The sequence below is a fragment of the Vicugna pacos genome, chromosome 1 (genome assembly GCF_048564905.1).
Source record: "Vicugna pacos chromosome 1, VicPac4, whole genome shotgun sequence".
Lineage (NCBI taxonomy): Eukaryota > Metazoa > Chordata > Mammalia > Artiodactyla > Camelidae > Vicugna > Vicugna pacos.
The window spans coordinates 87716696-87788784 of NC_132987.1; positions in this window are offsets into that span (position 1 = coordinate 87716696).

The window sequence follows — 72089 nt, forward strand, 5'->3', positions numbered from 1 at the left end:
CCACAAAAACAAAAACAGTAAATAATATTAGTCATAAGATGCAAAATTAGGCTCTGTGAGAGGTAAAATTATAAACAAGAAACTAAACTCTCAAGATAATTGTGATCTAGTATCTATGGAGTTGGGAGAGGGTTAAATAACCCTACGAATATCTATATTAACAATCAGGATGTAAGTGATGTAAGAGGGTAGAAAATGTTAATGTGGTTCAAAGGAGTGAAGTCATCAGGCTGGGAAATCAAAGACTGATTTCTGGAGTAGATGCTTTATGAATGGGACCCCAAGGCTGTGTAAGATTTTAAATTAATTTAAAAATTAAGAAGATTTAGCAAAAACTACAACAAAAATATAAAAGTTGGAAAGCATACAATGTGTCTGGCTGAACTGTCTGTGTGGCTTCCTGTTGGGTTCACATAAGGAAAAAGTGCTGAAGACTGATGGGGCCCGAGGCCCTCCACGGCTCCCACAGGACACCTGCTCATTTCTCTGGAGGAGCTTCGGGTAACCCTTGATGTGGCAGGTAGACAAGTTGTTTTCTTATTATATACAGGAGCCGCCTACTCTGTGCTGACTAATTTCCCTGGACCCTGGTCCTCCCAATCCTGTGTAGTAACGGGGATTGACAGAAAGCCCCAAACCAAGCGATTTACAGCTCCCCTTAGCAGCCTGCTACAAAATTTTACCTCTGCACATCAGTATTTGCTCATGCCTGAGTGCTGAGCTCATCCCCTTGTTGGGAAGGGATTTACTCACTAAATTCCAGACAAAAATTCTAAAACTCCTAGAAGCAGTCCAGCTTCCAAAAGAGGGTGCAGCCATACACTGCAGGGGTCACCAAAAGTGCGATTCTTCCCTTGTAAAGGGAAATGCCCTCACAGCCAAGGCTGCCAAAGCTGCAGCCAGAGAACAGCCGGTCTTACAAGCTGCAGTTCTCCAACCTGAGGACCAGCCTCTCCCAACGGCACCATCCTCTACACCTGAAGAGGTTGAATGGGCTAAACATCGGGGGCTAGAGAAGAATCTCTTGGAATGGCTGACAAAAGATAGTAAGCTTCTCATTCCTGGGGACAAACAATGGAAAATAATTAAGCATCTCCATGAGTCCACCCACCTAGGGCAGGACTCCATGCTCAGACTAATTTCTCAAGTGTTCCTAGGCAAGGGACTGTCCCAAACGATTAAGGAAGTCACTAGGGCCTGTGAACTTTGTGCCCGCAGTGACCCAGGAAGTCACCCTATACCCCTACCCCTACTCCGGCCCACACAACATCGGGGAACTTCTAAAGGGGAAGACTGGCAAATGGACTTTCCCCAGATGCCCTCTTGTAAGGGAGGGAAATACCTGCTGGGATTCATAGACACTTTTACAGGATGGGTAGAAGCTTTCCCCACCAGAACGGAAAAAGCAATAGAAGTGTCAAAATTTCTGCTCAAAGAAATAATCCCAAGATTTGGGCTACCAGAAAGCTTACAGAGTGATAATGGACCCTCCTTCACTGCCAAGGTGACTCAATAGGTTTCCTCCACTCTGGGTATTAACTATCACCTTCACTCTTCCTGGAGGCCTCAATCCTTAGGCAAGGTAGAAAAAGCAAATCACATTCTAAAGAGAACACTTGCTAAGCTATGTCAGGAGACTTCAGAAACCTGGGTCCCCCTCCTGCCTATAGCCCTTCTAAGAATAAGGACTGCCCCTAAGGGAATTTTAAAACAGCCCATTTGAAATGATTTATGGGAGGCCCTTTTTAACTGCAGATTTCCTGTTTGATAAGGAAATTCACAGATTAGTTTCCCACATTGTTAGCTTAAGTCAAGTTCAAAATGCTCTCCAAGAATATGGAAACAAAGTGTTGCCCTTTCCCACAGAGGAAAAGTCTGAAGTCCCTGTCCAATCAGGGGAATCTGTCTTACTAAAAACTTGGAAGGAGGGGGTCCCCTAAAGACCGGCTGCAGCCAAAATGGAAGGGACCATGTCAGGTACTACTGAGCACCCCAACTGCCGTTAAGCTACGAGGAATTGCTAGTTGGGTACGTCTGTCCAGAATAAAACCTGTAATTTACAAGCCCCAACAGGAGCCAGGAGACACCTACACTTGCGAGGCAATACAAGACCTCAGGTACTTGTTTAAGAAAAACAAATAATATCGTGTAGCGGTGATTACAAATGTTTAACCATGCCTTTTAAGTCCTTTTGTAGTTACAGACTGTCAAACTGTTGTTACAAAGGTGCTTCATCTTTAAGAAAATTCATCAGAAGTCAGTGGAAACAGTGGGTTACAGCAGCCCCACATCAGATGATGGCTGTGCGAGGATTCCAGCCCACACCCTCAGCCCTTGGATGTGAAAACAAAAGGCTGTCCTGCCCCTGGGGCCCCTAAATTAGGCATTTAGAGATTTTTTACTCCCTGATAGGCATGGTCAACGCCCCTACTCAGCCTGGAAGCAGTTTCAGAAGGCGGATCTTCGCCCCTCTGCAACCCCATGAGATTATGGGAGTAGAATCTCTGAGTGGGGAATGAGACAGGAAGGGGGCAGGGCACAGCCATTCAAAGAATGCCACAGCAGTTAACATCAAAATGATGAAAGATTCAACCTCCAGTAGGCCTTGAGGCTCAGGATGATGAGAGATTTAACTTCTAGTAGATCTTGAGCTTCATTATAAGCCCACTGTAACATATTAGCATGGTGAATAACACGCCCACAGGCACCATGGCAGTCCCAGGGCTAGCCACAAAAGGTCAAAGGGTGGGAAATGGCCAACTTCCTGGAAATCCTAACCCCTTCCCCTTAGACAGGTCCTTCTACTTATTAGCATATGAAGCCACCAAGCCCATAAAAACCAGCAACATAGCACCTTGCTGCCGCCCCTCTCTCTGCCTCTTTGGAGACGGCCCATATTCTGTCTAAGGAGTGTGTACCTACTTCTAATCTGAGCACCCAACCCCCACACCTCGTGGCCTTTCCCTTGCCTTTCAGTGTATCTCTGAATAAATCTACCTTCACTCAAAAAAAAAAAAAAGCAAGAAGTGGAGAGCAGCTAATGAAGCAGTAGGGAGCCGTGTTATAGAGGCATCTGGCTAGCAAGCTAAGGACCATTTTCCTGATTCAACAATGGAAAATCTTTAAATGTATTAGAGTAAATAAATGGCATAACTAGTCTTTGTATATGATGGATTTGCATAATGATTAGACTAGAAAGTTACTATGGAAGATCTGTCTTGGAGATACAGAGGAAGAGAAAGCCAAGGACAAATCAGATGGTGATAGAAACTACAGGACTTGGTAATAACTTGGATGAAAAGTTTAGGCACAGAGATAAGCAGGAGGTGTAGGAGAGGGAACTCAAAACTGGTTCTGGGGTTTCAAGTTTAGGTGACCTAAGAAAATAGAATATTTTTTCCAAAACAATATGCAAAATTGAAAAGTTATATGTATAAATGGATATTTTTTCCATTTTAACTCAGAGTTTAAAAGGTTTGCTTCAGATCATTATCTATCTAGATAATTGCTTCAATTATCTACTTTCTATCTACTAACATCTTATAGTCTTTTTAAGATAATATGAATGGATTACATTATGAAACACATATGTAAATTGAAAACAAAGCAATATCATAACAGAAGTTATTTCTATAGTTATAAGGTTTTATTAAAATAATTGATTTATACTTTTAAGATATAGTTATGCAAATAAAATAAAGAAATATGCATGTTATTGGTTTTGCTTCACTAACCTTGCATTAGCAAATAAGATAAAAACCATAGGAACTGAGCTGAGATATAAGCAAACTACATAAGAAATATTCCTCAAAAAACCTTTTGCCTAAATTTGCTTATATAATTTCAGTTTTTAGGCAATATTACACATATAAAATCTTTAATGTAGTTTTATATATAGGACATCTGTCATTGAAACAAAAATTCATTGAGATAAAAAATATTGTACAATTATTTATATATTTTAATAACATGATAAAAGGTAGCTATAGTTTGGATGATCAATAACTTTTTCCTAAAATATTTATGCTGTGTTACACACTGTGTTAGGATTAGAGATGTCAGCAGTGACAGGCAGCAGGTCCACTTCAAAGAAAGTTATTATCTAAAAAGGTAAAAGAGCCATTTAACTATAACACAGTTTGAGAGTTCAGGACAAAAAGATGGACACTTACTGTAGGTTTGATAGATCAAAGAAGGAGTCTTTTACCTGATAGTAAGGGATAACTAGACCAACTAAAACAAATGAGGCCGAAATGGAAGAGTTTCCCAGCAGGGGAGATGGCAGTGAGTAAACCCAGAGGCAAAAAGCTGGAGAGCAGAAAGAGCTGTGGATGGTAGTAAGGGAGAGGATTGTAAAGGAAGGAAGGGAGGGCAATGAGAGGCCTGTGTGCCCTGTGACAGAATTTGGGATTTTACCCAGAAGAAAATGAATCACTAAATCTTGTAGCAGAAACACAAACACATGTATGTGTTATAAACATCACTTTAGGAGGAATGCAGAGAAACAAATTGACTGGATTGAAATGAAAGATCGGCTTTGAAAATATCACAGAATATGAACAGAGATACTAGCTGCTTCAATTAAAATAGTTAAAGTTGTATATAAAGAAGATATACTAAGACACAGAAGAATCTGGTAGATGAATAAATGTGGACGATAAGGAGAAAAGAGATCTAAGATAGTATCAAGATCCTTAGATTGGGTAACAAGAAACATGGTGGTAGTATTCAGTAAAACAGAGTAGGCAGGAAAAGACCAAATATGGGATGGAAGATAATAATTGAACTTTATGTATATTGAACAAAAGATGTCTAAGCCATCCAAATGTAGACATCCTATAGGCCACTGAACACACAGATTTGAAGCAAAGAAAGACCTGGTCCAGAGATTGATCATTAGCACATACATGGCAACTGAAATAAAGAAAGCAGGTAAGATTGTTCAGGGATACTATTAGATTGACAAAAGGAAAAGGCAGAGGATGGAGCCTTAGGTAATTCCAACATTTAATGAAAAAAAAATAGGGATGAAACAGGAAAATGAGAAGAGTGAAATATGATGAAAGCCTAAAGAAGTGTTTTGAAAAGACAACATATTAATGCTCCTGAGTTGTCAAGGATGGTAAGAACCAAAAAGTATCTACGTGACTCACTAGCAGGGATGTTACGGTCAGACATAGGCAGAATGTATCTGTGTATCAATGGGGTCAAGCTAGTTTACAGTGAATGAGAGAAAGTAAATTCCAGAAAGTAATTACAGACAACACTTTTACATAGAGTTTGGGAGATATTTAGAGAGGGGCACAGAATAGATATGACTGCCTTAAGGAGGGAGAGACTTGCCATGGTTAAATGTTCATTAGAGGTATGAGTACAGAATGACTTTGAAGATTCAGGATGGAATCAAAATACCTCCAAGCGAAATAACTAAATGTAAAGGAGAAAGTATTTTTTTTCTTCATATGAAGAAAATGATGGATTCAAATTTTTTCTCACCTAAGTATATTAGTTTTTCTATTGCTATGTTTAAAAAATCAGTACAAAGTTAGCTGTGTACAACTACACTAATTTCTTATCTCACAGTTTTCATGGGCTGGTCACTGGTTACCTAGGTCATCTCGGAGCCTGACAGAGTGAAATCAAGGTATGGGCTGCACCTCTGTTCTCATCTGAGGCTCACGGTCCTCTTCTGGTTTTTGGCAGAATTCAGTTCCCCACAGCTGTGGGACTGCAATCCCTGGTTTATTACTGGCTGTTGGCCAGCTGTTGTGCCTACAAGCCATCTGCTGTCCCTTTCATGTGGCCCTCTCCACAAGATGACAAGTGCTTCCCCAAAGCCAATAAGAGAATATGTTTCAAATCTCTCCAACATCAGGATGGCTCTGGTCTCTTTTAAAGGCCTGCCTGATTAGATCAGACCCACCCAGGATCACTTCTCTTGAGATTAACTCAGTCAAACTGATTTGCAACCTTAATTTCATTTCAAAATCCCTTCACCTTTAACATATAAAACATAGGAGTGACAGCCATTTTATTCACAGGTTCTTTCCACACCCATGGGGAGGGGATAATACCAAGCATATACTCCAGGACACAGGAATTTGGAGGGCCATCTCAGAATCCTGCATAACACATCAAGAAAGCCATCACCCTAAATTGAAATATTTTTCTTTTGTCTCTAAAATGGAGTTTTGCTCACTATTTACTTAATAAGTATGTTCTCATCTCTAAATACAAACATACATACTTACATACATACATTGTTTTACATTTTTTATTGAAGTCCTCCATTTTAAAAGAACAATGTCTTTAAAAAACAGCTAGAAGTTTAAAATTTATTGAAAAAAGCGACATCATTGAAAACTGTTGGGACCCTCCTACGGCAGAGTTAAGGGAAAAATATAATTGCAGAGAGGTCTTATTAGTCTACACAGAGATCTAACTCGTGGTATTCAATAAAACTGAGAAAAAAAAAAGATAACAGGGAAATAAAAGCAATTCCTACAGCTCTCTATCACAACTCTCCCCACCTGGCTTGATGCAGTAGTCCTTGGGAACTTTTTGCTTTGGGCTGGCACTAAGTGTTGTTCCTCTTTGGGGCAGCACTAGGTTTCCCCATTCTGTAAAGATTTAGTTCCCATAAGCATACCTGGTTCTGGACTTTTTCAACATAAGAAAGGAAAAATTGAGTGTGGGGGATTTTTTGCCTCTTTGCCTTTTGATTTCTGGATCTCTTCCTGAAATGAGTAGAGATTAATCAGGTGGGAGTTAGATACCTGTTCATAATAAAACCTGACTCTATTCAGCATCAGTCCTAAAGAAAATTACTTTCAAAACACGGATGGCACAAAATAGTCCCCACTTACTTAATTCTTCCAGGATTGCACAAAACTAAACTGAAGGGCAGCAGCTGAATCCATGGAACCACCCCGGGAGCAGAAGCTGTCGTATCCCCTTCTCTGCCACTTCCTGTTGCAAACAATAAAGGCCATTAGTACCGCAAAACAAACAAATAAAACAAAGACCGCTAAACTATAATAAAATTCAAATAACAAAACGGAGAAATGATGTAGCAAATCTATCTTTTCTTGCATGCAATGTGTACTTGAAATTGTAACACCTACCCTCAAAAAAAGTACGTAACACAGTATCTCCCTAGCAAATTTGTAAGATAATTAGATTCTAAAACTGTCCAAACACAGTACAATACGGAGCCATTATCAATTTACAGTGTCTTCCAGGGGTGTGGGAAGAGGATGAGGGTGGAAATGCAAGTACAATTAAGATATATTTGCCACACATGCCCTAGGAAACAATGCAGGCTAGATAAGAGAAGGAAGAATAATAGCTGCTAGTTATTGAATCCTGGTGGTGTTACAGCCACTACAGCGGATACTGTATATACATTATCAGAGGTGTTCACAAAGACCCTGCAGGGTAGATATTTGTATCACTTTTTAAAATCTTGCAAAAGGGAGAGACAGAAAGGTTAAGAACCTTATCCAGAGCCACAGGAGTATGTGAGAGGCTGTAATGTGTCCCCAAGTTTAGCTGACTTCAAGGCCAGTACAATTTCTCATATATCACACTGCCCCTGGTGAGAAGGAGTGCCAGTGAGGAGTCCAATGCCATATGTCTCCAGAGCACTGGAGTAGCACATGCTAAAACAACTTTAGATTCTTCTGATTGCTCAACAACCTTGTTTTTTAGAAAAGTACCACAAAACACATATTGATTATGCCCTATTGTCCTGTATGTGATGAGAGTATGTCCTCAAACTGATCTATTTTCATAATATTTTAATAACACAGATTTTAAAAAAATAAACACCTTATCATTAAAAGTTTTTTGTATCAGAAATTTTAAATTCTGATTTAATCAATTTTAAATTTGATTAAATTCTTGGATTTGGTCATTTCTTTTCTTCTGGTTTAAATAAATAGATAGGTAGACAGACAGACAGACAGACAGACAGATAAAACCTCAGTTAAATAATGCTCTGAATAAACAATGCATAAAGCTTCTCAGGCTTCTTCCTAAATTTTAGCTTGTACAAATCTGCACCTGTCTTCTTGAAAAAAATAAATTACTGTCTGAGGGACAGAGAGACACTACTTCAGTAACATACTGATAAGTATTGGGAACACTCTATAGCATTTTTGTTATTATATATTGATATAATTGCTGTTTCCTCTAGTGTTTCTCTCCTTCCCTTTTGAGAGGCCAACATAAGAGACGTCTGCCTGCGTATCCAGAGCCAGAAACTATTATGATAGCAGCCCTGCAAGGCAGTGCTGGGAGCCAAACTGAAATTGTGATTCTTTGAGTGGAGTGTGGGAAGCGCTATGTACTGCTAATTTTCTAATGGACTGAACCACAGAAGCACAGCAAATAGTCAAAAAAACCCTGAAGGTTGGTTTAGTGTGGGTATTTACCTTAGCAGTATTCAAGAGAAAAATTAGACAGACAGGGATATTTGTTAAAATGAATGTTTCCTTGGCTGAGAGAGGTCTGCTGTAACATTTGCTTTTCATTGACATTTGACATGTATTTTGACTATTCCTTTACATTTTTATTTCTCTAAAGAATTCATTTTGATGGAGACTATGAGGGAAGAAAGGTTGGTGGAATTTGTCAGCTGAATTTTGCAAAATTTTATAATAAATCTGTTGCCGGTGATTAGGTTCTTGTCTTGTCACAGAAAGAATTCAGAGATGAGATGGAGAGTAAGAAAGTAAAGTGAGGATTTATTAAAGGATGGACAGTACACTCTCAAGGGGAGAGCAGGCAGGCTCAGGTGAGCGGCTGCCCTGAGTTTCTTTGGCAAGTTGATTGCATACGGTGTAAAAATGAATAGGCGGAATATTCACTAGGAAAGGAAGGGTTTGGGGTCATATTCCCTGATTTTCATCCCAACTCCACCTTCCTGAAGGGAAGTGGGATTATTATCCTTATTTAGCCTGGATCTAAAGGGTCAAGGCGTCGGTGCATGATGGGTACTTCTAATCCCAAAGGCTAATTTTATTGAAACGAGGGCATAATGAGCAAATGGTTAGACACTGGAGACACTGGAGATTCCTGCCTTTTCCCACCTTTGTTTGTCAGACTCCAGGGCACTTGTCACCCAAAATGTGTGACTGCTTATCAGCCCAGAGGTTCCTGCTTTTCTCTGGCTGCCCAGGGACCCCTGTTGTTTACATGATGTATGGTTTCCTGTCACTTGGCCTGCATCCCCCTTTCTCTGCTCATACCTAGCTATCTCCCTGCTGTAACAAATCAAGTCTTTATTTGTTCCTCCTTTGGACAGATTTAGGAATCAAGTGACCAAAATAGTCAACCTTTCCTCCTTATTTTTTTATAAAAATTATATAAGAAAATAAGATACATAGTTTAGCACCAATATAATGTCATTCCTTCTATTGAGCTTATATATGTACAAAGGAAACTGTGGAGCTCAAGAACTATTTGATGTAAGTGGCAAACCTGGACGATTTAGTGAATAAAACCTCAACTTGCAACTTCAAAGAAATTCATCTCAAGCTATGACTGCCTAAAGTATGTAAATGTATGTAAATCGGTCCCTTCCTGTGGTTTTATATTTGTTCTTATAACAAAGAGGAAAAACTTGCATGTAAAGGAGTTAAACTTGCATATAATTTTAAGTTAGACAATAGTGTTCTACTTTGGTGTAGGCCATGAGATGTTAGAATAACTCAAAGGAACAAATATCAAATGCTCACATACATTTAAGTGTGAAGAGAAACTAAAGAGAACTGCCCATAGCTGAATCACCCCAGTCATTTCCTCTTAATTATTTCTTCCCTCACCCCAACATGCATCTTTAGGTCAGTTTCTCTGCTAAAGATCCCTCCTCCCTTCTCTTATTCCTTGGTCTTCTCTCAGGCTCTAGAACAGGGATTGGAAAGATACTAGTGGTTGTTTGCCAGGCCGTATGCCAACATAAGGAAGGCAATGTTTCTTCGGGGAGTTGGAGACAAATGTTATCTCTACATGTCATTTCCCTAAAAAGATGATTGATGAGAAGTAATCAGGTGACCTAGAACTTAGCCTCAGAATAAAGGACAGACATTTGAGCTTGTGCCTCCCTTCAACGCCTGTGAGCCCAAATACTCTCCAAGTATTCTCCACAGGTACTACTGCTTGGGGTCAGGGTTGTGGGGGGGTGTCGAGGGGGCTGCTCCACTCCTCAGTATTCACTGTCAAAACTTAGCCCCAATGTCCAAAGCCAGTTTTATCAGTGGGATTTGTCCTCTTCAATGATACTTCATTAAAAAATATCTTTTAAAAAAGGCTAAATCTCTGAAAGATATTATTTAAAAGAAAGTTTATGACAGGTAAAATGAGCGCTAACATTATTTGTCACTGTCAAGCATATTTTAAAACATCATTAAACCAGTGGAAATTATTGTGAAAAACAAACGAAATGAAATAATAATTCCAATTACATCCATATCCATATATATTTGCATGCACATGTATATTATGTTTACTTATTATAAATGCCACATCATAGATGTAAAGGGAGGAACTATTTTAAAGTGGAGTGTAATAAGCGCTGAGGAATTTGGAGAAATAAATAGAAACCAAATATAAACTTATTATATAATATATAAATTCAATATTCATAAAATGGCTATTTTACATTATACAAAATTATTAATAATATAAAAAATATATAATAATGATTTTGTAAGATAGAAAACAGATCCAGAAAAATGTTTGCAGCAAATGTTACATATAAAAAGCAATATCTATACTACATAAAAAGCACAGGAAAATTGGTATGAAAAATAACACTAAAATGAAAGAAAAGAATATGAACAATTTGAATTAAAATTAGTAAAGTAAAATAAATCTACGTAAAATTGTTCAACTCTGCTAGTTATCAAAAGATTGCATTGAAATGAAAGTAATGAGCTTTTTAAACCAATAAAATGAGGGAATTTGGTAATCAAGCAGACATTCTCATATATAGCATAATAAATTGGCAAATTCCTTTTGGAAAAATTATTTTTCGGTATACATTAAGACATAAAATGATTGTATTCTTTAACCCAATTATCTCACTTTTGATAGGGGGATAGAAAAAGGAAATAAATAAAATGATAAGAGAAAGTGAGGAAAATTTAACATACATAAAAATTTTCATTATAACAAATATAAAGCCACTAAAATTATGAGGATTTCATAACAACATGGAAAAATACTTATTTATAACACTAAATGAAAAAGAAATAATTATATCTGTCTACTAAGTATAAAAATATAAAAACCATGCCTAGATTGAGAACTATACTGGGAAGAATTAATATACAAAGGAGTTTGATTTGTTAACTATTTGACTGTGTGTTATTTTAATGCATTGTATCTTGACCTAATCAATGCTGCAATTTTATTTATCTAGCAAAAATAATTTCTTCAAAGTAAAAATTCCTGGCAGTAAATAACAAAAGCCATGGTGCTCCCTCACTATCCATTCTCATTTTTCATAAAAATTTATCTGGGATAAGACACCAGAATAAAGGCAGCAGTCCCAGCCTCCTGCATAGCCAGGTGAGGGCATGTGACTAAGTCCTAGCCAATGTGCTATGAGCAGGACTGCTCTGTGGCAGCTTCCTGAATCCTATCTTAACAGACGACTGTCACATGGCCTTCCCCCTACTTCTGTGTTCCCTTCTCCTGTTACTAGGTTGTAGATGCCAACTCAGACAAGGGCCAGTGTACAGTGACAAAGCAGCATGCACTGGAAGGGGCCTGGGTCCTTCCAGACACCGCAGAGCAGAGTCGTACTCCCAGTCCTGGTTTCTCCATCTCTGGCCTTTCTCTACTTTAAAGAGAATGAGCAATAAACTACCCTGCATAAACCATGGTAGTTCTCAATTTTCTGTTACAGCAGAATCTCAACCTACTAAATGAGGAGAAGGTTACCCCAAAAGCCAGCTAGCTGCAATATTTAAGCTATAATCAACTGAAAATTGTTGACAGCAAGGCAGAGACAACAATCTGAGGGTAGTAGGACACCAAAAGTTTTCTCAAGGTTGACCCCAGGGTATTCAAATTAACTGACTAGGTCTAGGCAGTTGGTCCCTCCATGCCAGGCATTTTCAAAGGGGGTGATATTGCCCCAAAGGGGTGAAAATTGGCTCTTAGGGAGGACAAAAAGTATAAGGATTAAATAAATGATTTATGACTGTCCAATACGCCACAGTACATTAAGGGACATACAATATGTCTGTGGTATTATATTTCATGGGGGTGGGTCTAGGTCTAAAAAGGCTCCTTAGGAGGGTGATAATTAAAAAAAAAAAAAAAGATTGTGGAATGCCGCTCACTATGAAATGTCCACCCCTGCCTGTTCTATCAAAGGAATTCTGGTTTTTTTTTTTAGACTCTATAGCTTCCCCAATTTTTTAACCACTTGTCACACTATTGTGTTAGTGAGTTTATTTTTCCGTCTCTCCCACTAGGTTTTTGGCTGGATTATAAGAAGATTATAACTCTCAATTCTGCATCTGTCACACGTTGCTTGGCACAAATTAATAGCACAAGAAATATGAATGGCTGAATGAGCACCCCAGGTACATTTTTCCTTTAAGTCTAAAATTCTAGCAATTCTCACTTAACAATGGACACAATTCTCCCTCTGCCTGGGTGGTGACAAATTAGGACAACCACTGAGAATGCTCAGCAATTCTTTAACAGTATGTTGAACAGCTTGGTAAAAGAATCCAGTTCAGCCACAGGAATACCCTGTTCCTACTTAGTGCACCAATTTAAGTTTTCCTTAAAATAAAAAAAAGGTTTAACCTTCTTCATATTCATTACTACTTAGCATTTTCCTTTTTAATTTCAAACATCAAGTTGATTTGAAATCTGCTGTTGTTTTAACAATACAGCAGAGTTTGATATTTGGAATTTATACAAACATTTCTGAAAAGGCCACAGCTAAAGAGAATCTAAGCTTTTCCAGTTTACAGGAAATATCACAAACATTAATTATGAACTGAAGTCTGTTTGCTAGTTTATTCTACCAGTGTGGCTCACATGTGGAATAATCCCATTCAAACAATAGTTACTGAGCACCTAATGCATGTGAAATGTTGTGCAAAGTCTATAGGGGATTTAGAGTGAAATAAAGCAAAGCCCATCTTCATACTTCTAACCTTCTATTTGGGAAAATATCATTTGAGGTCATCTAGTTTAAGTGTTATGAAAAATATACATATAGATGTTTGAGAATTTGGGAGAGGACATAAAATTCATGCAAATAAGATCTCATGGATACAGTGGCTTTCAAGATGTGCTTTCAAGGAGGAATAGGATTATAATAGAGGAAGATGAGAGACAAGGTATTACAGTCCGTGAATAGCACAAAACCAAGAAATCACATAGTACTTCCAGAGAGAAGCACATGATCTGCATTTGATTAGTACACATGTTAAATCTGAGAAGCACTTGGATAGGGCACCTGCAGCAAAGTGAGAGAAAAGATGATAGCAAGGTAGTAGGGAGCCATTTCCTAGAGAAAGTATTATGCTTTAATCAAAAAAAAAAAAAAACAACATTGAAACACTGTTAGCCAGTAGGGACCATTGGTAGCCTTTGAACATGTGAACCAGAGCTATGCTTTAGGCAGATTAACATAACATGTATTTGCAGGGTAACTTACAAAGACTTTCAGATGTAGAGAGACCAACAGTTCACTCTTGCAATGGTATGAGAAGAGATGAATTATGATTGTAGAAGAAAAATGCAAAACTGAAGATGGATGAGAGAATACTTCAGAAGTAAAATATGCAAGTCTTGACAATTCTTTGAGTGTCATAATGTCAAAGGAATAATACACGATAAGGAAAATTTATTCCTAGGCTTTAAACCTAAGCAACTTGGAAAAAGAAGGGACATTAACAGAAAGAGGAATAGGAGGGCAAGTTGGTTTAGGGTGTTGAGGAAATAATGAATTCAGATTTGGACAAATTAAACCTGCTATATCAGCAAACATCAAAATGAGCCTATTTAACAGGCAGTTAGAAATGCAGTTTCAGTAGCTGGAAAAAGCTGAAAATACTAGAAATTATGTATGCAGAGATGATTGGTGGAAACGTGGAAATATTTGAAAACACAAAAAATATAGGGAATCCACAAACAGTAAATGCTGGAGAGGGTGTGGAGAAAAGGGAATGTTCAGAGTTGGTGGGAATATAAATTGGTGCAGCCGCTATGGAAAACAGTATGGAGATTCCTTTAAAAAGTGAAAATAGACTTACCCTATGATCCAGTAATCCCACTCCCGGGCATATTATCAGGAGAAAACTCTAATTTGAAAAGATACATGCACCCCAGTGTTCATGGCAGCAACTATTTACATTAACCAAGACATGGAGGCAGTCTAAATGTCCACTGACAGATGATCAGATAAAGAAGATGTGGTATATTTATACACACACACACACACACACACACACACAATGGAATACTACTCAGCTTAAAAAAGAATGAAATAATGTCATTTGCAGCAACATGGATGGCCCTGGAGATCATTGTACTAAGTCGGAGAAAGACAAATATCATATAATATCACTTATATGTGGAATCTAAAAAAATGACACAAATGTAATTAGTTACAAAGCAAAGACAGACTCACAGACACAGAAAACAAACTTATGGGTATCAAAGAGGAAAGGGGTTGGGGAGGGGTAAATTAGGAGTTTGGGATTAACAGATACAAACTACTACATACAAATAGATTAACAACAAGGTCCTACTGCATAGCACCCAGACGTATATGCAATAGATTGTAATAATCTATAATGAAAAAGAATATGAATAAATATATATATTTTATATATGATTAAATATATATAATATAATATAAATAAATATAATAAATATATATGAATAATAAAGTATATAATATAATATATAAATTATATAGTTAAATATATATAAACAATAAATTATTATAATAAATATAATATATATTTATATACAATAATCTATAATGATAATCTATAATCTATATATAATCTATGATAATCTACAATAATCTATATACATAATAACCTATAATGAAAAGAATATGAATAAATATATACTTTTTACATAAGAATATATATATATACATATATATATAATGTATAATGTATAACTGAATCAGTATGCTGTATACCAGAAACTAACACAACATTGTACATCAAATATACTTCAATTTTAAAAAACTGAATGGGGATGTAAAAGAATCAAGAAAAGAAGCTCAGAGATTACTAATTTTAAGAAAAAGGATTAAAAGAGAGCAAAAAGTCCACAAGATGTAGGGGAAAACCAGAGTAGCATACGCCATTAAGACAGAGAAAGTTCGCCTTTCCAAGAAATAATGAGCCAGCATGGCAAAGCTGCCAAGGGGTCAGGAAGAAAGTGCGCTGCTTTATCACAACTGAAGTCCATTTTGGTAATCAAATACTCATTACTATTTAATTTTAATATTTATTTAAAGCTCTCTTATAAACTGGTATCATCTGTTTTTCCCAGTATTTCTGAAGTACCATAGAATAAAAGTAATGCAAAGCAACATGAATTTATTATGCAACAAAAATCAATGCAACAATATTAACATGTTTCAGCTTATTTGGTACTGTATCTATGACTCTAAAAAATCAGCTATACAAACAGTAATATGTATTTCCTGCATATAACTTCAAAGGATCCATATTGGTAACTCAATCTTTTTGAAGCCATTAATAAACCAATAATTTTTTTCATTGCTGTTACATGGATTGCAATATAAATTAACTCATATTCTGAGTAGAGTTAAAAAAGTAATAGCTGTGAACTTGCTTTGTGAACACTGGAAAGTCATAACTTCTCTGGTCTCAGCTCTTTCCTGTACGGGCTGACGAAATCTCTAAGGCACTCTCCTGACTTGATATATATTCTAAAATATTCCTGAAATATTGTTTTTACTAATTCACTTCCTAATTATACAAAGGTGGCTCTGATTAAAGGAGTGAAAGCTGCAAGATGAAAAATAATATGACAAACTATAGGTCTCACATACATAGCAAGAAAGATGTACGTATGAAGTTCAAAATACTTTATTGTGGAGAGATTCCAGACACGTGATAAGAGACAGGAAATATAACCTTGGATGCTCAGCTCTACTGCCCCAGGGAAGAGCAACATTATTCTGAAAACAACATTGTTTTAAGAAAATTGTTAGGCAAAAACAGAGATCTACTGGGGAATATCCAGCAAATATTAAAAAGAGACCATCAGAGCTCTGCCATTATTAAAAATGACCACTTAATTCTTTTAAAAAATAGATAACACACACCTAGGTCCTTTAAGGAGATTTTCTCATACCGAAGAGGCTGGGCTAAATTCAATACTCAAGTGCTTAGGAGTCACTTAAAAGAATCTCTGCCAGGAAGATGGATGGTTGTCTAATCCCAGCGCCACCTCAGACCATTGGAGACCTTGACATCAGGACCTGCATTTTAGAAATCTCTCAATCTACAGCAGTTACAAAGCTCACTTTGATCATATGTGAAAGATGGTTTCAAGGGGGAGTCTACCATCTATTCTCAAATATGTTCAGTAATTTACAGAAAAATGTTAAACTAAATCTGGATTTTTCCTTAGCTTCTAATTGTTAATGGCAGAAGTAGATAAAGAGACTAATTGGACTAATTCATCAGAATAAATTGTAAATGATAAATAAATGCATTGCAGGTTAACCTCATAGCTTTGTTAAACACAGTACTGATTCATTTATAGAAAACTCTGAAATAGCTAATTGGCCTTTTTACTGACAAGTTTTTTTTTTAACCAAATAAAGAAGGCCAGATAAGACACTTTATTTTACTACGTTCATATTTATTTTTTTAATTTTTGTTTTACCAGCTTTCATAGTATTTAAAATAGTGAAAACAGTCATTTAAGGTTTAATTTAGAGGCATTAAAAAAAAAATACCTGAGACTTTAGACCTTACATAAAAGTTGCAGATTAATTGAATGTCTGTAAATTAAATCTTTTTTCCTAAAATTGTGTTCAAATAAAAAAAATGTTATCCCTGAATAATAATGTAATGTATCCTTGCTACTGCTGCAAACTTTTACAAACATACATAAAGGGATAAGGCAGGGATAGGGGTATCATGCTCTAATGGTGGATGTGTAAACTAGTAAATTTTTCTGGAGGAAAATTTGACAATTTGAATCAAAATCATTAAAAATATATTTGATTAATAATTCTACTTTCCTAAGAAAATAATTATAGCTACAGAAAACATTCTACTACAAGAGGTTTTCTTGAATGCATATTCATAATAGAAAATAAATAAAGACAGCAAACTCAATACCCAATAAAAATAGCATATTACTTAAATTATGAGCCTGATATCATATAGCCATATACTGGACGATTATGCAGTCATTACAAATGCTGTTTAATATGCTAAAAGAGGGAAAATATTTATGGTATACTTTTAAATTACTTTAAAAGCTAAGAAAACATTATTATTACAGTTTTACACATTATACATTTATATGTTATACATTTTATTTTGTATATTTATATATGTTATATTTTATATTACAGTATTATTCCATTCTTATAAATAGCATTTATGTATTTTATATATGCACAGAGAGTGGGTCTAGTTTGGCAAGCTTTCGTGAGAGACACTATCAGTCACTTCATATTGTGGATGGAAATAATTCACATTAGAGCATTTTACTGTGAAAAATACTGGTATTCTAATGCTATCGTATTTTCAATTAGCTGCAATAATTTTATAAAGAGATACTTCCCTTTCCTACCATTTGGTCAGCCAGTGGTACAGTTCAAGAGGGCAACACAAATGCCTTATTCTTTCCCTTTATAATCCATTTCCCAAGATACTGATATTTTGCACCTCTTGGGGAGTGATGGAAACGGTAGATATCTTGATTGTGGTGGTGGTTTCATTGGTGTATACATCTGTCAAAACTCACCAAATTGTACATCTGAAATATGTGTAGTTTATTGTGCAGGAATTATACCACAATAAAGATGTTTAAAAAAAAAAAAAAAAAAAAGAAGGTTCATGGGGGTTGGCCAAGCCCAGATCCTTAAACCTACTCACCCACTATGGGAACAGGAGAAACCCTTCCACATCTAGCTGTTTTTCTCTAATCCACACACCACACTTTTCAGTGAGTACTATGGCTATTTTATGAGTACCTATCTCAGGTCCTTCAGTCCCCCTGTTACTTTCTTTTGCTTCTTCTGATGAAGATGTTATTACTATGCAGGTTTTGTGGCTGTTGGTGATTTGACCCCACCTCTTATATTTTGAAATTCAAAGGAATAATTCATGACCTAGTTTTGTTATAAAGCCTGACTATGAGTTTTTTTCCTTTCCAGTTGTCAGTATATTCCCAGAATTTCCCAAGATATACTACTTTTAGATACAGACATAGGTATCGCTATCACTACAGATACAGATTTAAATGCAAACAAAGTTTGAACTACAGGAAAAGATTCAGCTATAGACAAACATATATAAATATGTACAAATAAAAATTACTAGCAGAATAAGCATTGAATATATATACTAGCAGGTTAACGAAATTACGGATAGCTTCTTCTTTGTTTTGATAATAATTTTTTTAAGTCAAAAAAAAAAAACAAGCAAAGCTAGTACTTAGAGGTTTATGAAAATTCCTATTATCTTCTCAGGGGTTTGTGGGAATGGCCTTTTTCAGGTCCCATCAGCATCTATACTCCAGTCACATCAAATTCAATTACCTTTTTTCTTGCTCAACATCATTAATCATCTGAGAAATGCAGATTAAAACCACAATGAGGTATCACTTCACACCAGTTAGAATGGCTGTCATCAAAACGACAACAAATAACAAACATTGGCAAGGATGTGGAGAAAAGAAAACCCTAATACACTATTCATGGGAATGGAAATTGGTGCAGGCACTGTGGAAAACAGTACAGAGATTTCTCAAAAAACTAAAAATAGAACTACAAAAATAGAACCTGGCAATTCCAGTCCTGGGTATGTATCTGAAAAAAAGAAAAATACTAATTTGAAAAGATACATGCAAACCAATGTTAACAGAAGTATTATTTATAATTGCTAGGATATGGAAGCAACCTAAGTGTCCATCAATAGATGAATGGATAAAGAAGATGTGGTGTATATATAACAATGGAATACTATTCAACCATAAAAAAAGAATGAAATTTTGCCACTTGTAACTACATGGATGGACTTGGAGTGTATTATCCTAAGTGAAATAAGTCAAGCAGAGAAAGACAAATACTGTGTATTACTTACATGTGGAATATAAAGACTAAAACAAACTAGTAATATAATAATAATAATAATAATAATAATAATAAAGAACCAGACTCACAGATATAGAAAACAAACTAGTGGCTACCAGTGGAGAGAGGGAAGAGGGAAGGGGCAAGATAGCAGCAGGGAATAACCTAAGAGGTTAGAACTACTATGTATGAAATAAATAAGCTACAAAGATACATTGTACAACACAGGGAATACAGCCAATATTTTCTAATAGCCACAAATGGAATATAACCTTTAAAAATTGTGAATCACTGTGCTGTACACTTGAAATTTATGTAATATTGTACATCAACTATACCTCAATAAAAATTTTTTCAAATTTAAAAATTAAAAAAAGGTGTAATTCAAGTATCTTTCTCAGTTCAGCTAGTTGACATATGCGTTTTTAAGGGAAAATGGCTGTTTATTCTTCCCAACCCTGCAGTTTTGAGTGTGGATTCCATGCTTTGAGTGCTCCAGTCTTCTTGGTATATATGCAAGTCCAACGTCTCCTATTCCATTACAAACTTCTTTTCCTTGAACAGTGCATAGCTTTTGCTTTTCAAACATTCTTCATCTTTTAGACTAACATCTCCAATAGAAAATTACAAAAGGAACTATAAAGTCAGGAATTTGACTCTCTTTCTGAGTTCTTTTTTTCCTTTTTTCCTTAGGGCAGCAGCCCTCACACTCATGTATAGGTTAATCATGAGAGCCATAGAGTTAAAAGACAAGGACCAAGAAGGAAAAACAAAGTGGGCAGTATTTCAAAATGTAATCCATTTTCACTTCTATATACAAGTGACTGTCTCTGGAGGGTGACAATACCCATGTTTACAGGTGTTACAATGTTGACACTAACTCTTTTGTGGGCATGAGTTCACCATTTGGTTACCATCACACATCTTCATGGTAATTTACAGTCCTTATTATAGTATATTGATGCCTATCATCAATTAAATTTGGCTGTTGCTGCTCTCGAAGAGCAGAAGAGAGAAGCAACAGTGATCACTAAAATAACACTTGCATTTAAGGTTGTTAAAAGATAAGCTGGGCATAATAAAAATCAAGAGTTTATTTGAGTAAAAATTTATTTGAATCAGGCAGTGCCAACCCGGAAGTGATTAGGAGTCCTCTACTGGCAGGAGCTAGGGGATAGACTTTTATAAAAAGAGAAGAGGGGGAAGCAAAGCAAGGAAATTATTTGATTGACTGTAGCTTAAGTGGTTGCCTCATTTGGGAAAGCCTAGCTGGCTGTTTGAGATTGACTGTCCTTGCGTTTCAATTTCTGAACCTTGAGGCATTAGAGGCTTAGGATCCAGTTTGCTTATGCAAGCTACTCAGGTAATAAAGCCACCTCAGCCTAACGGCCTCCTTGTTTAGCTAACTTAACAAGGTTTTCTCCCTTTCCTGATACTTTAAAGGGATTTCTAAAACAAAAAGTCCCCTGAAACATGTCCTTTCTTCTCTTTGGGTTCATTGCCCTCGCTGCTTTTCCCACAGGTTTCACCATGAGATAACTGGTATGCAAGCATCAGACAGGTACTTGAGGGTGGATGTTTGGGAATTCTCAGCTGGACAGGCAGCAGCTGCCATGGGGCTTTCCCCTCAGCAATACTCTCCACCAAGTCTCAAGGGCCACATTATCTCACATCTTCCAGGAATTGAAATAGTCAAGGGAAACCCTATCATGATTTTGTCCTGAAATTATGTTCCCAATAAGTGCATTCCCTTCTTCATGGCTACCCTTCAGCAACTTTGGCTTTTGATTAATTTAGCTGTTAATGACTGATAATAAAAGTCACAGTACACCAAAAGCTACTCCATTTGTTCCTTTACCCAGTGGAATGGTGCTTGAAAAAAATCTAAGATTATGAAATTGCCTTTAAAATGGCTTCAGTGGTTTATAAATAAAATGTATTCCTATAAATAATTCTGAAGATTTGTGGATAATGTCAATCTCAACAGACTGACAAATGGAATCCTGAAAGTACTGCAAATTAAATGTTTATATGTGGTTATAGTTTATCCCTTAATTTCTGCAGTAGGTTTTGAAACAATATATATTATGGAAGAAAATAAAAATAATAATACTTATATTTATATAAGCATTCATAACACTTGCACATATATACTTCATTTGATTTTTAGTTGTGTAGTGTATTTAATAAGTATTTACTGAGTGTTTATCATGTGTCAGGCACTAAACTAGGAACAGGGGGTACAATGAAGTGTAACAGCCCTCTACAAGCAGTGGTGAAGGAGGCATCTTTAAATATATGAGGAAATAGTTTCACAAAGATTAAGTGATTTGCCAAGGTAACTGATAGGTAAGTTGGTAACAGAACTAGAACCAGTATTCATGCTGTGAGACTCTGATTTCATGTCAACTACTGACATTCCAATTGGATCATTTGGTCTAGTAACGTGACTGTATATTTATAATTTCCTCATCCATAATAAAATCAAAAGTAACACTTCTGGCTGCAGAAAAATCTGCTTTTACTTGAAACCAAATTTTCACCCAGATTTGTGTCTGTAGCGTAGAAACATTTTTATACACAATCAAGTAAACACAAACTCCCAGTTCAACATTGGCAGGCTTTGGTCTGTGTTCTATTTGGGGACTTTGAGGTGAAAGCAGTCAAGGAAGGAGAGACTTTGTCCCTGAACTGGATTTGTTCATCTAAAATTATGCTGGTGCTCATTACCTATTCAGTGACTCACTAGCCTATCAGTCTACTGTAGAAATAAAAGCTGCAGTTACTTTTCTTTCTTTAATCTCCCTGTTCTTAATTGCCATATTGACAAAAAAGAAACAGTTGTTTACTTTCCAAATTCTCGGGAGCACCAGCCAAATTAGTCCTTTTAAGCAGTGTTTCTCCAGCTCCAGAAACAAGTAGCATGCAAACTAGCTAAAGACTCCCTTAAGAGGCAGCAAACACAAGATGCCTAGATATTAACCTTGACTGGGAGAGCCCTGCAGGCATTTGCTTCTCACTCTGGAAATAGCCCTGAGGTTTTGAGGAGAAGGAGGGAAATAACTAGGGTTAGATAAAGGAGTAGGCCTGCTGGGTACACACCCCAGCTCCCTGAGGTGTCAATCTGTAAGGTAGAGCCTGGTAAACACCTCCCCTCAGGCCGTTCCCTTTCTTTCTGGAAAACAGAGTCCAAATTTTGTTCCCAACAGCAGTATGTCCAGTCTGAGTAATGCATCATGATCCATCTGAACTAATCCTGATGTCTCCCTTTGAAAGATACTTTCATTCCTAGCCTCCCTTGCAGCTACAGGTGACTATCTGACCTGATTCTGGACAATATTATGAGACAAATAAAATGTTAGAGCTGTGCTGGCTGGTGCCACCCCCTTCTTCTTCCTTCTTGTTTGGAGCACTGCTGTGATGCTGTGCCCACAACCAAGAGGTAAGGAGAAGGGCATTCCAGAGGAAGTGAGACGCAAACGTTAGGTGGAAATTATCAGAGTAAAGAGGGTAAGGAACAGAGCTCCACAAAGAAAGAGAACTCAGTATACATGCCTAGAGACAAGAAGCATCACAGAAACTTGAAGAACATGTAGGAAATTTAATACAACCAAATTATAAAGCATGAGACTGTGAGTGGTAAGAAATAAATTGGACAGACAGAGAATGATCAGATCGTGAAGGGCACTGTAAGCCACACTAGGGCGTTTATATTTTACACTAAAAGCAAATGAGAGCTATTGAAAGCTTTTAATCAGAGAAGTGACAGGATTAGATTAAGACCTTAGAAGGGAAATACGTGGGAATTTATTAGGGATTGGAGAAACATAAAAACTACTGTTGTAATATTTTTGATGAGGGATAACACAGGCCAGAGTAAGTAGTAAAAATGGTACTGGAGACAATTGGATTAAATGTACAAATATTTAGAAGGCAGAATAAAAAGGGCCCTGTAAATGAATGAATCTAAAGGAAAAAGACAAAAATTAGGGTTGCCTCCTAGTTTCTGGCTCTGGCAGCTATGTAGATGTAGACGATATAAATCACTGAAAAGGGAGGGAGGAAGAAGACCAATTTTAAGGGAAGTTGAGGGTTTTCTGAGCTCTCCAAGGAGAGGACTCTGAGACTCAGGAATGAGACCAGTATCAAGGCCAGAAGAGGGTCCATGCACTTTCAGATAACAGGGTGAATGCTGGTGTGACTGAGGCAGAGACATGGAAGAACCCTGAAATGGCCTGTCATTTTAAGGTAGCAGATCTCAAACTTGACTGTGTGTAAGATGAACTCAGAGAAACTTGCTACAAGGCAGATTCTTGGGCTCTACCACTAGGAGATTTCTCTTTGGGAGGCCAAGTCTTGAATCAAAACTCTGCATTTTTAGTAGGAATCATTTTATAATGATTATCATGCATGAAGATAAACCAAGGATCTTACTTGGAGAAACACTGATTTAAGGATGAAGACAAAGACATGGAAGAACTCAGAGAGCTAGGAAGAGGATCAAGAACTGTGTGCTGTGAGGAAGACTGGGAGCATTTCAGAAACTAGAGACAGTCAGCAGTGCCAAAATTAAAATGAAAAGTTAAGCTGAGTTTTACTTTAGTGCTTTAAGCAACATTGAAATACCACCAAAGGCAATGAGAAGTCACCAAATACAAGAAAGAATTGAATATTTTCTTGTTTGTTTTCTGAGATTTACTTGCAATTCACTAGCTACTTTTAAAGATTTAAGTACACTTCTTCAAATGTCCTATACAGAGAGATTTTTCTTATAAACTTTTTAAGTTCTGTTTAAAATACTTCAAAATTATTTTCCCTTTAAACATAAAAATAAGTATTACAAATATCAAACCCAAAAAGGAATGAAGAATGGTAGAATATGCCACCAGAAAATATGTCTCTTTGACATAAGGATTATTTTGAGAAACAGACACAGGAGAGCCTCTGAAAATACAGTAGAAGTGAACTTCTTACAAGGAAAATTTACACTTACAAAGGAAGTCTCCATTTGTGAGGGTGTACCAAGAAGAGGACTTAGTAGAAACTCCTATCATTAGAGAGAGCACCAACTTAAATCTGTATCACAAGCCTCACTCTTATTTACCATAATTTTCCTGGTCACCTCTCTATAACCAGCCTCCCCAACACCCTTTTGTCTTTAGCTGAAGATGATATGTAAGCCTGAATTTTAAGCCATATATGAGAGATCCTCACTTTTTCCTTGGTATCTCCCTTGTATATGTGAATTATACACGTTAATAAACTCCTGTCTGTTTACTCTTGCTAATCTTTTGTTATAGGGGCCCCAGCAGAGAAGTTAAAAAAGTAGGGGGAAAATTATATTTTCCTCCCCTATAGAAGGTAGGATTAATACAATGGATAAATAGCAGAAAATTACATATTCTATTATTGAGAAATGAATGTATGATTAACATAAGGACATGCAAACTGGTTATTTGATGAGTTTTGATAGAAAGAAAGATGATTCTACTTTGAGTTTGGCTTCTGATTATAAAACAAAAATATTGTTGTTTTTAGGAGAAAAAAAATCCAAGACTGAATAAAAATCTAGTCTCAATAGACTCCATGTTCATGGCGTGAATCCACAAACTAGAGCATTAGGAACGGATCATGGATTAAATGTGAAAAAAATTAGTTACAAGGAAAATTATGAGAATTTCAACTCAGAAATAAATTAAGAAAATGTATAAGATGTCACTGAGCAAATTTCGAAGAAACAAAACCTTCTGGTCTCTCTCTAGTGGCTTATGAAAAAAAAAAAAAAACCTGGTCAATGATGCATGAAAAAGGTGACAGAAAGTAGCTGTAAAATGTGTTCCATTTCTTTTGGAGATTAATTAATTTAAATCAACTATATATAGGTGCTAAATTTATATGACTGAAACCTGAAAGGTAAAAATAAATTGTAAGAGCTCCTTGTGTGCAAGTGAGCCAAGTAATAGCCTCTAGGATCGTCTCACCTTAGTCAAGGAAGGAAGGAAGGAAGGAAGGAAAGAGGGAAGGAGGGAAGAAAGGAAGGTGGGAAAGAGGGAAGGAGGGAAGAAAGGAAGGCGGGAAAGAGGGAAGGAGGGAAGGAAGGAAGAAAGGAAGGAAGAACACTATTCTGCTAGACTGTCAGGTAGCCTAGAAGCTCTGCCGTTGCTTTTTTTCCATCACAAAAATTCAACTCTTAAGTTCACAAACCCAATTGTCTTTGAAAGACATCTTGTCAATTATCTTCCTATTTCACAGTGTAGCCAAGCCAATTTGGTGACCACAACAGTTCTTCCCCATTATTTGATCATGCTCTATAAGCTCCAGTAAGAAACAGATTTTAATGCCATTCCATTTCAAGATCAACTTGAGTGCACTATTCTTACATTCTACTTCTAGTCAGTGTTGTGATTGTTTCTGAGTTTGCCTTATAACAGATATTTACACTTTGGATAACTTTTCTTTAAATGCCTGCCCACTAGAAACTTCCACTATTTGGCTAAGAAAAAGTGACAGATTTCCATGACTTGACACTCCTTGTATCATGACTCCAACATAACAGGGTCACTCAGATCAGAATGACATTACAACGGCAATTGTTCTGGTCTCTCCCTTGTTACAGTCATTATCTTTGGTCATTTTATTTAAATGCATCATTTAGTTTGACAGCAAATTGCATGACAGAATAAAAAGGACCTTGTGGGGGTGAAAAAACATCCCTAAGTAAAATTGATTTAATATCAAATAACTTCAAGGTTAACTCTCTAAAATGAGTTGCTGGCTTGCCACATCTCCTTTACTTAGAAGAGCACTGACATAGCTAAACTGGGCCATTTAACCTTGAGGGTCAGAGAAACAAAGTAGGCTGTTGAAGCCTTTAAGAACATATATTTTTTTATATATTTTTTTAAAAACTAAGTCATTTACAAAAATATATTTCAAACATTAGTAAGTAGGGCCAAGGATTCTTAACTTATCCTCAATTTTAGTACAGTCTTCGAAGTTATAGGACTTGAGCTTAACTCCAGGAGTTAAGTTATGTATGTACCCCTACATAACCTACAGGAAGGAAAATGATTAAATTTATTAGTACTAGTATCCTCATCTGTAAAATGGATTTTGAAATACCTATTCACAGATCTGTTTCTAGGAATTAAGTAAAATCAAAAGACTTTACTTAACACTAAAAATATTTAAGAAATAGATAACTCTTACTAATGGAATGGTTGTTCTGTAACTAATCAGAGAAACGATAACCTCTAATCAATAGGAATGTTTAAGCTCAAGATTAAGTTTAAGGAATAGGTGGTTATTTCCATATTTCTTTCCACTTGGCTTATAAATCCAGATGTGTCTTTAACCAACATCTATTTTTATCTATTTCTATTTCATCTCCTTTAAATTTTCAGTAATTAATGTAAATTTTGAAAAGCAAAGAAAGGAAAATAGCACATATATATACACATATATATATATGTAATTCCTTATAAAATTGGCCTGTTGTGTTAGCATGAAATCACAACTTAAATTTTAAAAGTATATAACCAAATGTTATCACTAATGTTCTTCCATTAGGAATTTATTCCTTTGTGTTAATAAATCATTGTTTTCAAAATATCTGGGAGATAATTTCATAACAGTCAGACATTCATTTATCAATGTAAACAAATGAGGTGTTTCTGTTGTTTTGGGGAGAATAGGGGGAGGACATCTGGGAATGACACAAGACCTCAATAAAACAGCTTGAGTAAGGTTGGTACCTTAGCAAGTAGGAAAATAGGACTGCCAATAGACTTGAAAAGGGAAGAAGGAAAATTGGGGGGAAAAAAGCTATTTCACAATTTTACCTAGAGGTTTTACAAGCTTGGATTCTAATAGGATCTTTATGTGTGATACTTGCTCATAAGCTGTGAGTAAATCTGCACTGAATCTACTGAGGGTCTAGAGATGCCCTCTGTATGAGATACTTCATAACCGGGATGCCCACTGAGCCATTTAGGAACATGGAGAAGAACTGGCATCTCCAGGAATTTCTTGCTAATCTTAATTTTTTGTCTAATCTAATTAAATTTAGTGAATCCTATAATTCAGTGGTCTCTTAGTGGTTAATTCAGTCTCTCTAAGGTTATAGCTTAGTTCCTCAGATTTCTCTCTCTCCTAGTCTACTTCCTGAGATGGCATATTGCAAGGGTGGGCCAACTTTATCTGTAAATGGCCAGACAGTATATTTTAGGCTTACTGGCCATCTAGTCTCTATTGCAGCTACTCAACTCTGCCCCTGCAGCAGGAAAGCAACCATAGACAAGACTTAAATTAATGGGTATGGCTGTGTTCCAATCAAACTTTATTTACGGATACATTATATGAAATTTTACTTTCATATAATATTCAAGTGTTATAAAATATTGATTTTTTTAACCACTTAAAAATGTAAAAACTATTCTTAGTTTACAGGACATACAAAATTAGGCAACAGGAAATATTGGCCTATGGCTACAGTTTGCTGATCCCTAGTAACTGCATAGTGAGTTTGGGCAGCTTGTGACCTTAGGCACTGAGAGAGGGAGGCTCTCTACTCCTGAGCTAATCCTTGGGTGTGTTAGCCCATGATCACTTCCCAAAGTTAGCCTAATTGTTCTATGGCTGTACCCACATGATCCTAAATTTCTCAGCTTTGTCAGTTCTTACTCCTCCAAGCTGACGCAGCTTCCCTCTACTCCCTGACTCTGCAGACCTGTCTGAGTCATTGCTACATTCTTCATCTTATCCTCTGACCGACATTGCTCCCACCAAGCTAGGTTCTTTCGTAGGCCTCAAACCAGTGTCCACACGCTCTACAATTGGAGGAAGCAAGCACGTGTCACTGAGACCCTCTCTCCATCAAACCAAACCACTCATCCTTTTGACTGTGCCGAGCTACTCACTCTATGTTGGCCAAAAGAGCTCTGGAGTTTCCTACTGAAGAAACAAATGATGACCAAGGCTATAGCCCTTCTGCTCTTGGTTTTCCTGTTCACATGTGCAGTAAACTTTCTCCCCACTCTGGGGCTTTAAAGTAGATTAAAATCCATCATTTTTGCCCCAATATAACATTCTCCTCCTTTCAGAGAGAGTATTGTCCTTCTCTCCTTCCCTGATGCCAACTAGTGGACAGCTTGCAGGAACAAAATCCATTTATTAATAAGGAAAATAATTTAGCAAATATTAAAAATATTATACCTTTAATATTCAGGGTTTCCTTGGACAGAAATGAGAAGGTTGAAAATTCTAATAAAAGAGAACAGTACAAGCAAAGAAGAAAGCAAACCAAAGATTGTCAGCAAACACACAGCTTTCATTCCAAAGTATCATGCTGATTTTATGATTTGGTCCAGAAGTCATCCTAGGATAAAGAAACAACTTATAATGAGGCAAAAATCACCTTTATGTTAATTACTAACAGACCTTTTTCCAGATAGCACTGTGGTCACAAAGTACATTTACTAGAGAAAAGTAACATTTTATATCATATGCAAACTAGTGTTACAGAAGCACTTTTAATACTGGGTTTTGTAATGAAATAGAATAAAACCCATGCTGAAAATTTTTGTTAGTGAGATAGTTTCCTTTCACGTGGCCACAAACTAATAAAAGTAAAAAAGGAATCTGGAGGTAGTTTAGTAAAGCTTTATTTACTAAATCATCATTCGACAAATATTTATTGAGTATTCACCACATGCCAAGCACTACTGCAGGGCCAGACATCATGTAGTAAACAAAACAGTGTCAAGCAGGAAACAGAATAAACAAGATAAACAAAGCAAAATAAATATGTGAATAAATGGTGTGTTCTAAGAAGAAATTATAAAACAGGAAAAGATTCTATGAAATATGAAGTTAGCCTTTGAAATTTTAGATAGAGTGGCCAGGGAACTCATAGTAAAAATGACTTTTGAATAAAATATGAAGGAAGTGAGGGAGCTAACCATGCTGATATAATAGGGAAGCACACTATGCTGCAAGAGCAGCCAGCACAGAGGACCCGTCCTGAAAATACGTCTGAAACGTCTGAGAAAGGGCAGGGCAGCCAGGGTTGATGAGGTTCCAAGAGGGAGAAATGAAGGCTGAGGTCATGTGGGGTCAGATCACGTGGAGAGAGTCACAGTCAGGATTTGGGCTTTGGGCTTTTTGAGTTGGAAAACCATGGAAAAATTTGGTGCAGAGAAGTGACCTAATCTATGATTATTTAATAGGATCATTCACCACTGTGTTGATAATAGGCTATAGGAAGACAGGGTTAGAAAAAGAGAGGCCAGCTGGGAGCCTGTTACAACAACCAGGTAAGAGATGATGGCGGCCTGGACTTGTGTGACAGCGGTAGCTATGATGAGAATGGTCAGATTCTGGATGCTTTTAAAGGCACAGCCAAGTAGACTCTCTGGACTTAGATGTGCGGTTCAAGAGAAAAGGAGTCATCAGGGGTGGCACCAGGTTTTTGGACTAAGAACCTGGAAATAGAAGATTGTCATTTACAGAGATGGCAACAAATTGTTGGAGGAGTTGGCTTGGAGGATTGCATCAGGAGCTCAGCTTTAGACATGTTAAGTTTTAGAAGCCCAGTAACCACTTAGATGCAGAGGCCAAGGGGGCTGTCGGAGCTTGGGAGAGGAATATGGGCCAGATATATAAATGTGTGGATCATCAGTACACAGGTGGAATTTATAGCCTGGAGACCGAACAAGATTAACAAAGGAGAAACAAGCGAAAAAAAAAAAAAAAAAAAAAAAAAACAACCGTGTAGGAGTGAACAAAAAGGTAGAGGGAAGGCCAGAATGAGTTGAGTGTGTTAGAAAACAAGTGAAGACAGTACTTCAAGAAGTGGAGAGACAACAGATATTGAGACTGGGTATCTATGCTCAAGTTGTTAGGATTTTCTGATTTGCTTCTCTTTCATGAAGTCTTTGGATTAGCTGACATTCAACTATAGCTGGTTATGTTTGAAGACTCACTGAAAGAGTAAAAGTATCTGGGATAAAGAAGATATGGTGCATATATACAATGGAATACTAAAAGATCAGGTGAGCAAGAAGTGTAAATTGGTGTATTTTTCTGTACTTCAACTTAATTTTGTATTTTGAGTGCCCATTTGACCAAAGCATAAAAATAAAATCTTAATCAAGTCAAGACCATTTCCTTTATTCCAGGGGTTTTGTCATAAACCTAGGGTTCTTAGGTAATGAATGCCTCAGCCTCAAGGAAAGAGGGGATGGTTTTGGTTCTTACTCATGAGCTCTTCCTGTCTGCATCCACTGAGACAAGCATGTTCCCACCTAATCCTCAGTCACTGACCAAAGCAGGTTGCCTCTGGATTTTAATCCTGCCCCTTCCTGTAGGAGCTCTCCAGGCCTGGCGCTCTCTCTGTTACTTACACAGACTCTCAGAGGCACGGGGAACAACCAGCTGCCCTCCCTCGCTGCTGTAGGTTGTGAGAAATCCTGAGACTGCTCTGTCATCCTAGACATGCCACTCCCCCTGCCTTTTGCTTCCACACAACGGTGGCAACAAGGGGAAGGTCTGAATCTTGGGACTTGCTCTGGTACTCACTCTCCACTTACTATCTCAGGAGCTTCTCCACAAAAAAATGAATAATAAAATTATCTTTATTCCCTTGTACCCCAAGGACTTGGGCCAACAGTCTAGATATAACTTCACTACATTCCTGCCACCACAGTTAGCTGAGACTTGCCTCTAAGAAAACTCACTCTGGTACAAAAATGGTTCTCAACTATCTTTGCCATAAGTCAGCAATGATGTGCGCTGGCTCCCACCTCAATCTTTATCCATGCCTTCTCCTAACAGGATTGTGTCTAGCACCTGAGCTTCGGATCAGCTTTCTCCTCAAGTCCACCTTAACTTCTGTATAACCAATGATGAGCATGTTGTCTTTATATATACAGGCCATCTACAAATTATCTGTTTTTCTTATAAACAAGACAAAAAGAAGAGCATCAGTGAAGCTTTTCAATATTTTCCTTAAAATGGATCCCCTGCAGGACTGAGGTTTAATCCCTCACATTTACTGAGGATTAAAGAGCTTCTATAATTCACTAGCAGAAATTACTATTTTATTAGACAGTGAGACAGAAATGAGCACCGGGCAGGGGGAGAGGAAGGGGGAAGGAGCAACCTAAAAAATAACAGTACGCCTGCATTCAGGATAAGGGGATCCAAAAACATACTTTCTCTAAATAAGAGCCAGCAAAGAAGTGGGCTAGAACCGAACCCTGCAGCTATGCAGTAGAGAGAAGGACCAGGCTTAACTTGAACCAGTGCTCATTATAATGTAATTAACGTTGCAGTTTGAGCTCCCCCCATAGGTTTCTCTGTGTGCATCATGGGTAAGAACATGCACAAAAGGGATGGGCGTGCCTGAGCACAAGGAAACTGAGCTGTCAATCAGCCTGAGCACAAGGAGCCATCAATCAATCAATCACGAAAACGCCCCTAAGCCAGGTATGAGAGCAGGAAAAACAAAGGAGCAGCACCATTCTTCCTCTCTTAGATTGGCCCGTCCCCAGTCCTTGGGGGTGTACTGTATTTTACTACCTTAACTTTACTAATAAAATCTTCTGTTTATATTACACTTTCTGTCTCTCGTTAAAAATTCATTTTTTTCAGGTGACGAAGAACAGAGGTAACTGTTTTCTCCCATTCCTGGTAACAATTTTACAGGTGAGAAGAATCCAGTTAAAACTTTAGGTCTGTTGATCCTCTTAAGTTTTCCTTTCTTAGCTATTTTCCTTTTTACTAAAAATAAGAGTACAGTAGCTGAAAATTAAACTGGATTAAAGCAACTAAAATAATGTACTTTGAAACTCTATTTTGTTTATAAGAAAATGTCATCTGAGTAACCACACTGATTTATTTTCTATGCCTAAAAATTGTTCAATTGTAGGAATATGGAATTTAAAAATTCCTTGATTCTAATTAATCAGAACATTTTCTTTCACTCAGTCCTGGAAACCGATAAAAAGTTATTAGCTGTCAGAAGCTTTAATGCCAGTTAATTAGAGGCCCTGACTCTGTGTCTGCTGATAGTTATTGTGAAGGCTGAAAGGTTAACAAGAATGGGCTGCTACCAACCGCCTTGCCAGGTGTTTTTCCCTGCAGTTAATGGACTTGAGCCAATTGAAATTATCTAGAACTAGTCACTGACACTCTTAATCTTCACACAGAAACACTGGTAGGAAAAAAAAAAGTTGGTATTTGTATCATTGCTTTTCACCATCATCACATTTGGAAAAATTAAAAATAAGGTACAGTTAATCTTCCATTTGTAAATGAAGGCCTGATAAATCCAAAAAGAAAGAAAGAAACCTTTTAAAATAATTTGCACGTATAACATGTCCCATTAAATAATAATAATCCTTCAATGAAACAGTATCTTATAAAACCTCTCACACTCTTTTCAAGGCCGGTGGTTAAGGACTACGTAGGTATTAACATGTCTAAGTTATCTTACTTGCTGGGTTTGTAAGTCTCAACAGTTGTAACAATATAATCCGAATCAACCAGATAGAACTGGAGCCAGTCACAGTGTGTATTTGAGACAGGCACGCTGTTTGGGGGCACTGAATACGTACTTATCCAATCCAAACTGGAGCAGATGGCAGAGCAAACAGGTAAGCACTTGCTTTATCTTCCAGATATTGTGCTTCACTAATTATCCCTATTTATTTTGGGAACTTCAGAACATCTGTAAAAATCAGATGAAAGACAAACAGAGGTGACTGAGAAAGGTCTGAATGAAGTGTGAAATTTTAGCACTTCCATGCTGTCAGTTGAAAACAGAAGGATTTTCACTCTCTGCCAATTCTTAGGAATCCTATTGAATTTTAGGTAGCAGCATTTGAAATTAAATACTTAGGTGAAGAAAATACAAAGGAAGAAAATGTTCTTATGTATAAAATCCAAAATTAAACAAGTGAGAACAAAAGAATGAAAGTATGCTGTATATGAAAGTGAAAATTACCCATGCCCACCCTAATATCAATGTGTTCATCTAGTGCCAAGATCTTGGTTTGTAAATACCATTCTCCACATAAAGGAAAAGTGGCCAAGGCAAGAAAAATCTACTGGCAATGCTAAATGTTCTTGTAGTGTCAGAGAGCTAAAAAGTACTCAATGATTAGTGGGGACCTAACGGAAAAACATAGGGCTAGCTTCAAAGATCTAACTGGCCAAATCTGGGACAATTGGAGTATTTTTTTTTAAATAGTGAAATATAGTACATTGCATTTTAAAGGAGTCAATAAAATGTATGGGGGCAGGGGAGGGAGGAAAGTTCTATGTAATACAAGAATGCTAGCCATCATATGAAGATGGAATGATAAAATTAGAAAATCAACATTTTGCCAATGACAATGCTATTGACTTGGGCAAGAATCATCAAATGACGTTAAAAACATAAGGTAAAAGGATTCTCACATTTTCAAAATTTTACCCAACAGATTATTTATTGATTATGAAGAAAAAAAGATATTTTTACAATAATGACAGGATCTTAACCAAGGGATCAAAGAAAGCATCACCAGTAATGGTACAAATCAGCATTTTGCTTCTTCTGATACCATGCAGTGGGAAGCTTACAATAACACCTGTGGCTGTGATATATTCCTGCATAAAAGTATTTACATTTAAACTAGTTGTGAGAAGACAAACAAGTTCTAAATTGTAGAATACTTTACAAAACAATTGGCCCAGAGTTGACAAACCTGTCAAGTTGTGAAAGACAGGGGGAAAAAAAAAGGAAAGAAAGAAAAGAAGAAGCGAATGAATGGTTATAGATTAAAGGAGACTCTGGAGACATGACAATTAGATGCAAATCGTGATCCTTGATCAGATGCCAAAAAATAAATAATAAAAGCCACATACACTCAACTTATAAAGGACACATGTGGGACAACTAGAGAAATTTTAATAGAACTTTATATCACATACTGTTGTGATGATATTCAGCTTCTTAGATATGAAAATGATACTGTGTTCATGAAAAAAGGATGTCCTTGTCCTTGTGAGATACATGTTGAAGTATTCAGAGTAAAGTATCATTAGGTTTGCAACTTAATTTCACATATTTTAGCAAAAAAGGAGGTGTTTTTATTAAGGAGTTTTAATTCCCTGTGGAATTAGGGATGATGTACAGGAGTCAGAGAATTATTGGTGACCCAGGTGACCCAGGTGACCCAAGTTAAAAATAGGCAGGAAAGCAAGTCAATTCAAAAATACATAGGAGATAACTCTCATCTGAGTGTTCACTGTCCAAAGCTGTAGTGGGAAGAATAATATAAAATCTTACACAATAAACGGATCGCTTATAGGGTTATTTTCTATTCAAACATTCCTCCTTCTTAATGGCTCTTAAGTTCAACCTTTTTGCCTTGTGACAGTCTTTCATTGAGTATAGGTCTACAATACAAATATAATATGAAGTATTTTTATAAGATATTGAATTTCTAGCATAATAAGCAAAATTTCATGAAATAAATGAGAGTGACATTGGAGATTGCTTGAATCATAAGAATCATTATCAAATTAGGAAATGGCAGTCTATATATCCAGCAGTCAAAGAAGAGAGGTCAGCAAGGATGATAACACAATTTGAAATTTAAAAGGAAATAGTCTGAATATCAAAGAACCCAGAGAAGCTTTAGAAAAACTGTTGAATAATTCTGTAAAATGATACTCTAAATGATGATCTGCAAAAGCCACACATGAAGTAATTATATGTGACAGTTTAGTCAGGAACATCATACCAAGGGAAAAACACTCCTTAAATAATTCTTCATTCAGTCTAATACTTAGAATAGTTTTCTTATTCAGATATAAATTGAATATAAGAAATTTTTTTTCATTTTTTTAAGATAAAGTGCCATTAAATTTTTTAACAATTTATTGTAAGAGTTTGATCTGCTTTTAAATTGGGTTGACTTTCAATGGCCTTTCTTAAGCACCAATAATTCTCCAATAAACTTCCTATTTTCTGACTCTTGTACATCATCCCTAACTCCACAGTCCCCACAATGTATCAATTTACCATTCCCCAGCCTACCCTCCTTCCAGAAGGATAGGCTATTTCCCAGGCTCTCAGAGGACTTGCAAATATAAAAATATCTACAGTAAAAAATAAAATGTGGTATGTGTTGTAAGAGAAACAGAGAGTATTATGGAATTCAAAAGAAGATTAAATCATCTTTATTTGAAGGCATCAGTCAGTACTTCTTAAAGGAGTTTGCATCCTAGAAAAATGGCTAGGATTTCCACAGAGATGAATTTGAATATATAGTGAATGTCCAGGAAATAATTTATAGTCTACTTTGGCCTGTATAACATTTATATATGGAAGGAGATGTATTTAAGGCTGACAATAAATGTTGGGGCTGGGGCTTGGAAGCCTTGAGTACCAAGCTGAGTTGTTTGGATTTTACACAATGAGAAGCAAGTGAAGTGATATGATATAATCAGTGTTATACTCTTTTCTACTTTTTAAGAATTTGATACAGTTCACTAAAATTTTATAAATTCAATTTCTCCAAACCTCAAGGAGAAAGCGATTTAATTTTCTTTACAGCCATTATTTCCATTGATTACTCTAAAGGAAAATGTATATATTTTAGTCAATTCTCGATTATCTGCACAACATGGGAGCACTGGCAAGAATTAGTCCAAAATCCTAAGATCATATTGTTGGATTGGGACCATGACCTGATTTCCAGAAGCAAGAAAAACTGCTATGAGGATCAGGTTCATAGAACTTCTGGGCAGCAAACAGAGAAGCCTTCCTCTATGGGGAATTATCCTGCTGCCACGTGAATGTTAGTGTCTGGTCAATCCACTCAAACCTTTGATCCTATGCCCCTTCACAAGTGCCTCATCCAAAGGACTAGGGTGAATCCAGATAAAGGTGGTACAAAACATATCACATATTTTCAATAGAAAAATAACATGGAACACAGATGATCCATGTATAAACAGCCAACAATGCAAAACACTGAAATTCTACTAAATAGTACCAGCAAATATTCACTCTTCAATACTTTGAGTATGATTGAAGATAATAAAGAAATAAAATTATTCTAAACTACTCAGTCATTAGCATTTCCTCTGTATTTTATTGCTGATTCATTTATTCGTTCATCAAACATTCACTGGAGCACCAGCTATGCAAAAGGCATTGCTATGAAGTGTGAAAAGCAATGTCCCTAATTATTTCCACTTTCCCAAGAGTAGACTGTTATAATTCAATGTAGGTTTACAATTCTAAAATGGAAGTTTTACATTCAGATAGCTATACAGCTTAAATTTCTCTAGCATTGTCTCAGATGTTGAGGCTCCAGACTCATATCTAAGTTTTCCATTTATAAGCTGTGCTAGGTCAGGGAAGTTATATATCTCTCCCAGGGTCATTTTCTCATCTGTGAAATAAAAATAATACAAGCCCATAGTCCATAAAGTTGCTGAGAAAATTGAGTGAGATTAGGCTTATGAAATATTTACAGTCTAGCCTCAGCAATAACTCAATAAATGTTACTTATGATTATTATTTGTAATTATTATTATTGGAATAAAGTCATGCTATTATTGAAAGTATTATTATTAGATGATCAGAATGAAGTTTTAAGTATTTAAATTATTCTTAAAAACACAAAGATTCAATATGAGTGTATTTTTCTTGTAGCAAGAATGGAAAAAAAAAAGGAGTTTGTATTTATAGCTTCAAACTACAGAAAGGAATAGTTATTAAACTGAAAGAAACCAGAGGGACTCAAAAGGCCTAAATACCCCCTTCTTTGGGATTAGGGTTGCATGAAGTCACTCTTCCTAATCATTAGAGGGGACAGGTTCACCTATAAAGCATGGGCCAAACAAAAAATGAACAGATCCACTGACAGACACCTTGAGAAATAAAATTATTCAGATGTTCATACCAGATACCTAAGGCACAGATGCATTTTATAAACTCGTCACAGTTGTGCTGGCAATAAAGTCCACGCCTGCCTTCTATTTATTTTCCCCGCTTTGGTGGTTGCTGTCAGCTATTGTAGGTGCTCTTTTTCGTATGTATTTGGTATCTGTGGGGCAAATGTTTTCATTATGCTCAGTGAACTGTGCTGAAACACCTCTTTCTGAAACCCTTCATGACTGCCTTTGAAGGCATTTAGGCCTCTACAGCATCTTCAATTAAAGAGAACTTATATAGGGAAGCATTAGCCCTCATCCCAACACCCCAACCCAGGTGCTTTCTAAACCTCCTGCTGAGTATGAGCTATCATCTCGTTATTAATAAAACCAATACTTGCCTTTTCCTCACTTCCATAAAGCTGCTAGTTCTGGAAATGTCCTAACATGCAAAGAGAATGTTAAAACTACTCAATGGTGGAGAATATGTATCTTAGGCTGTTGTGGCTTTTGTTTTGTTTTGTTTTGTTAGAAGCAATAAAAATAGCTTTAAATAAAGAATATATGGCACTGTAGTCACAAAGGTTAGAACAAGTTGCTTCTAGGCAACTTTTTCTATTTAACTGTCTTTTCCAACCTCAAGTTATTCCAGACCATCAGGTAAGATAGAGTACCTATGCCAGACATCCCTGACCTTACATGTATTTCTTTTGCTTCTCCTGAAACCTCTCACCTGGGACTTTATCCTGCCATTTCTAACAGATAAATGGGGGAAAACTCAAGTGTACATTCTCAACACCTACCTGGTTGTTACATTCTGTATACTTCTGGAATCATCACATGGTAAGATGAGAAGTTAAACAACACTCTCCTAAATACAGATGATAAATGGGAATCTGTTTTAGTGGTTGGGGGTGAAACCTAGATACCAAACCCAGTCTCAAATCTTTAGCTGAGTAAACTTGAACAAGCTAGCCAACTCCCCTGACTCCATTTACCCATCTATGAAATAGGGATAAAAATATCTTACAGGATTGTTGTGAGGATAGATGTGATAATTTATTTTTAAATGTGTTAGTTTTGTCATGCCTGTCATTTAGTAAGCATTCACTAATTTGTGGCTATTATTCTCTTCATTTTCTCATGTTCCAGTTATAAACATAGATTTTCAAGTCAGCCAGACCTAGGTTCATATAATACTATGTAGTATAGATATTTGCAATAGGCTTCACCCTCCAGAATCTCAATTTATTCATCTGTTTTCTCAAAAATGTTTTGAGGACTAAATGAACTACTGACCATCGAATACCTAATGTACAACCTAGAACTTAATTGTTACTCTGTAAGTGGTGGTTTCTCCCCTCATTTCCATTAATACATATCTCAGCTAATATATAAATGTGGTCAATATATAATCATCATAAATCTAAATAGTAATGTTCACTGGTCACCATCCATTCCCAGCTCTACTCCTCATTGCCTACCTACACTGGAAAACCAGTTGGAAACATGATGGCCCTAGTTCTGGCAAATCAGATGTTAGAAAAGGAAACTGGGGTTTTCTTGGAAGGCTTTTCTTTTTCCTAATAAAAATGACAGAGGAGGCTCACTCCATTCCTTCCCTCCTTCTACATGTGTTAACTGAGTTCAGGATTTCTGGACCTGCAATAACCATCTTGAGACCAGAGGAGGAAGGACAGTACAATTTTAGAGACAGAAACCCTAACACCATTATAGATAAACCAATGCTACCAACTGCCTACTCAGCATGTCTTGTTAACCAAGGTAATAGCTATTTAGTTTGGAGAGGTAAATATTGGCTGGGTTTTCTGCTACTTTTAAAGTGGTACATCTTGATAAAGACAGTAAATTTCCCCCTCTCTACAAATTTTATATATATATATGTGTGTGTGTGTGTATATATATATATATACACACACACACACATAAGTATATATGTATATATATATATAAAACCTTCACCCTTGCTACTAATTTGAAATTTTTTTTTAAATTTTGCTATGTGTGCCTCTGACCAGATGCTTCTTTATTCTTTATCCTAATATTTCTGGGGATGATAATATAATATAACAGATAGATAACTGTGTATTTCCTTATGCTTCCTAACTCTCAACACTTCATGAATTCTCTTGTTCTTAAACTTCAGAAGAGGGAAAGCTAGATACATATAACATGTGTAATGTTGAATCTTGGAGCAATGCTTTGAAGTAGGTTCCATTATTATCACCCCCATTTTACAGATGAGAAAACTGAGGAATTAAGAGGTTTAAATTCCCTTAATTTGTAAGAGGTGAACCCAGGCAATATGGATTCTAGTTTATACTATAAAGGCCTCCTATTTTTTATCAGTAAAATAAGATGGCTTGACTAGATTAGCTTCTAAATTTTCTTTTGCATCTAATTTTACACTTCTTTGAGAATATTAACTGCCAGTTTCTCCTGGTTCTGCTGTCCCCAACACCATAATTAGAGAAAAATACCATCAATGGGAAGAGAGTTTAGCATAGACCATGGCTTTAGACATCACCTGGGTTTCAGTCCTGTCTTAGCCACTTTTATTACTTGTCTGACCATGAGAAATTTACTTAACCCTTCTGAGCCTAGTTCCCTTATTTGTGAAATTGTATACAATACCACATAGATAGTGATATGATCTGAGGATTCAATGAGATCATCCCTACAAAGCACTTAACACACAGGGTCTGGTACACAATGCTCAACAAATAGTCATCATTTTTGTTGTACTATTGTGTTAACCTCTGAAAACTCAATTTCAAGCAAGCTGGTGAGGATATTCTTGTGAATTAAAAATCTGTTGTCATGAGGAAACTATCACTGACATATTTGATAAATTTCATTAATCCTTATTCATAGTGTCATAAAGTATTTTTCTTGAGATGCATATTCTCTCTTCCCAAGAATCCTGAAAAATGAACTTGAAATTCACTTTTATTTTACTAGGCCTATAGCAAAAGGAAAAAAAAAAGCTACCAATGATACTAGCAAAGTAACTTTTCCCAAATTTTCAATACTAGTCAATAACTAGTTATGTGATAGGGTAATAAAAACAGGCGAATTTCTTATCAAAGATTACATGAAAATGGAAGCACTATTTATGGTAGCCAAGACATGGAAACAATCTAAATGTCCATCGACAGATGGCGGGATAAAGAAGTTGTGGTATATATATATACAATGGAATACTACTCAGCCATAAAAATAATAAAATAATGCCATTTGCAGCAACATGGATGGACTTAGAGATTGTCATTCTAAGTGAAATAAGCCAGAAAGAGAAAGAAAAATACCATATATCACTTATATGTGGAATCTTAAAAAAAAAAAGACAAATGAACTTATTTGCAAAATAGAAACAGATCTCAGACACAGAGAAAAAATTCGTGGTTACTAGGGGGAAAGGGGATGACAGGGGATAAATTGAGAGTTAGACATTTGAAGATACTAGCTGATATATATATACATATATACAGACGAGATAAACAACAAGTTCATGCTATAGCGCAGGGAACTATATTCAGTATCTTGTAGTAACTTATGGTGAAAAAGAATATGAAAACAAATCTATGTATGTTCATGTATGACTGAAGCTTTGTGCTATACACCAGAGATTGACACAACATTGTAAATTGACTATACTTCAATAAAAAATATATATATACCAAAAAAAGAAAAAGAAAAAGCTGGATTCTATCCAATTATCAGATCCTAATAACACATATCCCAAGGTGCTTAAGGAATTGATTAAAGCAATTATTGAGTGGCTAAATATTATTTATGAGTTCTTAGAGGACACAGTGCCTCTAATAGCAATAACTCATCACCTTCCTTTTAGAAAGGGAAAGGACAATTCTGAAAGCAAAAAGCCAATCACCTTGACTAGTTGACCAATGGATTTCTAACCACGATCTTCAGAGCCTATTAAAGTCTTCTTAACCTTTCCTACATGCTTATCTACATCCCTCTTTTAACTCCAATTGAAGTATACATATGTATGACATATTAATATGTAAATTATACATGTATACAATATAAATTTTACAAATTGGCTTGATTTTTGAGAAAGGGCATAAGGGCTAAAAAGCAAGCAGTTTTTGAACTACTATGACTAAAAAGACACAAGAAAAAAATCACCAAATTGTTTTAAATCAATAGAGAATAAATATTTTGATTTCCAAGGCTTTTGATTTACAACCTTATATCAAACAAGAGTGTGTCCCGGATTATGGAAGTGGGGTTTTATTCTCTGTTCTTTAATCGTGCCACTCAGAGCATTAATGCTTAGCTATTATTGAAATCCAGAAGTCCAAAGCTGGGATTTATCTAGTTAATAAGAATGAGGTAGTCAGCATCCCTACCATGACCTCCAGCCACAGAGTACAGCCACCACAGAGTTTCTCAAGGACATTAGCGACCCATCATCACCAAGGTGTTTTCTTTTTAATGCCTTGTTGAGAAAGTGTTCCTGGCCCTCCAGATAGGTATGGTTAGAGTAGTATCTGAGCAGTTTGTCCTATTAAATGAATTCAACATTGCTACCTCCCTGGGATTTTTAACTCCTCCTTCTGTAGTATGCCAGTTTCAGCATGAACACTTTTTGATGGTAGGCTACCAATGACTTTAGCCTACCATTTGCCAACTTAATTGATTAAAATCACTCCTAAGTGCTTAAATGAGCACATTAAATTCTGTAACTTTTTTGAGTATGTGTATATCAATCATTTTTGTCCAAACAAATAATACCCATAGAATCCACATTTACACATGCTCCTGATCCCTACTAATATAAACTGATGTGTTCCTACAACCCTTTGGATGTATAAGTTATACCCTTCCAGAGCAGGCTTTGTGCGTCTTCATCTGGTCCACGTTGGGATCTAACTCTTATGCTGGGCAGAGGAGCTGTGAACAAAAGTGGCAGTAAGTACCAAGGAGAACTGGCACTTCTTTGTGGGACACATTGCCTGGAAGCAGTCATTAGAAGTTTCATTCAAGAAGAGTCCTGTTACTTTAGATAGCGTAGGGAGGAAAGATTCTTTTACACCCAAGGTAATGAGCCTTGAATTGGCACTACCACCCTGCAGCCCTTACAGTCAGGCCTTGGGCTTGGTTCTCAGCCGTATCTGTCTTGTGACTACAGTAAATGAAAGATGCCCTTGAAGACTTCTGATTTCCATCTTATACTTTGGGTTGTGTTTCTATGACCTTGACCTTGTCCCTTTTACACTGTATGATCCCCAGGGCTTCAGAAACAGCCAGCTGATCCACAATCTTTATAGTCACTCTTGCTATCATAAAACCAGGAGCCACAGCATTTGATCTCCTAATCCCTTGCTTTCTACTTGCAGTTAAGCCTGTGCTACATGAGTGAAAATCTGAGTAATGATAAAGACACGGTAAGCCATAGATTACTGGTGTCCTATTCTTCCCTACCAACAGATTATCTATGAATTTCTCACATGTATGGAGTTATTCAATCCAAGAACCCATTTTTCAGGCCACCCCCACTACGAGACACTTTATCAGTCATATTCTGTCAGAAATCACTATCACTTTGAGCTTGTAGGGGCAGGGAGTGAGCAGTTATGAGAATGTGGAGCTGGTGCAACCAACTGCAGGGAGAGAGTTGAGTCTGTAAATGACCTGACCTCACTCGGCTCCCACCCAGGTGTCTCTGACTCTGAAGAAGTAAATAAAGATTATCCACAACACTTAACCTTAATGGGGAAGATATTTCAACAGGGATCTTGTAGCTGAAAATTAGGAGATTGGATTTCACTTTAAGCACAATGCAAAGCCACTTAAAAATTTTAAGCTGAGAAGTAGCATGAGATTTAATTGATATTCTTTGGTTGTTATATAGAAAGTGGGTTGAAGAGGGTCAAAAGGAAAGCAAGAGGATGAATTTGGATGTTATTGTAGAGGTTCAGGCAAGAGATTACGTTCACTTGTATTAGAAAGGTAGCAGCAGAGATGGATATAAGGATGTGGCCTGAAACGCATTTTAGAGGTAAAACCAAGAGGATTTAGTGGTAAATACAATGTGGAGAATGAGAAAGAAAATGTCAAGTATGAATCTCAGTCTTCTGAACTCACTAACAAGCTAGAGGGTGATGTAATTTACAGAGATCTGTTCGATATAAGCTACTTGAGAATTAAGTTTGGAAAAAAAAATCCTTAAAGAGAAAAGAAAAAAATGTAGATTACAAAAAGTCACATGAGCTGCACAGTTTTCCAGGAACAAAGCACATTTTATTATAGTCTGTTTCAGCATTTTGAAATCTAACCACAAATAGAAAAGTCGGCTTTACGGCTCTCTTCTGTCACTGGCAAATGGGAGCTTTCAGGGACGTCTGCTCACCTCTTTGAAATAAATGGTGTTAGTAACTAAAGGCAGTAGTTATTTGTGACAAGTGAATAGAATATTGATTTTATTCTATTTTCCTCTGGTAATTTTTAAAGATGCAGTCATAATAAGGTAGGTTCCAGACCTAATCATTTGAAAATAACAGCAGAATCAATTTATTGTTAACGAACCCATTCTCAATATTTACAGCTCCCGAGTTTATTTGGCTGAAGTTTACGTATCTTCCATTAGTTAAAATTTTATTAACTCTTTCCAGGATTATGCACCCCACAGAGAGCCTCAGGAATGAAACAGAATTTAAAGTTTTGATGTCTGCCTTATCCATTTCCCAAAATTTCTGAATATTTTAACTTACTAGCTTTCCTGATAGAAAGCTGGTCATGCCTTCTAATAATAAAATCTTAAAAGACCCATGTTTCTTCTATTTTCCACACTAATTAAAGCCACTTACACTAGGATATCAGAGAACAACAACCTCCCTAAACCTGACAGGCCAGCTGCTAGTTCCATCAGTGGTTCCTTCCGGTACCATCAAACAGGTAATTTTGTCAGTGCATTTTTCAGGACTTTTAGCAGGGAATCTTGGTAACTATAGTGCCAACTGGGACAAGTCCTGGTTTAAGTTCTTATTAATGGTGCCCAGAAAAAAATGAGTAAAGCCTGTCAAAAGCAGCTACTATAAACCACTTCAGTTAAGAAGACTAGTGCCTAGAACTTCATGGCAAAAATGTCCAAAAATTGCTATGTCCAGAAAACACATCATCTGATGACTCCTTTGCCTCTTTGGAGGTTAGACTGCTCTGGAACAGTTTAAGTTCCTGTATTTAAAGTTTTTGAATTACACAATTCATGATGCTTTGACTGCTAAGCCCGACCAAAAGCTGTCATGCGAGCAAAGTAACTAAGAGCTGGACCTTTGGAATTAATGTTGATGTTGATTTGGTCATGTGATCTGAAACTCTGGACTAGGATTTCTTTTTTTTTTTTTCCCCCGTTATACAATCTGCAGCTCTGAATTCACTGAACTAGGAGTGGGTGCTGACCTCTAGAGGCTGGCCAATAAAGGCGCAGGTTTTGACTAGCAGATTAAATCAGACCTCTCAGTCTATGTGGGAGGCACAGGCAGGAATTCAGACAGTAGAGTAACCCACACCTCAAGAATCAGCTGTTGTTTGTAAGAACACGGAAGCAAACTCACAACAGATATTAAGGACAGAAAGTGACTAGTCAAAAACAAGACAGTTTTCTAGAGCTGCTTTGTGGAATCAAAGACAATCTATTTATCTATGAATTTCCAGCCCTAAAACTACAGAGACTGGTTCCTGTTTTTTCTTATTTTCCAGTGTATCTTTCCTATGAACTATCACCCAAAGTTTTTCAATTATATCTTGATTCCTTAACACCTAAACCCCTTAACACAAGTCCTTTTTTGATAATTATTTTTAAAAACATACATATTCTCAGCAAATCATCACTTTCGATGTATCAAGTGGGCACACTGTCTTTGAAGTAGAATATCCTGAATTCAAAGTATGGCCTTTCTATTTACCTACTAGATTTTGCCTAAATTATTTAACCTCTCTGATCTTACAGGTTTCTCATGTGTGAATGAAAGATGAGACCAATGTCACAGTTGTAAAGTTTAAGTAAAATCTTGCATGTAAAGTATTTAACAAAAGATAATTTCTTATTATAGAATATTATATTTTCTAAAGATGGCTGACATATATATATGCTATTTGATCTATCCCACACTGTCTTCTCATAGTATGATATTGGCACTCCTTTATCTAGAGGGGTCTATTTTACTTCCCTTTGAAACTGGGTGGATCTTTGTAGCCATCTTAACACAAAGAAGGTAGTGGCATTGGCACTGCTTGACTTCTGAAGCTAGACCATAAAAGCTGATACAGCTTCTGCCTGGCTCTTACTCTCTCTGGAAACTCTTATCCTTTGAACCCAACCACCATGTTGTAAGGAAGCCCAGGATACGTGGAAAGTCCATGTGTAGACATTCCAGCTGAAAGTTCCAGCTAAGGTCCCAGTTGACCGTCATCATTAGCCAGCAGACACATGAGTGAAGGACGCTTTAGATCATATTATCTCTCAGCTTAGAGTCTTCCAGTTGAGACTTCAGACATCCCAGAGCAGAGACAAGTCATCTCCACTGTGCCCTTTCCAAATATTTTAAATCTATGAGCTAAAATAAATCACTGTTCTATACTACTAAGTATTAGGGTTACTTATTACACAGCATAATAACCAGAATACTTGATAATTGGTAATCAGTATATGATATTATTATGTCAGAGCTCCTCAAATATGATGGTATAACATTATTATAATTATCAGCATTTTCATCATCATCATCATCCTTCTCATTACTATTTCTTACGGGTCCATATTTTATTCATGGAAACACAAAGTCAAGGGGAATAGCATAACTCAATTTATTTAAAGATTCTTTAAGCTTAACTTTCCTGGAGCACATACTCCCTTAAGAGAAAGCACCTTTAGTGTTTATAATGTTTTCTTGACACTGAAGGCCTGAGTCAGGAGAAATTTCCAGAAGTGTATGACAAGCTGTTTCTGTTTGAGGGCTTAATTTTAATTATGCTGAACAATCAGGAGAATTGAAAGAAAATGCTGTAAAGACAAGCATTTTTTGTAACTTTCCAAACACAATGCATATTTAATGTGCCTAACTTTTTATACCAGCTATAGGGAGCAAAAAAAAAATGATCTAGACAAGCTCTTTCAACAGCAGAAAGATGCTTCTTGATGATAATCATCAGCAAGACAATTTGCTCTTATTTATTTACACAGAATTAATAGAATTGCTTTTAAAAAGCAAAACTTTTGCTCTTAGCAAGAAAGTGTATGTGACAATATTTTTTCATGGGTACCAAGGACTGACAGATGCTGGTAATGTGGTCAACTGCCTGGCTGATTCCTACCTCTTCCTTGGGTTAATGAGCTTTTTATGGTTATATTTCATTCTCCCACTTTTCACCCTCAATTGTCTTTCATTTCCACCTTCTTGCTGAAACTTATAAAGGCAAAATTCCTTTTTAAATATATGAAATAGGCCTATTTTATTGAAGGAATAGTGCCAGTGTCAAGAAGTAAAGATAAGAACCAAAGGTGGAACTAGAAACCTGAAATTGTGAAATAGGTGCAATTCTGAACAGTTCTGCACAACTTGGACTTTGATAAATTATACGTTAGATACACTGTTAAGAGTTTGATACCGAAAGAAATTCTTATTAAATCTGTTTATTTTATGAATATAATGTTCAAATATTTTTCTTATTTAAGATAAGCAATGCATAGAGTTGAAAATTGATAGCTTGTAAAAATTTAATTACAGATGAGTAAAAAGTCTTAATGTAAAAGATTAAAGTAAAAACCAAAAAGTATTATATTTTTATATGGAAAAATATTTATCTGTTTTTGGATAAATGAAGAGATTTTTTAAATGTTTATAACCATAAGGAGATCTTTAAAAATAGGCTGATGGATCTGGTTGTCATAAATACTTGAAACTTTTACTCATAAAATGGGAAATTCAAATTAATTTAAAAAGAAGATGGAAAAGGGAAAAAAGCAATTGCAACATATACAATAATTTCATGTATATGTACATATATAAATGTAGAAAGAGACCAAGAGATAAGATAGAAAGAAGGTGCCTACAAAGCAAACACAGTAAAAGAAAAATGTGTCAAGATGTAAAGACTGAAATTTTCTTGTATTATAAGTTCCAAGAGGAAGACATTAGCAAGACAATGGAATATCAGGCTCTTGTCTCTCCCTCCTCCCATGGAATACAGCAAATAAACAGCTAAATAAGGATTAATTCCCTCTGAAATAAATGCAGAAACTAGTTGACTGACTCCTACACATCAGGCAGCTGAGACAATAACCCACATTGAAGTGTGTAGGACAAGTGGAGACATGCTCACACCATAAATCCCACCACTAGCTCAGCACCTTACAATCAGTGGGGAATTTCCGAAGCCCAGCTTCTCCCTGAGAAGTAAAGGGTTTGGAACACACAACTAGTGCCTCAACTTTTATGACTGCCACCTGAGGACTGGCTTGGAAATCACCCAGGTCTGAGAGCCAACAGGGCTCAGCATTTGTAAGTTCCCCAGTAGTACAGAAAAAAACAGTGGGTTTTTAAATGGGCTCATGAGCACCTCTCACAGCTACTCCCACAGGCTCAGAACAGAGGGAGCAGGCAAAAACACCCAGCTCCCAATTCCTCCTAGGAAGGGATTTGACTACATATTTTCCAGCTGCTTCCTAAGGGTTGTGCTTCTAATCAGCCTGCATCTGGGAGCTCACCAGGCTTCTCTTGGAGCCTGAAAGTGTCTATGGGCATTTCCCACACCTTCTTCCCTAGGCTTGATCCAAAGATAAAACCACGTCTCCAGCTTTACCTAGAAGAATCTAGCTCATACATCTATTGCCCCAACTTCTACAACTGCTACCTGCTAGCTCCTAAATCACCTAATTCTGGGAACTAACAGGACTTGGCATTTACAGGTCCCCCAGGACCAAAGGGAACAAAGATGAAGTTTTATGTTGTTATGCAATCAGTCCCAGTCACTATTACTACAGGCTTAGCACAAAACAAGTAAACAAAAAAACCTGGTTCCTAGTTTCTCCCTGATAGAGGCTAGACTGCATATCTAACATTCTGACTTTCCCAGCTGCTGCCTAAAAGTTTAGCTTCCAATTAACATGCATTTGGGATCTGACAGGGCAGTCAATTAGTAGTCCTCTGGGAGTCTGAACAGGATTGTAGGCATTTTCTCCACCTTCTGTGCAGTGACAAGACTTGGCACACACAAATCTCCTAGGGCCACTAAGAACAAAGATAGCAATTTGAACAAACACAAAGGTGTAAGAAGCACCCAGTTTCTCAGTCCAGGCCGACTGACAAGCTTTATTTTTCACATGAAGCTGGTCTTTCAACACTGGAAGAGGTAGTTAATTCATGTAATGCAAAGAAACCAACAGAGAGTCAAGAAAATGAAGAAATAGGAGACTATGTTCCAAACAAAAGAACAAGATAAATCTCTAGCAACTGACTTTAATGAAAAGGAGACAAGGGATTTATCCAAGAGAGAGGATTCAAAATGAGTCATAAAGATGTTTACTGAAATCAGGAAAGCAATGGATGAACAAAGTGAGAATTTTAACAAAGAAATAGAAAATATAAATGAGAACGAAACCAAAGTCATAAAGCTGGTGACTAAAATAACGGAACTGAAATATTCAATAGAAGGATTCAAACAACAGACTAGAGCAAACAGAAGAAAGGATCAGCAAACTTGAAGACAGGTCAGTGAAAACCACCCAATCAGAGAAGCAAAAAGAAAAAAGAATGAAATAGAGTAAAGAAAGCACAAGGGACTTATGGCACACTATCAATGGAAGAATATATGCAATATAGAAGTCCCAGAAAGAGGATGGAGAGAGAAAGTGGCAAAAAGCTTATTCAGAGAAATAATGACTGAAAACTTTCAAATCTGGGGAAAGAAGTAAACATACAGATCCAGGAAACGACAACAACAAAAAAATGTCAATAAGATGAATCCACAGAGACCCACCCTAGGATACACTGTAATCAAGTTGTCTAAATTTAAAGAAAAAAACAGAATTTTGAAAGCAACAAGAAAAAGGCACTTTGTTGCATGCAAGGGAACCAATGAGCAGAAACCCAGCAGGCCAGAACAGAGTGGCAAGGTATATTTAAGGGGCTGAAATAAAAAACATCCAACCATGAATACTTTGCCCAGCAATGTTGTCTTCAGATTTGAAGGAGAGAGAAAGATTTTTCTAGATACCCCCCCACAAAAAAAAAGGGTGAAGGAGTTCATCACCAGTAGACTTGCCTTATAAGAAATGCTAAAGGGAGTTCTTCAAGCTGAAACAAAAGGGTGCTAATTAGTAATATAAAAGTATAAGACTCACTGGTAAAGGTAGCTATATAATCAAATTCAGAATAATATTGTAACGGTAGTATGTAAATCACTTTTACCTCTAGTATAAAGGTTAAAGGCAAAAGTATTAAAAATACCTATAGCTACAATAATTTGTTAGTGGATACATAATATAAAAAGATATAAATTACAACGTCAAAAACACAAAATAAGGGAGTGTAAAAATGTACAGCTTTTGTATGCATTTGAAGTTAAGTTGTTATCAGCTTAAAATAGACTTTTATAACTATAAAATGTTTACTTAAGCCTCATGATAACTACAAAGCCAAAATTTATAGTAAATACGCAAAAGATAAAGAGAAAGAAATCACAGCAGAAAATCATCAAAGCACAAAGGGAGACAGCAATAGAGTAAGCAAGGAACAAAGGACCTACAAAACATCCAGGAAACAATTAAATAAATGGCAATAGTTAGCCCTCACCTATCAATATCCACTTTAAATATAAACAGCCTAAATTCTCCAATCAAAACACAGAGTGGCTGAATGGATTTTAAAAAAAAAAAAGAAAATAACCAACTATATACTGCCTTCAAGAGATGCATTTTACACATAGACTAAAAACTAAAGTATGTAAAATAAATATTTTATGAAAATAAAAACCAAAACAGAGTAAGGCAGCTATATTTAAATCAGAAAAAACAGACTTTAAATCAAAATTGTAGCAAGAGACAAAGAAGATCATTATATAATGATAAAAGGGGCAATTCTTCAAGAAGATATGACAATTGTAAATATTTATGTACCTAACATTGAAGCACTTAAGTATAACAGCAAATATTAACAGATATGAAGGGAGAAATAAACAGTAATACGTTTGTAGCAGAGGACTTCAATATTCCCTTTCAACAACGGACAGATCATCCAGACAAAAATTCAATAAGGAAACATTGGATTTGAACTATACTGTAGATCAAATGGATATAACAGATATATACAGAATATTCCATGTAATAATGACAGAATATACATTTTTCTCAAGCATGCACAAAGATTCAAAAGGACAGATCAAGTGTTAGGCCACAAAACAAGTCAATAAATTTAAAGAGTGAAATCATGTCAAGCTGTTTGTAATCACAATGGTATGAAACTAGAAATTAATATAAAGGGAGGAAAATTTGAAAATTTTAAATATGTGGAGATTAAAAAACACACCTCTGAACAACCAATGAGTCAAAGAAATCAAATAAGAAATTAAAAAATATCTTGAGACAAACAAAAATGGAAGAACACCATACAAAAACTTATGGGATGAAGCAAAAGCAGTTCCAAGAGTGAAGTTTATAGCAATAAACATCTATAAGAAAAAATGAAGATCTCAAATAACAACCTAAGTTTACACCTCAAGGAACTAGAAAAGTAAGAACAAACTAAGCCCAAAGTTAGTAGAAGGAAGAATATAACAAAGATCAGAGCAGAAATAAATGAAATAGAAACTAGATTGCCATTAGAAAAGTCAATGGAACTACAGGTTGTTTTTTTCGAAACAAAATTGACAAAGGTATAGCTAAACCAATTCAGAAAAAAAGAGAAAAAACTCAAACATATGAAATCAAAAGTGAAACAGAAGACATTACAACCAGCGGTGGATGGTGGTGACAGCTGCACAGCAATATGAATGTATTTAATGATGCCAAACTGAACCCTTAAAAATGGATAAGATAATAAATTTTATATTATATGTATTTTACCACAATAAAAAAATTACTACTGCAAAAGCAAAGCCATAATGATGGTGGATAATAATAAAAATTAAATAAATAATGAGAGGAAAAAAGTAAAATGGAGGTACCTTTTTAAAGTATGTTAGAACAGTGTTAAATTAAACACAGGCTCATGGGGTTCAGATTCTTGGTACTTAGAACAAAACTTTCCCTCAACAACTCTTTAAAAAAAAGGACTGACTAATCAAACCCATAATATTAAAAAAGAGTATTTTAATTATTTTCAGGAGAAAGCTTTTTCAATAGATACAGGGTCCCTGAGTTAAGATGATTCAAACTTCGATTTTTCAACTTTACGATGGTGCGAAAGGGATATGCATTCAGAAAATACATCAAATTTTGAACTTCGACGTGTTCCCTTGTACAACACTTCGAGTGTTGTACGCGGTACAACACTCTCTCGTGATGCTGGGTGGCAGCAGCTAGCCACAGCACCCAGTCAGCCACGTGACCACAAGAGTAGGCAGTCCGTATATTCACAGCCATTCTGTACCCATACGACCACTATGTTTTTCACTTTCAGTACAGTATTCAATAAATGACATGAGATATTCAACACTTTATTATAAAATAGGCTTTGTGTTAGATGATTTTGCACAACTGTAGACTAATGTAAGTATTCTGAGCACACTGAAGGTGGGTGAGGCCAAGCTATGTTTGGTAGTTGAGGTGTATCAAATGTATTTTTGACTTAAAATATTTTCAACTTACAATAGGTTTAGTAGAAGGAATACATGTTTTTAAATAATCCATTTACAGATAAAATGACTGTTCATGAAATAAGAACTTTGAAATTGTGTAAATGTTGTACTCTGAGTGTATTTAATACTTTCTAACTGGCCAGTTCCTCTGGCCTTTTCATCCCAACCTGTTCAACACTGAGATTTTTTTTTAAAGAATACTGGTAACTCAAACACTGTTTCTAGGGGTGGGTCCAGGTTTTGTGTGGCTTCTACAATTTAGAGAACCACTTCTAAGAATAAGAATAAAAAGGCATCTGTCCATGAAAATGTATAGCTAATGTCCCTCCCACAAACATCATTTGCTGCACAGTAAGCCCACTTCTTCCTCATTTTATGATCAAAGAAGAATAGTTTTCTTGTACTTAGGTACAATTGTACTCTCCCTGAAGAACCAAGAGAATACTTTCTTTCCCTAACAGATCCTAATTTACCTTCCAGACTTTTTTGTTCCAGCAGGAATCCCTTAACCTCCTTTCAGCAAGGGGCCTGATGAACCCCTTTCTGCTTCATGCCTTTGGGAACAAAAGCCATGATTCACTTTTCTTCCTAGTAGTATGCTCTTATGACTGCAGCATCACTTCCTTTCAATTTTATAAAATGAAGACCACAAGGAAAGAGTGAATTAAATGTTTCTTTGAGTTCCCCACCATGGAGAAGCAAGTTCCACTGCTCCTGAGACAATTACAAGGCAAGCAAATGGCCTTCCACTGTGTGAACATGTCAGGATCTAGAATTTTACTACCTTGTTAAAACACTGTTAATAAACAGGATGCAAAAATGAAACAGGTTTATATTTCTTCTCAGATAGCTATAAATTGCAGTAGTTTATGCACAGAAATTTCTCAAAGAATCTGAAGCACAAAGGAGAATATAAAATCAAGAGAATATAAAGACAAGGGCCAGCCAGATTATTACTTGCAACTTGTCTTCAGATTCTAGTTGCAATATCATGAGATATGAGAAATACAAAAAATAGAGAATGGAAAGAAATGAGAAAGGATAAGAAAAATTAATGCTGGCAAATATTGTTGGTACGGTAGCCACAGAACCAGTCCAAAACTGGCCTTGTTCTGTTTCTAGCCAGATACTGAGTTGTTTTTCAGAGAACAGAACAAAACTGCAAGTCATACAGCCAACGCATGCACAGAGAAGAAAATTTGACCTCAAACAACACTCAGAACCAAAGTTTCTCTCCTATCATGGAACCAAAAGATTGGGACATGACAGGAACCTGAATACTGGAACCCTTTCAGAAACAAAAGGTCTGTTGTCCAAGAAGAGGAATACTGAAGTCCTTTTGCCACACCTTACCATAAATGGCCAAGTTTCAAAGCCCTCCAGTTGAAACCTGCCCCACCAGTACCTCCACATACCAACTGGTCCTCCCCTACTTGGTGAAAGTTTGACTAAACCCCTTTTGTCTCCTGTGGATCCACCTCACAATAAAGGTCTTTCTTTTCTCAAAAGTTGGTGCCATAGTTTTGGCTTCTATGCATGTCAGGCAGCCAGCCCTTTGCTCAGTAACAGTACTTTTGTTTAGTACAAACTATTATTACATTTAAGTAAGAGAACCACATACAAAACATTTTAGATGCTGAAGTTCATTTAAAATGGATTTTAATTCAGTGTTTTCATAATCCAGCATTTTTTCTACAGGACAAGCTTTCATGGGAATGCTGGCTACATACTTCCAGTTTCCTAGGTTTCTCACCTAGCAATCAAAAGTATATGCTCATTAATTTTAAACTGCTGATTTCAAGCTAACAATGAGTCAACATATTGTACGTGTTGGAAAGGTTGACATGGAAAGAGCTTTATTCAATATTTGTTTTTATTATTATCTCTACACTGTCTTACTAAATAGACTATTTATGAATATGGTAATGAATAATTTGGACTCACAGTTTGCTTTGTTAAACAAAGCATCAGAATCTACCTCAAGGGAAACTCTGATTTGAATCTCAGCTTAAAATATCCCTGTCAGTTAGTGAGTGTGCAACTACAAGTTTCCTCCAAGCCCCTGAACTGAAACCTCATTGACGTTTTGTCATTTCCTTGAAAGACAAAGAGGCCACCTCCCGAGAAAACAACTGCAAATGGTTGAGCAGGTAATTGCTGCCTTGTAATACTACACCATGCTTCATGATCTCAAGGCTTATGTCTAGGAGATAACCCTGAACTGAGGTATCAGCCAAAATCCATAAATTTTAGAATGAAGTATAGCATGCACCATCTATTTCCTTAAAACAAATAAATATAAAAATAGAAATAAATATAACCTCCATCACTCTAAAAATGCACATGAAAGCCCGAGTGCAGACCCCCCACCCACCACAGAACATGCATGGGAGCCATTTGAGATGACCTGCTGCAATGAGATGGAGTCACCTCTCCTTGGAGTAACCCCAGAGGAAGCATAAGCCAGCTATCTATTTCAAATCAGAGGCTACTGAACATCATTTCCTATGCCTTCTTTCCTCTCACTCCTACTCCAAAGAAAAAGAGTACAATTTTTTTAATGTCTGTAACTAAAGTGTTGATTATTGCATTCCATCAATTTCTGGACTCTATCAAAGGCAATATAAATTCTATTTTACTTAAATGTAGCATCAGTTTATATTCTGGCTCCTCCTAATCAAGTTTTGGGAAACCAAGTCAGCTTGGTTTAACCTATGTTAATTACAGAACTGATTTCCAGGGAAAGGGATGGGAGAATCTACCTCCTTTGACTCTCCCTGAAGTATCTGTGACTTCTGTTCTGTGACTGATAACACAAGTGTCACCCATCATGGTTCACACCAGGGTGTGCAAGGAGGTAGCACAGTGTGGTGTTTGAGAGTGTGACCTCTATGGTGGGATCTCAGCTCTGAAGCATGGTCACTGTGTAATAATTGACAAGCTACGTAGCTTCCCAGGCCTCAGTCTTCTCATTTACAAAATGATAATAATAATAGAACAAAACCCAGGCTGTGATGTCAGGAGGATCAGATATGTTAACCCAGAAAAAATATTCAGAACAGTGACTTCCACGGGGTAATGCTCAGTAAATGTGAGCTACTGCGGTTGTAGAAAGATTCTCTTATAGGAAAAGCATATGGCCTGAAAAGCTCCTATGCATATTCAAGGCCTCCACCACATGTCCATCCTTTTCAGAAGCTTGAGACATTCAAATTTTTGCCACATTTTTCAAAGTCTCAAATTCACAATATGTTTTTCTCTAAATTTCCCCAAACCCTTTGATACCTAAAGATATCCACAAGTTAGACAAAAGCTTTGACTCATGTGATTTTATGTGTTTGTTCTTAGAGAAAACAATTTTTAAACACATACTACATCCATGAATGTTAGCCATTAGGACACTGGAACAAAAGAAATGACAGACGTTTTCTCAAGTCTCCTAATTGAGCTGGGGAAGGCGAGGAGGAAAAGGAAGGTAAACTAGTGAACAAGTAACTACAAATTTTCTGCATCATCCTTGTCTTCAATGTGCAAATGATAATACCCCAAATTGATACTCTGTCTTGCATCCTGTACCCTAATTTGTTGGAGTTCTTTTTTGTTGTTGCTGTTGATTTGAAAATCTCAAGTTCTAGTCCACACCACAGTTCATTTCTGACTGCCACCAGTCACCTCTCCCTCCAGACCACTGCTCTGGCTTCTCCAAGCCACTTCATTTGCTGTGGTCAACTGATCTGCTTCATCTCCAGGCATGTTCAGAGGTAAAACCGAAGGGTCTAAGAAGACAGGGATCTGAGGGTTTGTACATTATTTATAACCCCAGAATGTAGCACAGTGCCTGGCACATTGTAGGTGCACTACAAATTCCAACTGAATGGATGAATGAACATATGAAAAAACTAGTGATGAATACATAAAACAATAAATAGCATCTTTCTTTTCTCTCTTTTCCCCCTAAGTCCTGGGCCCCTTACTCCATTTGTCAACCAAGAAGAAGCATTAAAAAACTTTGTTAGTATCACATTAATTTCTTCAATTATACCCTCTGTCCATAAAGAGAAAAAAAAACAAGCTTGTTTTATATTATCTTACAGTATTCTAATATCAAACATCTCAGCGTACCTGAGATCTCTTATCTGTAGCATACAAAAGCCCCTCCAAAGCAATTCTCAAAATAAGGGAAGCAGTGTCTTTCCCTCCTCCAAGGATGAATTTTGGCTTCCATTTCTCCCTCTCCTCCAATGTAGAAACAGTTGAAAATTTCAAAGTATCTCATATTGGTCCCTGTACAAGTTGGGAGTGGTGGTGATTATGTTGATCATATAGTTAACATTTATGTAAGTGCTTTAAATAAAATCGTTTCAATACTCCATAAAAGTTGTCCATGAACTAGGAACTATACCCCCATATACAGATAGAGAAATTGAGGCTTACTGATGATGGAATTACAGTAAGTGGTGCAGCAAGAACTCAAAATCAGGTGTGCTGTCTACCAAGCCCTGCAACTTGGTAAACAAGGGATCATTTAGTTTAGATCAAGACCAGATTTTAGTGGCAGGTAAATTGTACTACTGTACCTTATACATCATCCTCCACTTCCACTGCTGTTTGTCTTATCCACTTGCTATGGGTGGAATTATATTTCCCATCCCACTGACTTCAATCTGGTCATATAACTTGGTTTGACCAACGAGATGTGAGCTGAAATGCTGTTGGTCATATCCAAACAAAAATTTTACATGCAATTGTGTGGTTCAGCTTAGCCTCTTACACTTCCTTTCTGCCCTAAGAAGGGGCATGCCCCAAATATGACAGCAAAGCCAAATAGTATCTGTATTGTAAGACAATGAAATTTACTGTTGTTCATTTGGAACAAAAGTGACTAATATAACTGAAAGATTCAAAGTTTGGACTTGAAGAAATAGAAAAAGAAGATGCAATGAGCTCTATCAGACATATATGACTATGAAGGAAAGGAGAAAGACAAAGCAAATACCTAAAGAGATCAGGGCATGTGGAAAAAAATATTTTAATATTTTGTTTAAAAAAAGATAAGAGATTGGCTTTGCATTATCCAAAGGGATGATTTGTCATTTAAAGTCCCAAATAAGAAGGAAAGGAAAAAAAAATAAAAGTATAGAGCACATTTAAGCCAGTAAGGAAGATAAAAATTATTATATAGAAGATGCTCATCACATCTGAGTGAGTACATTTCCCTGAATATATGAGAGATGGAATCTAGGGCCCAAGCATTATGAAAAGATATGACTCATGATAACTGTGTGTCAGGTATGATGCTAAGCACATTGCATTAAATGGGGAAGTCCCATTAAATTCTCACAACCACTCTACCTAACTATGCCCCTATTACTAATGAGAGAGCTGAGACCTCAAGCGAAGCCATGTAGTTCATAAGAGGCCGACACAAGATTTAAATACAAGCAGTCTGGCTTCATAATCTGTGCCTCTAAATACTGAGCAATGTCGTTTGCTTGTTACAGGAAAGAGGAGACTTTTCCTACACTGAATGAGAAAGAGTGTAGAAGAATTTGTGCATATACAGATCATCTGATGAGTAGAGAGGAGGAGGTTCAGAACATTTTGCCTGGTATCATTGGTTCTCTTTAAAAGGTGAGGTAAAAGAATGAGGATACTGGTGAGAATGTGGGATTCTTGATGGGGGGAGGGCAGGAAAAGAGGGGATCAGACAGGAAAGGATTCTAAGACCCAGCAGTGTCATCAGTTTGCCCAGTGATGTGATAACTGAGGCAGTGATACTGTAACTGGGGATTTTCAGCTCCTCAGCATTATTTCTGCTTTATTTCTTAGTTATGATATGGCTGTGATCTTATGCTTACTATGCCTGACTAGACCCCAGTTCACCACTAACTTTAGCTTAGCTTGCTGCTGATGGGGAAAGCTGTTGATGCACATAGAGATTGAAGATTAGTTGTTCTATAGGCTTCACCCTTGTTCTTTATTCTCTAGGAATAGCTAACCAAAGACTTATGGCTCAGATAATATCCAACCACAAGTAAGACATGATGACTATTTGAAACTGTGTGATCAAAACAATCATCTCTAAAAGCAAGACTATCCCCTCCCCAGCACATAGCCCTTTCCTCTTCTCCCTATATAATCTCTGAGCAAAACCTGGGAAGTTGGGAGTTGATTCTTTGGGACATGAGTCCACCTTCTCCCCCAGGATTGCTGGCTTCATCAATAAAGCTATTTTTCCTTTTACCCAACAGTTGTCTCTCAGTATTATATTCTTAAGCAAGGAACAGCCGAACCTGAGTTTGATTAAAAAAAAAAATGCTACAATCTCCAAAAGTGCCTAGAAACTCAGATATAAAAAAAAAAATGCACACATTGATGACAGGCCTGATTTAGAATAGAGGGTCTACAGGATAGGTGTGGTGGAAGAACCAGGACATGAAGATCTCTGAACCTCCAGGTTCAAAAGGAAAGAAAGCAAAGTGTGATCCCAAGAAGGAAAAAAAAAAGACATATTCTCTCCACTCTGGACCAGACACAGAACGAACAGATAAGTCAGTGGTGGCAATGCCTAGGAGCAGTGACAGCATGAAGTTAACCATGATGTCTGACTGAGGAAGATGAATTCTATGCAGAAAAGGTGGGCACCATGCCACACAGCTGTAAGGAGGCAGGTTAGTGAGGATGTATAAGGTATCTCCTGAAAACACCAAGAAATAACCAAAGGCGCTGAGATAGGAAGGAAGGAGGCAGGGCACAGCCATTTAAGAAATAACACAGCAATCAACACCAAGGTGGCAGAAAATTCAACCCCCAGTAGGCGATGAGGCCCAAGATGGAGAGAGATTTGACTTCTAGTAGACCTTGAGCTTCATTATACGCTCACTGTTAATATATTAACATGGTAAATAGCACTCCCTCAGGGGCTGTGACAGTTCCTGAGGCTAACCATAAAAGGTCAAAAAATGGGTGCTGGCCCAAATCATGGGATTTTCTGTCCCTTCCCCAAAGTAGCTGGAATAATCCTCCCACTTGTTAACATATGAAGTTACCGAGCTCATAAAAACTAACAACCCCCCACACCTCATGGCCGCTCTCTTGCCTTCTAAAATAGTCTGTAGTCTGTCTATGGAGTATGTATCTCTCTAAATAAATCTACCTTTACTCAACTGTGGCTCTCTCTTGAACCCTTTCCTGTGCAAAGCCAAGGACCCACACTTGGCAGGACACGTCCCAGGGACTCAACCAAGACCTGGGACATGGCCCTCCTCTAACCCCACATTGTTTTTCCTGTATCAGCACCATCTGCAGAGGGTCAAGGACCTGGGGTTCCGAGGGAGTAAATCCTAAGGAGAACTATTAAAATGGCCACACATGAATGCACAGGCTAAAGGTAAGTTCTGGAGAAATCTGTAATACTTTAAATATTGTGGGACATTAAATTTGGGTAATGTCTTTCAAAATAAACAATTTAAACTATAATGAAGTCTAGAAAAATAGGCTGTGAATGAGGTTTCTGACCTTCAAGATCAACAACTTGCCAACAACAGTGAGAAAAAAGAGTGATTTCCTGCCTCTTGAGGAAACATGAACTGTGTCTCCATATCCTCTCAGCCACTGCAACCTCTCCTGGCTGCCCCTGTCAATCTAACTAATAACACCACAGTCGGTAAAGTAAGCTGGTGTCCCCCACAGTGAAGTGTTTTCTTCAGATTCTAATTGGGCCACTTGCTCATCAGCGCTGCGCTCACAGGGGGGCGATGGCTGAGACTGCCACCTCCATTCCCGTTGCATGACTTGACACCCCACAGCAAGAAGGCCACCCGCACAGATGCCAAACAAATGCTTTCAACCTGAAAGAGACACGGGTGTTTTCATGGCCTCTGCAATCAGCTTGTCAAGTTGGAGGAGAGGAAGTGGGGGGAGGGAAGGAGGAAGAGCCTTTCAGAGCACACTCCTGCACACCTTCTTGTCAAAAGAATTGTAACTGCTCCTTTTACTAACAAAGATGTCAAAGCCCTCTTTATGCCTTGGGTTTTACATATTGATAAAATCAGACAAAAAAAGGTAAAAAAACTAAAACAAAAAATAAAAATGGGATTTGTTTTCCTCCTTCTTCTTTGCCTAACAGAATGTCATTAAAGAACCATGACTTGTAAATTCTGGAAGATGAAGGCATTGTTGACATGAGCTGAAGAGATTTTACTGTTTGCAAATAATCCCACCTAAGAGGTGTCCTGGACATGCCCAGGTGTTACATGGGCTTGCTTTCAAAATTCTGGTACAAAATTATCTTTTTTTTAAATATGAAAAATGTGGGCAGAGTAAAGGATTTGGGGGTTTCTCTGCTTTTGCAATACATAATAATAATGTTGTAATTTCTTTATATTCTTCAACACTGGACTCCAAAGTGATTTAAAACATACTGAATTCACAGACTCCTTTGTCCAGTACTGAAATGCACAAATAGGACAGACAAACATTCATAAGAAAATTATTACCATCTCTAACAGAAAAATAGGATAGTTGGATTTAAATGTTATCACCATCTTTCTATTGGACCCTTCAAGAACCAGTGTTTCCAGATGCCAAGAGGATTCAAGCACCGATACAGCATTTAGCTCACCTCTACCCGTCAGAGGAAAAGGCTAAGAATACAGATTCCCAGACTCGGAGTGAATCAGCATTTCCACGGATGGGTTATAGTTATCAGTACTTTAAAGAGTCCCGCCCCCAAATTCACATTTAATAAGTCAGTTGCAGTGTGCTATACCTGCAAATGGGACATCTTCAGACATCAAGATGTTAAGAATAGTAGCTTCTTTTCTGTTTGTTGTTTTTCTTTTTTTCTTTTTTTAGTGAAATGCCTACATTTGCAAGAGCTATGTGAACTGAAGAAGACAGCATCCTTTTCTTCTATAATCTTTATCGTCGATACCCCTAATGCAAATGACATGTAGAAAAGCGTATCTGCCCACAGACAATAACTGAGCTCCAAAGCACTTGATGACTGAAGTGAAATTGGCAGCTGGGAGTGGGAAAAATGAACTGTGACTTGACTTTTGCTAGTAAGGAAATAATTCCCCCAGGAGGACTTCAGTGTCCTTTCTAAGGTGAATGGGGAAGTGTATTTGACATGTTTAGCCATAAAAGGCCTGGGAGATGTAATGGACAAAAAGACAGAAGGTACACAGAACAGGTCTCAGCAGTGGACAAAGAGAGATAATCTCCAGCAAAACCAGCAGTTATTCACTGTACGGGGCTTCTGACAAAGGATCAGAAGACTCAGATTCCATGCAGATACCGAGGGTGTCCTGAGAGAGTCTTAGTGCCCCTACCGCCAATTCTACCAACCTCCCAGCTGCCCCAAGTGTTTTTAATAATAACAGCATCCTTTAATATGGAAAATTGACATTTCTCAGTCTTTAATTTAATAGTGAATAAATTACCTTTAGAAAACTGTGCTATCCTTACTGCACTGCAACATAAATCTAATTTTGAAAATATATTTGCTGGGCATACACAGCTTCAAGACAAACCCCTTCATTCTCCTTCCCACTGGCTAAGTCCCCACTAAATGGAAATATTATCTGACCCCTGCCCTTGTTCTAATCCTGTCTTAGAGAAAACTTTCCTTCTCTTTGGCACTTTTTTTTCCCCCATCAGAAACATTCAGGGTTATGATTTCTATGGTCATACAGCTAAAATACAATATTTTTATTCTTTTCATGCTATAAAATGTTACTACCCTGCCATCACCAAACCAAACTCTGAGTCACCTTGTGCTGGGCTCTTTAATTTGCCATGAGTCTCTGCTTGCTCTGATTTGATCTCTTGATAGTTGCTAATCTTCTGATGGAGGGGGGGAAAAGTTAACTCCATCAATGGATCTCTGGTGATCAGGGGCTCTGAAATGCTAAGCTTTATTTGTTAGCAACTCCATTCTCAGCATGAGTCAATTTTTCTCTTTGCACCTATGACAAATTCCAACTCTGTTTCTGTGCCAGCTCCTGGCAAACACCCACATCACCCTAACTCACTATGATCAAGTTAAAATGTGCATCAAAATAAACCCTAAACATTGTAAAGCCTAATAGAAAATTTACTCCATCTCTATTTTTGTGAGTTTTGCTAACACTGTAAATTTTGTTTTTAACTGATGAATGCCATCCTGTGGGGAGACTTGGTAGTACTGAGCTATTTGCTAACTCACTTTTGGTCAGCTCTGACGCAATTAGCAATAAACATGCACCTTACACTCCACTAGCATGGGAATTGATCTGGGATAAACTCAGGATGGTTCCTACCAAAACCTTGGACTCCCTGTTGGTGATAACAGACTAAATCGTTTATTGAAAGGCTGCTAGCAAACTCAGTAAGGGAACTGGTTTTGCTGCACAGATGATTATATTTTCTACTACAAATATAAAATCTTATGTCTTCACATTTCCTGAGAAGTCTGCACAGAGATTTCTTTCCTTAAAAAAGAAGAAAGGAAAAAAATGTGTGGTGTTATATTTCAGTGAGGTAAGAACTCAATTCTGCTTTATAACTGAGCTTACTGCCCACCTCACCAAATGAATCAACCTGATTAGCTGTCGAGTACAAACTGCTGAGAGCCCACCACGGAGCGGTCACCTTTACACTTAACAGCACAGGAAAATTACAATTTCAAAAAAAAAAAAACATTTAGTCACTTACTCTAAAATAGCAAATCCAGTCGTTGTCATGAGTGTTGCTTAACACAATTTCATGCCCTCTCAGCCTTGCTGAGCTGCGTTTTCTCCTCGCTGTCTTTGCACAGGGGAAGGTGAATGATTAAAGCTGGCAGCCTCACCCCAGGTAGTTACCTATCAGCCCCTGAAAGAACATAAGAAGCCTGCCACCCGAGGAAAGTGACAGGCCGGGAGTGACCCTTTAGAGTAGCCGTATTTGTCTCACAACGTTTAACCTGTGAGTAGGTAAACTGTAAAGTATTCCTGGATGCTAAGCGTATCCTCTTTCACAGGTTCTGCAATAGCACTCCGGTGATGTCACTATCAAATACGACAGGTACCCCCTTATACTAAAGTAATTTGACTCTTTATCCCATTTCTACCATTAGATTCAGAGCTCCTGGAAAGCAAGAAAAATTTTACACAACTTTGAGTCTTTCAAAACACAAAACAAAACAGAACAAAACAAAACAAAACAAAACAAAACAAAACAAAAACAAAACAAGTAGTGCATGGTAAGCATTCCTTCCTTAGAAACTTAGGGGAGAAGCAGCTAAGGATAATGCAGTCACCTCTTGGTTACAGAATATTTCTCTACATTGTCTAATTGTGTCATAGAAAAAAAAATTATGTCAACTTTCAAAGTTATCAGTTTCTCCCAGTAATCAAAAGAAAAATCAAAACCTTAATCAAGAGGCCCTGCAAAACAGTAAACTCCCAGCTCATCCAGCACACATAGAGAGACAGTAAATAAGACTGAGCAAGAGTGAAAAAAAGAACAACTGCTAAACCATCAGTTTCATTTGCTACCTTACATGGTTAGAACAGGGTTTTTCATGCCCAGCACCATTATCATTTTAGGCAGGATATTCTTTGTGCTGAGGCTGTCTTGTGCATTGTAGGAAGCTTAACAGCATCCATAGCCTCTACCTGCTTGATCCCAGTAGCACATTTCCCACATTTGTGACAGCCCAAAAAAGGGGTCCGGATGTTGTCAAATGTCCCCACGAAGACAAAAATCAGCCTGGTTGAGAACCACTGTGGCTTAGAGTTACCTTGTACTTAAGAAGGACTCTCTAAAAGGAATAAAAGGTACAATAGATTTTTTTCGTCATGGTCATATCCTATTCAGTTAACATCTTTCTGCATTTCCCTCTGTCTTTTGTAATCAAATTAAGAATATAAAGTAGAAGGTAGGTATACTAGGAAACTCAGACTGGACTAGCTTGCAATGGATGGCAAGTATCAGACTGAGTCAGGGGCACTCAATGGCTAAGAGAGGCCTTCGCCACTTCATGATTCTGAGGATCTCCAGATATTAAACATTTAAGAAATCCTGTATCAGGTTTATAGAAAAAGGTTAAGAGTCTTTATGTGACCAACAATAGAAAATCTAATTCAAACCCAGCTTCAAAAGTGGGGAGAATTATTGATCACAAAGAAGGAGTTTTCTCAGATAAAACAGGCCCCAGAATTGGCGTGTCTCTGACCATACTGAGGACCTTGTTCCTCCTTTCTCTCTCTCCAATCAACCATCTACACAGTGGATCCAGTTTCTTTGTTTCTCCTCCCTGCCTTCTTAAGGTTCATTCTTCTCATGATCTAAGGTATACAACTCCTCTTTTAAATCTATTGGGAGAAGGACTCTAACAGCTCTCCCACAGCGGGTCCTGGAACTTACTCAGGAGGGACAACTAAAGTCATATGCATCCCTGAACCAATGACTGTGACTACAAGAATGAAAGATGTTGATGGGTTCAAGCCATCTGGGGCCATTCCTGCATTGAAGGTAGAGTGAGTAGATGAGCATGAATAGAGCCAAAAGAAAATCTGGCTAGTATTTGGAAGAGGCAAGGGAGGAAAGGAGTTCCAGAAATGTTACTAATACCGTTCATTACCACAGTTAAATTGTTCAGTGTTACCTTAAAAAAATAGCACTTTTAAGGCAAAAATTACAATGCAGTATATTTTGCTATTTGAAAGATAATTACAGGATTAGTATTTTGAAATAAGTATCAGTTCAAAGAGTGCTGCAATGGTGTGGTTTGGATAACAAACACAAGTTTGAAAAATAGGATAATCATTTTTCAATTTTTTATTTTATGTATACAACTGCTTCTTATTTCCTCATTTTGAGATTATAGCAAAAGTTGTAACTTTGAGATCCTTTCTGAATATAAGGTACTGGCCAATTGGCGGGAGGATATAAGGCAGCCCCCACCACCACCACCACCACTATTACCGTGGACAGGGTTTCCACTCCTTTCGGTCCTTTTAGACTTGTTAGTAAACTTTCAAAGATAGTCACAAAATCAGAAACAGGTTCATGTTCAGATGATGAAAGGAAATATAAATATCCCTGCCTAAAGTGTATTCAGAAAAGTAAACTCCCTGCTACGGAGAATTACTTAACAATTTCCATGAAGGTGAGTGAGCACCGCGGTAAAGAGCTTCAGAGATTGGGAAAAGGCAGAAGTTAAGCTGAGCTCCCTGGAGGATTGTAGAAGCAGTTTACTTTAAATATGCTAAAATGTTAGGGCATTATCTTTCTCATATGATGAGATCAAAGAGGAGTCAACAAACAGAACTAAGGAAATAGATGCTGTTTCAGAGTTCAAAAGTTCAGTAGTGTGTGCCTTCCGGCTTCCTGCTGACTTCTGCTAGGGCCTGTCAGAATGCTCAAGATTTTCAGGAGAGTTTGGAGAGCAGCCAGTAAGGATTTCTTTGATATTTCTAAACATAAAGGCACCCTCTAGCTTCCACATGGACTAAGAGGTCTAAGAGTTCAGTATGTGAGTTATTTATTTAGCACTCAGTTTGCATTTTCCCTAGAGACAATCAGATAGCCACAGCAGCTGAAGCAAAGTTCTGTCCTGGGAATTTTCCGAAACTCAAATGCCATGCTGCAATGTTTCTGTTAGAAAATGCATTCAGAATCTCAGCTCAAAATGGCAGGGACGTATTTTCCATCAGAGTGAAAATACTTTTTTTAAAGTCCCTGTGCCAGAGGACCCTGAGCTCGAAAAAAGGATAAAATATCGGAATGATAGGAAATCCAAAGGTGAAAACCTCTAGAGCCCAGGGTGTAGGAATATTTCTCTCTCAGACTCCACCCTCCGCCTCCGTAGCCCTGGGTCATCCTCACGCTGGGGTCTAAGAAGTTTATTTTCCTAGCTGACCTTACAGAATGTAATGGCTAACCATCCTCCTAACTTTTCTTCTGTCATGAAATAAACTCATCACCTTTTTGAGATTTTATAAAGATTTATAATTTAGGCAAAAGTACAGAGCAGCTATTAAAAAGAGTATTTCTTCTTTTGCCTTTTTTTAACCTTTCTTTACTTTGACTCGTGTAGTTACGTAAAACTGCCATGAATTTGAAAATATCAGCTTTTTATAATGTTTAAGATAATATCTGGCCATAAGAAGCATCTTACTCGTCTTATAGACATGAGACGGTTAATAAATCCACCAAAGCTACCAGAAGAAGCTGAAGTTTAGAAGAAGAAGTTTAAATCACAGGAGAATATAGATTAAGAATACATTGCCAATTTCTATTGCCAGAATTTAAATGGTTAAAATTCATTTCATGTTGCATAATTCAGAGCTGAAATGAATGTTTAAAATTGGATATTTGATGTAACTGCAAATAGATATGATCTACCAAGTCCCCAACTGGTTATGCTAGGGCATGAGAGACTTTTTGCCAATACACAGGAAAGAAATAGCCAGATAAACCAAGAAATGACCCTCAAGTAAAGGAAAAAAAACTGAAGAAAAGACACTCATATTGCATAGAAAGAGAAAAAAAAGTGACTAAGAAAAACAATTGTTTTACAGAAAGAGTGAAGAAGTGACAGAAAGAAAAGGGCATGATTCCTTTCTGTCCTTTTCTCAAAACAGATGCGTATTTGGCAAGCAAGATAGAGTTTCCAGAACTGTCAAGGCAATGAGAACAAAGTAGATGATTTAACCTGGCTCCCATCCCTAGGATTAGGGAGAACTATGCCTGAAACTGATGTAGGGACATTAAGAATTATACCCACATCACTCGCCAGCCACAATGCGCAGTGTTTTGTCCACTTTCAAAATCTGGAGTTTGCTGTCTTAGGGGAACTAGTGGTTGTACACCAACCACTGAACTACTGTTACCAGCTATTTCACACTAGTAAGCATTAATGTTATTTTCTTGGAAAAGTGCTAATAGGCCTGCATCGTATTGAAGAAATTCTCAGGAACACAAGTAAAAGGATACTTGCGAGGACTGACAGTCCATGATTCTGATCTGGAAAAATTATGTAAAAGAGAACACTAATGCACAAGACACTCATCTAATAATGTAAATAACATTTTTCCTCTCCCATAATCTAAAAGCACCCCCACAGTAAGTGCACGTTAAATGCATTAAGTCAGAAAAATTCTTGGGGAATTTTTGCACCAAAAAACAACCAACTACTTTCTGGAATTTCCTGTAACACAGAGAACTTTTCATCAAGAACAAATTCTCAAACCTGGCTTTCCACAGTCAACAAGAAACTAGAGTGAGTTGGGATAGGATTTATGTAGTATCCATTTTATTATTAGATGGAAACCACCAGATGGCACTGTGTTAGGCTTTATCCTGGTGATTTTCATTATGCAGTAATGTGCTTGTGGTTGGTCCTTGGAGAAATGTAAGGTAGCACTTTGGTGTAGTATCTTACAGGAAATAATTAAACATGCCAGTAAAGCTTGTTCTATTGCTAAATTGGTGACTATGATCATTTCTTTGCTCTCTGCTACCCGCAGTGTAGAAATTCAACAACCACAACACTCTGTGTTACTAACTGCTTAACCAGACAAGGAAAGAACCACTTTAGGGAGATGGAGGGGAGTGTCTTGTGGTTGTTGGATTTCTGCATTGTGGTCAGCTGATAGCGAGAAATGATCTCAGTCAAATACTACAGTGATCTGGGCGTCTCGTAGTTTATCTAAATAATGTTTAGTGTTTTACATTGTGTACTTCATAGACATTATTTCATTGATTCCGAAAATATCTCCATGAAATAAGCAAGTAGAGATGTTGCCACTGTCTGTTATAGAGAACTCTTTAACCAAGCAACAATTTTATAAGAACTCAAGTATTGACAAAACATAAATTAAAAATATAACTCTGATATTTAATGATCTAGACTATACTTGGTGAATATTTGGAATGTAGAGTCCCTAAGTAAAATTTAAAATCTACATAGTGTCATGATGCGTCGAGAATCACAAAGTATTTCAACGTAGTACCTAAAGGCCTGACTAAATAACTATTAACTTTGTGACCTCGGGAAGGTCATATTACCTCTGGGGCTCAATGGTTTCATCACTAAATTATCAGGGTTGAACTAGATCTCCGTCATATTTGCAGTAGAGTGAAGTGTCTGCAAGTATAGACTTTGGGAGTCAGAAAGTCTCTAGTTTGAATTTCTGCTCTGTCACTCAGATAATGAACTTAAAAAGTTACTTAACTTTTTAAGCCTTGGCTTCCATACCTCTAAAATGAGCATAATGATAATACCTATCTCAATTTACTTATTTGAGAAAATTATGTGCAATAAATGTAAAATGTTCAGCACAATGCCTAGCCTATACTAAGCTATCATTATTCTCAAATGTGCTCACAGTCTCATGCTACTAAAGAGCTTCTGTGTTAGACTCAACTTACTGAGTCAATGTGACAGGTCCTGTAGCTGATTCAGGATCTGCCCACTCATCCTGTAGCGCTCCTTAATTTTTAACATATTTGTAAGTGATAGCTTGCTTTGTCAGCCCTCCCTCTCTCTCCTGTTCTAAAAGGGGAGTGAGCGGGTCTGGCCAGAAAGTTAAGGCAGATATCCAGAAATGTAGGAAGAGTGTCTTAATCAAAGTCACAGCTGGTATGACTGTCAGAGCTTTATCTACTGTTCCAAAAGTTTTGGGCTTGCAGTAATGTCCTTGGTCCAGGCTGCATTATGCCAACCCAAGTAATACTTCAAAAGTTGATTTAGGTTTGGCTGCTCAAAACATAGATCACTACTCCAATCTTCATGACACTTCCAGCCCAGGGCCAAGATTCTACCATCCTCAAAAGTTATAGCCATAAACAAAGCAGTGGTACATTGCTAAAGTAAAATGGGGAGGGAATTATTATCCACAAGGAAGTATATTTTAGTTATTTCATCAAATTTAGATCAACTCAGGTTAATTTTGTGGCATTTCCTGATGAGATCTGTGTTTATGAACTAGGGAAAATTTTCAGAAGTGGCTCACTATGGTCCATGTCATCTCTGAAGAAGAGTGTAATATACAACTTCTCTAATATTCCCACTAAAATGCCTCTGAGGATTAAGAAGCAATCAAATAATAAACATAAAGACTTAAAGCCAATAGTTAAACTAGAAGCTAACTAAAATTTTCACTGAGAAGAGGCAAGATGGCGGAGTAGAAGGACGCTCATAAGTCACCCTCTCCCACAAATACACCAAGACCCACATCTACAGACCCACTCAGCCAACCAGAGCACCTGCGGAACTCCGACAGAACATCGCCCTCTTCAAAAGATAAAGGCGCCAAAAATCTGGTAGGAGAAAAGGAAAAAAGAAAGAACAAAATGCAAAGCAGCGCGGGACGGGTCCCGCGGGGAGGGAGCGGCAAAGGAGGACTGGCGCTCGCTCGCTGGGTCTCCCCTCTCCAACTGAGAGGCCAGCCGGGACGGAGGGGGAGCCTCCGAGGCTCGGATCTGTGCACAGCAGCCCTTGTCTGACAGAACTAAGTTAAACGGGCACAGGGCGTCCCCCCAACACCCAGCCTGAGACACGGGCCGGCAGCGGCGGGCAGGGCCAGGCTGCACAAGCCGCGCGGAGGACGGGGGGCGGCTGCATGGAGGCAGCTCCAGGGGACTGCAAGGGGCTGGGCGCCGTGGCTGTGGGTGTACAGGACAGAACAACCTGGGCCCTCCATAAAACAGCAAGGTTGATGTGCTCTCGGGGGAAGGGTGCATACCCCCATCTCTGAAAACCCGCGGAAACTTTTCAGGGGAAGAGAGACGGGGCCCAGGCACAGCCGCCATATTCTCCGGCACTTAGCACCAAGGCGGGGGCAGGGGCGAAACCTGCATCCGCACCGAAGGGCTTAGCAGCCTCAAAGGCCAGACTGAGACGGGCCTACAGCCCGGGGCAGATAGGATCCTTCCATCCCGGACCCTCAGAGAACTTGCTCCACAAAGACAAACAAGGAGCTGGGTCTTGGCTCGGAGCAGGGACGAGGCTGCCCCTCGGTCTTCCCCGAGCCCACCAGCTGAGCGCGACCAGGGTGGAGCGCCGGCCAGGGCGGCGGAGCGCGCAGCCGCACAGAGCAGCGGAGCTACCGGCGGCGCAGGCATAGGGAGAGCGGCCCCCCGCCTGTCGGGCAGGAACACAGCCCCTGACCGAGGTGCTGGGAGGGGGCATGACCCGCCCTCCTCCCTGGCCAGTCTGCAACATCTGACTACGGCATCCGGAGGGGCAGTGACCTGCCCGCCCACAGCAGAGGAGAGCTGCACCTGACCCCGTGTTAGGAGGAGGCGCAAACTGCTTGCGGACAGGTGCTGGGAGCAGCACAGAAGAGGGCGCCAACAGAGGGCCTATGAAAACAAGCTGAGCTTCCAAAACAGGACGAAGACAGAAGGACTTCACATTAAAAGCACACAGACTCCAGGAGAACACCGACACCCCTTTTTTTTGTTGTTGTTGTTTTTGGGTTCTTTTTATTTTGTTTTGTTTTTAATCTGTTTTTACCTGTTCTATTTTCATTTACTCTCTTAATTTTTACTTCTTAATTCATTTCTATTTTTCTTGGATTTTGATGTCCTGTTATTGATTAGACACAGGTTTCAAATACATCTATTCATCTCCCCACCCCTTTTTTTTTAAAGGTTTTAAAAGGACGTCTCAACCCGATTAATACTCTGCTTCAACTCGCTCTTCTATTATTCATTATACACTGTTTTCAAACCCTCCTTCTCCCTTCTTTTAAAAATCTTTCTCTCTCTCTCTTATTTTTTTTCTTTTTTTTTTCCTAAGTTCTATTCCTAAATAGGCATTAGATAGATAAAATCCTTAAGAACCAAAATAGACAACTGATGCTCCATAAACCACACTGCCAGAGAGGTATGAGCAAGATGAAGAAGCAGAGAAACCTTTCCCAATTAAAAGAACAAGAGGAATCCCCTGAAAGAAAGCTCAATGAAATAGACATCGATAGCCTACTAGATCAAGATTTCAAAAACGGAGTGATCAAATTGCTGAAGGAATTAAAAGATAGTGTTTAGAGATATAAAATATGTCAAAAATGAAATTGAAGCTTTAAAGAAGAGCCAAGTAGAATGGGTAAACTCATTGACAGAGATGAGGAATGATCTAATAGCTGTGCAAAGCCGACTAGGTAATGCAGAGGAACGAATTAGTGATCTACAAGACAGGGCAATAGAAAGCACCCATTCAGAAGAACTACAAGATAAGCAAATAAAAAATAATGATAATAGCATAAGGGACCTATGGGATAATATAAAGCATCCCAATCTTCGTATAATAGGGGTCCCAGAAGGGGAAGAAGGATCAAAGGGGATTGAAAAGGTTTTTGAAGAAATCATGACTGAAAAATTCCCAAACTTAAAGAAGGAATCAGATATCCAAGTACAGGAAGCTCAGAGGGTCCCAAACAGGAAGAATCCAAATAGACCCACACCAAGACATAGCATAATCAAGATGGCCAGAGTCAAGGATAAAGAAATGATTCTAAAGGCAGCAAGAGAAAAGCAAAGAGTGAATTACAAGGGAACCCCCATAAGGCTCTCAGCTGATTTCTCTACACAAACACTACAGGCCAGAAGGGAGTGGCAAGATATATTCAAAACCCTGAATGAAAAGAAGATGCAGCCTAGGATACTTTATCCAGCAAGGCTATCCTTTAGGATAGAAGGAGAAATAAAGAGTTTCACAGACAAAAAAAAGCTGCAGGAGTTTAGCAACACTAAACCCATGCTAAAAGAAATATTGAAAGGGCTATTCTAAATAGAAAAGCAGCAGGATGCTACAGAAATGAGAAACTCACAACTGGAAAGGTGATAACTCATGAATTACAAATAAAGAAAACACGAAATTATAAAAGAAGACATACAAATCACTGAGAGTGGGAGAGGGAGGCAGGGAAATATAGAATTTTTTTTCTTTCTTTTTTAAATTTTTTTAACAGTAGGATGGGTTTGAGATCATGTT